Source organism: Phragmites australis, chromosome 14, assembly GCF_958298935.1.
Source record: "Phragmites australis chromosome 14, lpPhrAust1.1, whole genome shotgun sequence".
Lineage (NCBI taxonomy): Eukaryota > Viridiplantae > Streptophyta > Magnoliopsida > Poales > Poaceae > Phragmites > Phragmites australis.
Genome location: NC_084934.1, coordinates 16,420,269 through 16,492,357, shown reverse-complemented (window position 1 = coordinate 16,492,357; position 72,089 = coordinate 16,420,269). Strand labels below are relative to the sequence as shown.

General features: G+C 45.4%; 3 protein-coding genes across 4 annotated transcripts; 1 reads left to right on the top strand and 2 right to left on the bottom strand.

The window, feature by feature from the left end:
* The first annotated feature begins 53,521 nt into the window (after window positions 1–53,521).
* On the top strand, window positions 53,522–54,718 carry LOC133890086 (uncharacterized). The gene is made up of 2 exons (XM_062330532.1): window positions 53,522–53,595; window positions 53,671–54,718. Exon 2 carries the CDS (start codon window positions 53,689–53,691, stop codon window positions 54,526–54,528), a length of 840 nt encoding a protein of 279 aa, XP_062186516.1. The 5' UTR covers window positions 53,522–53,595; window positions 53,671–53,688; the 3' UTR covers window positions 54,529–54,718.
* Window positions 54,719–54,743: 25 nt separating this feature from the next.
* On the bottom strand, window positions 54,744–59,313 carry LOC133890084 (uncharacterized). 2 transcript variants are annotated; one of them, XM_062330531.1, is made up of 3 exons: window positions 59,040–59,313; window positions 55,423–55,796; window positions 54,744–55,349 (listed from the first exon to the last, which is right to left on the bottom strand). In XM_062330531.1, the coding sequence occupies exons 2-3, from the start codon at window positions 55,759–55,761 to the stop codon at window positions 54,795–54,797; spliced, it is 894 nt and encodes a 297-aa protein (XP_062186515.1). In that variant the 5' UTR covers window positions 55,762–55,796; window positions 59,040–59,313; the 3' UTR covers window positions 54,744–54,794. The 2 variants fall into 2 exon arrangements, with proteins under 2 accessions (XP_062186515.1, XP_062186514.1); XM_062330530.1 differs by lacking the exon at window positions 59,040–59,313 and having other exon boundaries at window positions 55,423–56,148.
* Window positions 59,314–61,758: 2,445 nt separating this feature from the next.
* On the bottom strand, window positions 61,759–65,316 carry LOC133891517 (ubiquitin-related modifier 1 homolog). Its single transcript, XM_062332244.1, has 3 exons — window positions 65,085–65,316; window positions 64,809–64,970; window positions 61,759–62,262 (listed from the first exon to the last, which is right to left on the bottom strand). Exons 1-3 carry the CDS (start codon window positions 65,105–65,107, stop codon window positions 62,145–62,147), a joined length of 303 nt encoding a protein of 100 aa, XP_062188228.1. The 5' UTR covers window positions 65,108–65,316; the 3' UTR covers window positions 61,759–62,144.
* Between the last annotated feature and the right edge of the window lie 6,773 nt (window positions 65,317–72,089).

Below are 72,089 nucleotides of genomic sequence, written 5' to 3'. Positions count from 1 at the left end.
GTGAAGGTCATCCTCACCTTTGCAAGGGAAGGGGAAGTTTTGAGTAAGCCTAAGCTCGATTTTTGTGGTCACTTAGTGAGGATAAGGGTTGAAAGAGACCTTGCTCTTTGTGAGCACCTCAACGGAGATGTAGGATCAGTTGATCCAAACTTCGGAAAACAAATTCTTGTCTCCTTTACTTTCTTGCATACTTTCTCATTCTAGTTGATCTTTGGGGCAATTTATCTAATCTATTTGTTTGAGAGTTTGTAGCTACAGGTGGTTGGTGAAAATGTCTTTAAGCTTCCTTTGAAACATGTGGTAACCCTGATTCAATTAGACTTGCATAGGTCTTCTTAGTTTTAGATTTCATGTTCTATCCGAACTATCCGGGTTGAGCTTGGAACTCCAGATCCTGTTGTCTCTGGATTGACCCGAAGTATCCAGAATCTGTAATCCGTTGTGAAGTTTTAATTTTCAGAAGACGTCTATTCACCCCCCTCTAGGTGACATCACATACATTCAGGATTTCATCACATTTCTCGTGCTCATCCTCATCAACCACGTTTTAAACTCTGATGATTCGTCTTTTCTCGATGAGAACCACATAGAGTTTCTTATTTTCCATGTTAGTCACATAAAACACCTGGGCAATCTGTTTAGCGAGTATGAAAGGTTTGTCCTTATATCCAACATGTTTGTGATTAACGTTAATGAATCTATAATTATCTTTCATAACACCATTTGTCCTGTGTACCCAATGGCACCAAAGCAAGGGTACCTTGATTCCCAAGTAATCCAGTTCCTAGATCTTCTCTATCTGACCATAGTATGTGGTCCTGTGCATGCTGTTCTGGTATGTGCTTTTCCGATCTTGGGCAACTGTGTAAAATTTGTAACCATTTATATCGTACCCTTGATATGTTGTTGTCAGAGGGTTAACTCCTGTCGCAGGGATCCTGAGGGACCCTTTTTAGAGATTCGGCCGGGGGGATGATTCTGAATATGTTTGCCGGAGAAATAAATGGATATGAATGCGATGGCTGGCGGGGTGGAATGATCTAGTGTGGAATGAAGTAAATGCACTGGGGTTTAGACAGGTTCGGGCCGCACGGAGGCGTAACACCCTACTCCTGTGTGGATGCTATAAATACCCTGAGAATGTCCCTTAAGGATGTTGCTGGTTACAAGAATGTCTGTCTATCCTAGAGCCTGGGGCTCTTTGTTCTTCGATCTGTGTGTATCTGTTGGCTTTGGGGGCTCTTGGACTTCTCAATCTTCTCTACTTCCTTAACTTCTTCAACCGTGCAGAGCTCGCCGAGCTTTGCAGAGTTCCCCGACTTGTTTCGCTTGTCGAGAGAGATATTCACTTTTCAGACTTGTTTTTGTCCGTGCTGCCGGCTGCTTTAAATACCCGCCGGCAGTAGCGTGCCCCGAATGGGAGGGCTCGAGTTCCAAGGCACCATAAATGGAAAGGGCGTCATCATAGCCTCTGTGCAAAGTGACGGGGGTTAAAAATGCGCCCCGCGCCCGGTCTTCAGTCGCCATAATGGCACTAGCAACGGGCGTCGTGGGGAGGGCCCACCGGGCAGCCACAGAGCGGCCCAGCGTGCCCGCCCTGTCTTGTTCTCCTGCCACAGCAGCGCAGCAGATGGAACGCCTCGGCCCTTGCGACGTTATCCCGAGGCGCGCCGGATGGCACGGGATAGGACCCGTGCATTTAATGTCCCCACGCCTTCTGCCAGAATATGGCAAGAACTGACACCGAGCGTGGCGGGAGTAGTTGGAGGTGACAGGCCACGCGCGCTCTTAAATGCGGCCTCGGGCCTTTCACCTACTGACACCTCATCGCTGGGTCCCTGTAGGGGCCACTAACGGAGGGGCTTCCTGGGTCGTCGAGGGACCGAGTGCTCGGGGGTCACTGTTCACCTCCCCGAGCACTCTCTCCCGAGAACGCCCTTCCTTGGTCCTCGGGGAACCGAGTGCTTGGGGGCTACTGTTCACCTCCCCGAGCACTCTCTCCTGGGCATGCTTGTACGGATCCTCGGGGAAACCGAGTGCTCAGGGGCCGCGGCTCGCAGCCCGGAGCACTCTCTCCCGAAACTTCCTTCAGTGGGCCCTCGGGGTACTCGAGTGCCCGGGGGGCTACTGCTCGCAGCCCCGGGCATACCCCTCCCGGTACTTGGTTCTCCTGGTCGTCGGGGGACTTGGGTGCTCGGGGGTCACTGTTTACCTCCCCGAGAACTTTCTTCCCGTCACTTAGTCTTCGTAGATCGTCGGGGAACCCGGGTACTCGGGGACCACTGACTGTGGCCCCGAGCGCCCTCTCCCGGGACTTAGTCTTTTTTACCTTGCGGAGGTGACCCCGCGGGATGGCGCCACGTGGTGGATTGCTGGCCTGGCCTCAGGATTCGGGGACCCCTGGTTCCTGATTCACAGACAGCAGCCCCCGGGCCCATTGGCAGGCAATGGCCTAGAGACTGCGGATGGGCCCTTCGTCGTCAACGAGGCCGAACCCAACACCGACGCCACGCGGCGCGCTCTTAGGTGCTGGCCCTTCCGATCCGGGCTTCTGGTATGGCCCAACAGGGAGCCGAACGGACGCGCGTCCAGTCGACTCCCGAGGCGCGTGATAACGGGGCAGGCGGCGCGCGTTAACGGGGCAGGCTGCGCGCGTGGCAATCGCGCAGATCGAGGAAAGTGCGCCTGGCAACCGCTGACAACCGCGCGGCCCGAGGGAGATTCGCCTGACGGTTGCGCTGGCCGAGGAAACCATCTCCATAGCGCATCGCGGCAGGCGACGTTTGAATTTCCTTGGAGTATAAAAGGAGGAGGGGAGCGAACCGCCCCCCCTCTTTATGCTATCTTTGCGAACAAGCCTTCTTCTTCCTTGCGCTCCTGAGCCCTCATCCTCCCTTAGGCGATCAGAGCACCACTTTTCCACCACCATTCCAAATCACCCCCACCCTGACAAGATGTCAAGAGCGGGAGGAAGCCGCCGCGACAAGACACCCGACAGCGTGCTGCCGGAGTCCCGGCTCGTGAACGAGGAGGCGGCGGACAAAGTGCGGAAGTTGATGGTGCCTGAAGGCCAGTGAGAGGCCTCGGTGGTGACGCCGGTGAGCTTCCCGCCGGTGACAGATCGGCCGGAGCGCATCGTCCTCTTCACCTCCTTTGTGGCGGTCGGGCTGGTGCCGCCGTTCTCGACCTTCTTCCTCCAGATCCTCGACACATTCGGGATCCAACTGGTGCATCTCAGCCCAAACTCCGTCGTAATCTTGGCGGTCTTCGCCCACCTCTGCGAGATGTTCGTGGGGGTGCCGCTGTCGGTGTCGCTCTTCCGACACTTCTTCGTGCTGCGGTCGGCCGGGAAGAAGAGGGGCTTCTCCACCACTGACGTCGCCGGCTGCTGCAATTTCTGGCTGCGGAGCAAATGGGACGACTGGTAGCGCGATTGGTTCTACATCGACGTCAGCCCCCACGACCGCCTGACGCTGCCGGAGAGGGCGGCGGAGCCCCAGAAGCTAACCTGGGAGGCGCCGCCACAGGCGGATGAGCGGATGGAGCCGGACCTGGACCGCATCCACTTCCTGCACCAGGCCGGGCTCATTTCGGTGATGGTGGTGGCGGACTATCTGCGCCGTCTCCTGGCGCCTCTGCGGGAGCGGGCCCAGCCCTGCTAGGTGTACACGGGCCCCTAGGACATCACCAGGACCCAGATCGGCGCGGAGTGGGACCTGGACGATGCGGCGCTGAGGGGCCTGCTCCGGGTGGTGACCGGAGTGGATGACCTGGGCTGGGCGGAGCTTCCATGGAAGGAGCTGGCGCTCTGCGCCGACCCGAACCGGGTGGCGCTACAAGCGATGCTGCCAGAATTCGACGCCCAAGGTTGGTCGACCAGCCAGGGCGTCGGAACCCCGGGACTATCCAGATTCCCGGGGTGGATGAGGCGATCGGCCGCGCTCCGAGTGCCCCCGGCGGGGACGCCGCCAGAAGCAGGCCGCAGACGAGTGGCGTGGAGGCCGTAGGCGGCCCGGCGCAGACCGGTGGCTCGAGCGCCACGGGTGGCAGGCCGCAGGCCAGCTGTGGGGCTGCTGCAGGCAGCAGCCGCCAGGCCGGTGGAGGAGGCGCCGCCGGCAGCGGGGGTGGCGATAGCGCCGGGGGACAAAGGGAAGCGCCCCCGGACTTTCATTCCTACGCCGACGTCCTCATCGTCGCCGTCGCCTAGCGCGAAGGAGGGAGGCCGGGGCGGCCAATCGTCCGGCGTGGGGCCGGCGATGGAGGCGGCATCTGCGGTTCTGGAACCAGACCTTGATCTGCTTGGGCTTGGTCTGGAACCCGAAGACCGCGCGGCGGCCCCGCAGAGCCCCCCGCGGAAGAGGAGGAGGGAGGATTCCGGGCCAAAGCCGTTGGGCCCGGAATACAGGATCCCGGAATCAAGATGGCAATACCGAAGACCCAAAACTGCGTAAGTTTCCCCCCTTTTCCCTGAGCATGCCTTGCCTGGAGTGAGTTCAAAGACTGACCTTATTTTCTTTTTCAGGCCGCCTACGGACGCCGCTGGAGACCAAGGACGGCCGAAGGCGTCGAGGCCGGCTCCAGCCCCCGAGCCGAGCGCGCTGGAGGAGTCGGAGCTGCAGAGCGTGTCGGCCGAAATAGAGCCACAGGCGCCGCCCTGCCCCGAGCCGATGGCAGAGGCCGCGCCGAACAACGGGCGTCGGTGGAGACCACCCCGAGCACATCGAGTGCGGGGCGGATGGCCTCGTCGATGGCGGTGCCTGCGTGGCAGTATTCGGGGACCCCGAGCCCCTCGGAGGGGGCTCGCAGGGGACCTAGCGCCCAGTCGTCACCCAGCCAGCCTGCAGAACCCCTCCCGGACGTGCTAGGAAGCGCCCAGGAGGTGATCAAGCGACTGGAGGCGGCCGTGGCGCCCTTCTTGAGGAGAGGGAGCGGCTGGCTGAGGGCAGACGCCTTTTTGAGGCCCGCGTCGCCGCAGCACGCGCCGTCAAGGAGAATGAGCAGCGCGCGATAGAGTCGGAGCGGGAGGCCCTGGAGGGCATACGCACGGAGGCCGTGCAGGAGCAAGAAGAAGCCGCCCGCCTAGTCGAGACATCGCGGCGGTGAGCCACCGAGGTACTCGCCAGGGTGAGGCTGATGCAGGATCGGGAGGAGGCAGTCCTGTCTTGCGAGAGGACGGTGGAGGCCTCCCAGGCGGACTTGGCCCGCCAGAAAGGCGAGGTTGAGCAGAGCCACACCAAACTCCAGCGTCGGGAGGAGGAGCTCCAGCGCCGGGAGGAGGACGTCACGATCCGCGAGACCGACGTCGGCATCACGGTGACGGATCTGGACGCCCGGGAGGAGCTGCTGATCCGCCGGGAGATGGAGGCTGCCGAGGCGTTGGTGGCCTCAGCTGCTCGGGAGGAGTGGGCCACCATGTGGGAGTCAGAGCTGACTGGCCGTGAGTAGGCCCTCTCTACCCTTGCCGAGCAAGTGAAGCAGGCCGAAGCCCCAGCGCTCGGCGCCACCTCGACTAGCACGGCCGAGGGACTGAGCCTCGAGGAGCAGCTGCAGAACATGAAGGATGAGCTCGAGACCGCCAGGGCCGAACGGACCAATGTGAAGCTGATGATGGAAGACATCCTTCGACAAGCACGGAGGTCCGTCAGGGTGGCCGAGCTTGGGCGAGTCCACGTGGGAGCGAAGGGGACGAGTATCGGCCACATCGCCCTTGGCTTCAAGAAAATCAGCCAACGACTCGAGGTGCTTCCCCAGGTCATGCAGGAGCTAGCCGCCCAGGAAGGGCGTGGCTTGGCCCAAGCGGTGCCCGAGCACGTCCTGGCCTGCTACCGGAGCCGGGATCCGAACTTCTCGCTGGAACCAGCTCGGGAAGGGGTGGTCGAGGCCGAGGAGGAGGCCGCCCGGGAAGCAGTCCAGGGTGTCGCCGCCGAGGTGGCAGCTTGCTTCACGCGGGAGGCGCCGCCGACTCCGGACCCGGGGAGTAGCGGCGAGGAGGCCCCGCTATCTCCTGAGCCCGACGGCTCTGACTTAGATTAGGCTTTTGTAATTTTCTTTTTCTTTGACTTGATGTAAATATGGGAGTGATCCCTCAGAATAGCTGTCCCTTCTTGTGAATATAATGAAAGCCTTTCTTTGGGGTCGCAACTCTAGTGTTCTTCCAAGTGCTTGATAAAGTTTCTGTTCTTTTCACTTGATGTCCTGAGGAGTACTCAGTCAGACCAAGCCCGAACTTTCCCTCCCCAAGAACGAAGTTGCCCCGACCACTCGTCGCCCGAGCAGTGAGGCCTTCTTTGCGCATTCAGCCCCCGAGCCCTCGCGAGTCTGCAGCGGCTAAGTCAAAAGACAAAGGCACGAACTTCCTTTCTCGAGAGATAGGTCGATCCAGCACGGAGCATGCCACGACCAGTGAACACTTTCCCATTTTGCGACCACTCAAACAGGTAGACTGGAGACACGTGCGGGCAGAAATACGACCAAGAGTCGCCACGGTTTGGTGGTGCCCGGGCTAGGACGGACCAGACCGAGCACCGACAGCCAGTCCCCAGGGTCTTGGCTCCCAACCGCTCCTTGCTCGAGCAGTGAGATTACCCGAGAACCCTAGAGGCTCGGTAGTGCACGGGGCCTTTTAAGTGGACCGAACACCACGACCACCATGAAGGACTTCGGTCAGACATCGCCGTTCGTACGGTACACCTTTCTATTGTCCGTTCTATCATTCCGGGAAAAGCGGACACGTGGCAGGGTTTTTTGCGCGAGGAGACCATCTCGCCGAACAGATTAGAATACGAGGGCCCCGAGGATAACTCGGGAACAATATATTAATGACTGTGAATTCGTATGAATTTAAAAACTCACCGGACAGCTGTCAGCTTTTCGGCCGTTCGATCCAAGAGAGGTATGCACTCCGAGCTCGGGGATCCCGGGAACTTGGTTCCTTCGGCTGGAGCGCCCGAGCACTGGGGAGCGTGATCGTGAGCCTGGGATCAGGCGATCCCGACCACTCATGCCTAAGCAGTAGGACCACCCGAGGACCCCTAGGCCCGAGCAGCGACCTGGGCACTGAGGCCCTCGCGGTCGAGCTGCTTTTGCTTTTGATTGTTGATCTGTGATTCGAGAAAAATAGAAAGATTTTTTGCTTGGTGCGCTCTGTTAGTGCGGTACTTATTATAGGCTGCTCTTGTTTTCGACCTGAGACCTCTCGAATACCCAGACCGGCGGACTATACAGGTAGAGGCATAACCTAGAGGTCCTATGGTTCGGTGGCGCCCGGGTATGACAGATCAGACCGAGCACCGACAGCCCGCCCCCAGGGCCTAGGCTCCGGACTACTCTTTGCTCGAGCGATAGGATTACTCGAGAACCCCAGGGACTCGGTGATGCCCGGGGGACTGCCACGACACCGAACACCACAGCCTATCACGACAGACATAAGTCAGCAGCAACTGCCCGCGCGCATACCGATCGGGATTCTTTTATCAACGGGGAAAATGAGAGAGCAAATTTTTTCTCGCACAATCGAGCATCTCACCAGACAGATTAAACATATGGTTTCCAGAAAAATAAAATTTGACATAAGAACTGCACATTGATGACATATATATTGTATTGACAATTTTTACAAGACTGGGTGACTTACCCAGTTAGTGGTAGCCCCCGGTCAACTTGGGCGGGGGGGGGGGGGGGGAAGCCCCCGGCCTGGTTGACCTGAGCACGCATACATGCCATCTACGAGAAGAATTTGCGCAAAAGCTCAATGTTCCATGCGTTGGGGAGCGGCTACCCATCCTCTGCAGCCAGCCGAAAGGGTTAACTCCTGTCGCAGGGATCCTGAGGGACCCCTTTTTAGAGATTCGGCTGGGGGGATGATTTTGAATATGTTTGCCAGAGAAATAAATGGATATGAATGCGATGGCTGGCGGGGTGGAATGATCTAGTGCGGAATGAAGTAAATGCACTGGGGTTTAGACAGGTTCGGGTCGCACGGAGGCGTAACACCCTACTCCTGTGTGGATGCTATAAATGCCCTGAGAATGTCCCTCAAGGATGTTGCTGGTTACAAGAATGTCTGTCTATCCTAGAGCCTGGGGCTCCTTGTTCTTCGGTCTGTGTGTATCTGTTGGCTTTGGGGGCTCTTAGACTTCTCGATCTTCTCTACTTTCTTAACTTCTTCAACCGTGCAAAGCTCGCCGAGCTTTGCAGAGTTCCCCGACTTGTTTCTCTTGTCGAGAGAGATATTCACTTTTCAGACTTGTTTTTGTTCGTGCTGCCGGCTGCTTTAAATACCCACCGGCAGTAGCGTGCCCCGAATGGGAGGGCTCGAGTTCCAAGGCACCATAAATGGAAAGGGCATCATCATAGCCTCTGTGCGAAGTGACGGGGGTTGAAAAGCGCCCCGCGCCTGGTCTTCAGTCGCCATAATGGCACTGGCAACAGGCGCAGTGAGGAGGGCCCACCGGGCAGCCTCAGAGCGGCCCGGTGTGCCCGCCATGTCTTTTTCTCCTGCCACAACAACGTGGCAGACGGAACGCCTCGGCCCTTGCGACATTATCCCGAGGCGCGCCGGATGGCACGGGATGGGACCCGTGCATTTAATGTCCCCACGCCCTTCTGCCAGAATATGGCAGGAACTGACACCAAGCGTGGTGGGAGCAGTTGGAGGTGACAGGCCACGCGCGCTCTTAAATGCGGCCTCAGGACTTTCACCTGCTGACACCTCATCGCTGGGCCCCTATGGGGGCCACTGACGCAGGGGCTTCCTGGGTCGTCGAGGGACCGAGTGCTCGGGGGTCACTGTTCACCTCCCCGAGCACTCTCTCCCGAGAACGCCCTTCCTTGGTCCTCGGGGAACCGAGTGCTCGGGGGCTACTGTTCACCTCCCCGAGCACTCTCTCCCGGAACTTCCTTCAGTGGGCCCTCGGGGTACTCGGGTGCCCCGGGGGCTATTGCTCGCAGCCCCGGGTACACCCCTCCCGGTACTTGGTTCTCCTGGTCGTCGGGGGACTTGGGTGCTCAGGGGTCACTGTTTACCTCCCTGAGCACTTTCTTCCCGTCACTTAGTCTTCGCAGATCGTCGGGGAAACCGGGTACTCGGGGACCACTGACTGTGGCCCCAAGCGCCCTCTCCCGGGACTTAGTCTTTTTTACCTTGCGGAGGTGACCCCGCGGGATGGTGCCACGTGGCGGATTGCTGGCCTGGCCTCGGGATTCGGGGACCCCTGGTTCCTGATTCACCGACAGTTGTAATTGTGTATTTAGGGTCCGCTGCTAGTTTTTTTGATCAAATCATTTGTAGGAGTACTCAATTAATTGATTTGATCTCGAAACCAAGTGTTGAACCTTTGCATATGTTGCTTCGCAAGCCAAGCTTCGGTTTGCCCTGGATTCTCTTGAAGAAGCAACTACTTCTGCTCATCGATATATGGGGACACTTCGATCATTTGTTGCAATATGAGGAAATGATCTTGGTCGTATGCCTTTGGCTTAGGAGTAATTGCATGTTTCCCTAGAATGCCTTGACCCACGAGCTTGCCCTCGTGGGGAGAATGAGGCACACCAATTGTCATTGATGGTGACAAACAGCATGGCATATAGGGTGAAGTATTCTCGCTTGTATTGATCCCAAACCTCAATGTCTTTAGACCAAAGTCTTTTAAGATCATCCACCAAAGGCTTGATGTACACATCAATGTTGTTGCTAGGTTGCCTCGGACCAGGAATTAAGGTAGACAAGAAAGCCAAGCTGGAATGTCATAGAAAGACGGGAAAATAGGCAAGGTGCTATGTGAGCTACTCATGTTACTAAATTAATTCATGCCATCTGTGCTCATAGCAAACCTAATATTTCTTAATTTTTTAGCGAACCAACCAAATGTGGAATTAATCGTTCGACACTGAGCAGAATCTACGAGGTGACGTATCATTGTGTCATTCTTACAAGCCTCCTTATGCCACCGTAGCAATTGGGACTCCTTTGCGTTCGCGAACAAATGATTCAAACGGGGAATTATAAGGAAATACCACACCACCTTTCTAGGAGGCCCTTTTCTCTTACTGCCTTCCTCCACGTCGCCATCGTCATTTCTACGCTTGTATCGATGGGTTCCACAAACGGCACATTGATCCAAGCCTACATACTCTCCACAAAATATGACATAATCCTCCTTACATGCATGTATTTTTTCTATTTCCAATACCAAAGGACAAATTATCTTCGCATCGTAGATGGTCTTGAGCACCTTGTTCCCCTCTAATAGCATGTCCCTTATTAGATGCAACAATGCTTTGAAACTTTTATCAGACCAACGATGAATTGCCTTCAATTGCAGAAGCATAAGCACCACAAATAGCAGCGTGTATTTCTCCTTATAGCCAAGATAAAATGGTGTCTTCGAGTCTCGCAACAGTTTCTAGAATTTGGCAAACTCATCATCACTATACTCGTGGTGCCCCTCAGCATTGCATACCATTTGATCCACATTTCCCACCAAATCCACTTAGTCATCATTCAATCTTAATACGTCTGCATCCTTGAGATAATGATCTATATCACCAGTTGACGGGAGTCCTTGATCCATACTATCGTCTGGGAGGATCTGATTCATTTCCCCTTCATTTTCCTCGATGTGTTTGTTCCAAATGTGATACCTCTCTTTGAATTCACACCTTAACAAGTGATCGTACACATTGTCTGGTTTTAGAAACTTCTTCTCATTCTTGCCATCATAGCAAGGACACAACATTGCCGTTTTAGCCTGACCTTCCATATCCACCACCGTGACACTCATGTACTCGTTAAAAGTATGGCAATCAAGGTACGTCCAACTTTAGTCCACCATTTATAAATTGAAAAAGTATTCATAGTTAATAGAAGCGACAGAGTAGATACAATTGAATAAGTTTAAAAATTCTAACTAAATTTAACTAAATTAAGAGTATATTCAAGCCAATTTCTTATCTAAAGAGAATCAGCTGAACGCGAATGGATGAGAATGGAGATTGTCGCTGAGGTCGAAGCAAGGATGAAAGTACAGATGGATATGCTTGCAAAAAGGATGGAACAATGAGTCGAGGAGCGAGGATGGGCAATGAGGCAATAGGATGCAACCACGACACTTAAATCTCCATCGGCTCGGCACCAGAGCAACTGCGCATCTGCACCATATAACGATCCAGATAACATGCTCGATCAACATGACTTCCCTATCAGCGTATTTGAAGGTGACCCCCCACCCCGGCGATAACATTCCAAAAGAGGTCCATAGGAAGAGATACCCCATCGATGACATAGAAGCGGTCACCAAGCGCAAGCTCTTACTGCCCACCACTGTTGGCTCCGATAACATCATTGAGGTTGGCACGAGCTTGGCGTTCCCATGTGGTAGGGAACAGACAATCCACAGACTCCCGCTAGAGCCTGGTTACGCTAGGGTGACAGTGGACATGGTATACAAGAATTGCACATCCCTCCCACTTCCTATTCCCCAGAGGACGACGCCAAGACACTTGGAGATGCTGTCAACTCCTTCATCCAGTGGCCAAAGAAGTTCATAATACTGGTTGTCCCTCCACCGCCTCTGCAGCCTCTATCTCCAGTACGCGATGGCAGCGACTTCTCTTTTTGTCGTGCTCCACCGAAGGTTAAATCTCCTTCTACACCACATGAGCAATAACAATTGTCCAACAAAACTGGCCTACAGTCCACCAAAATAGCACCTCTCAGAAAGTGCGGAGCTAGCAAATAGAAGGACAACAGCAAGGAGGTAGAAGAAGAACCTCTATCAAACACCTACATGGTAGGCCAGCCGTTACTAAGCAAGAAAGCGTTAGAGCAATTGGGTTGGGCAAGTATTATTCTGCACGACCTATACATGAAGAGGTTCCATGAGGAGAAACATCTTTCTCCTTGTTTCAGTGCCAAGTACAAGTGGCAATATTCCCGAAACCAGCTGGATCCTTCCTCGCGACCTTCGAGGATTTATTCCTCCTCTACTATCTTGACAAGCTGGACATCGGTCTAGTGAGATGCTAGACACTATAAGTGTTACTAATCGTGATCTATGCTTAATGAACCGCCTAACTCATTGATATGCTCATTCATCTATATTACTCTTATGTGTAGACTTATGATTCAAGAAGTCAGGAGAGAGAATCCGAGAATTGGATTCCTCGACCCATAGGTCGTATGTGGGTCAACGATCACTTGGTCTCCGGGGGAGGTCGAAAAATACGTCGCGAAGGCCGTGGTCTCTCTCTGTGGACCAAAGGACCTTATTCTTCTACCATACAACTACCGAGACCATTGGATGCTAGTTTGTATCTATACACACAATCAAAACTGCATATACTTTGACTTGATGTGCTACGACCCAGATAGGTATTCACATCTGACAGATTGTTGACAAGGGCGTTCATGAAGTATGTTTCGATGGATGGGATTGTATGGAGAGATAAACCCTCAGCGACCCACCAACATAAGTTTCCGGTAAAAATTCCTCTGTCGCACATCAATTCACTGTTATAATATGCATTCTATAGAACTAAATGCACCATGCACAAATTTCTGCAGCGTCACAGGTAGCCGTAGGGCACCAATCTCTATGGGTTCTATTTTGCCCAGTATATGCTGCAAATCGCTGGCTCTAGGGAGACCTACTACGGATTCGTAGAGGAGATCTGGAAGCTCGACTATGGAGTGTTAAAGGTTCCTCTTTTCCGGTGCCAATGGGTCAGACTCCCAGGGGGTGTGAAGATAGACAAGTACGGTATGACTACAGTGGACCAAAAACTCGTTGGATACAGAGAAGAACCATTCATACTTGCGAACGATGTTATGCAAGTCTTCTATGTAAAGGACCCAAACCCGACTAACAAGGAGGAGCACCACGTGGTTCTTCAAGGAAAAAAAAGGATTGTCAGAGTGGAGAATATTGTTGACGAGGAAGACTACAATCAATTCGACGCGCTACCTCCTTTCGGAGAGGACATCGACCTAGGTTCCATGGAAGACACCGACGAACCTCCCTATGTACGCCGTGATCATAATGAAGGGTGAATCGTTAAGACAAAGTAGCTAAATTGTATTAATTACTATGTATGAATTTGTTTAGATGCAATTAATATACCTCATTTTTGTTATGGAACATTCAGTTTCTAGTTTATGGTGGAAGATGTCTTTATTATTGTGCATATTGATTTTTGATTTTTAATAATGAATTTTATTTATGAACATATTTATTTTGTTTATTTATTGTATTAGAAAATTAAACCAGGAAATTTAGGTATATACAAAACATAATTTTTGGTATATAGCAAGTTCAAATTTAAATAAATATGTATTAGGATTTTAGGTCAACAGAATGTTAATAAGTATAGATAGTACAAATTAAATCAAAATCACTTGAGTAGCGCAGCGGTTTGTTCGGTCTTACTTATGCAGGTCGTGGGTTCGAGTCTCTTCGCGTGCACGCGAAACTTTGAAATTTTTTTGCACGCCTGAGACAGCTAGATGAACTGCGTGAGAGAGGTGTCATGCCTGAGACGGAGGGCTGGAGCGAGCGATCGATACACTTCCTATCACACCCGGTTTTAACGGACAAAACCAGATGCGGCTTATGTGTGCCCAGAATGTTCAACACACATAAGGACGTCACAGGTGAAGTAACAAAAGCAATACTTTTACTAAATAAACATTGAACTCTTACAATAATTGACATATATTATCTTCTATGAAGATATCTGTAGCGGAACATAAGTACTGGTGCCAAACAATACCGCAGGCAACCGACCGGGAGACACGTGCCTAGAACGTCACAACCTCATCTTGATAGTCTTCAACATTTTCACTCACTGAGCAGCAGCATACATGTCGCATGGTATAGGAAAAATAGCAAGTGTGAGCACATGACGCGCTCAGCAAGTGTGGGAAAGTAATGATATGCATGCTTATACCAAGAATAGGCTAACAAATGGTATTTTTTGCATAAATGCGAGTAATGAAAAGATATTTGGACTCAAAAGCATTAAGCAATTATTAAATGAATGTAACTCAAACAATTCAGCATCCAGCATACAAGGCTCCCCATCTTGCACACCATAACCTTCTAGTACTCCCTGTACTATAACCAAACCACAACCATCTAGTACTCCCTGTACCAGAACCATAACCACAACTATCTAGTACTCCCTGTACCAGAACCATAACCACAACCATCTAGTACTCATTGTACCAGAACCATAACTACAACCAACTAATCATGTGAGGATCCAAGTCTCTTATATCCGTGAGCACGGCTGTTATAACAGTTTTACACTCTGCAGAGGTTGTCCAGCTTTCCCCACGAGTCAGTGAATTCCATGTTACCGTGTTCGCGAAACACTTAACACACGTCAGTGGTGTGCCGCCAAGAATCACTGTATGACACTGTCCACTAACCAGAGACTAATCCAGTATGTGTCTGCCCACTAGGTTTCACCGCCAAGCTTTACGCAAGCTAAGCTCCTACCCAGAAGCCCCCTTTTGTGCTGACCCAACACACACTGGATAGACTCTAATCAGTATGTCACGCCTTACCCATATCAGCCTCGTGGTTAGTACGTTACTTCTTGGGTTGTCGCTCCACGAACCGGTCCTTACTTAGGTTACTTGAGCAAACACTAAACCAACATCATAACCATGATAACCATCAAAACTACTTTGCTCAAGGCCTAAAGTTCCATGTTGCTAGACCATTAACAAACTAACCATCATTGTTGTATATGTTCATTAGTCAAGATTATGACACTTATTAACATCCCAAAAGCATGGCTAAGCAATCTACCCACAAAGACACCTAACCATAAACCATCTAGGTTTCAAGGGATGATAAGGGAAAAATATAGGGAAACCCTAACATAGATGGCTACCCATCATATTGACACTGCATGCAATTTTGTAAAACAAAATATTTAAAAACATAGGTTCAAGATGATCAAGGACACTTGCCTTTTACCCAATGCTGCTCAGTGTTGCCAAAATCTTGGTCTTGAAGTCCCTCGAACTGCTCCGGAACGTTATCAACTAATCGCGAAGACTACCGACAAACAACACAAAGGAAACACTAAGAACAACATACTAAACATCATTAAAACACTTTAAAAACATTATGTTTAGATAGGGATGATTTTAGAAATGTTTAGATACAAGAATCGTCTAAATCGGAGTTGAGATGAAAAGAGAACAACTTTCGAGAGATGCATTAGACTAAAAAGGAAATGCTGATTTTTCGGAACTATCTTCCTATGGGAAAAATCTTTATTGCACAATCACTATGCCAGGCTTGACAACATTATTGTGCAAGATTCAAGAAGTGTAGGGCAGACTAGACTTTACTGAATAGGCTAAGGAGAATAATGTGGCGCTGACTTGGCATGCTATGCAAGTAACATCTTGGATTAAAGTAGGGATACGCTGACATCTAGTATCGACCACCTATGATGGATCAAAAAGGTCGAAGGTTGCGCTTCTAGGTTTAGGATACTACTGGTCACTCTATGTAGCAGTGGTGGTTCGAGTTTTGTCGGAGATAGCGATCGGGCATATGGCCACAGACATCGATGTCGGCTTCAGTGGTGCTTTAGTGAAACGAGGGAAGCATGGCGTAGAATGCGGAAAGACTAACTCAGCGGTATGGTTGGTTTTGGAAGGAGTCATCCGAGGTAATGGCAAAACAGCGATGACTGCTTCTAGGTTTGGTGGTGACCGCGAACAAATATAGGAATGAAGACACTCGCGTTCTAGGAGATTGGCTATCAAAATTGATAAACCGTTTGAACAAGGATGTTCATATAACCCGGGAACACAATGCTATGGCATGGGTTTTGGTAGATCATCCACTGAGAGAAACGATCAGCATAGATGAAACGGGTGATGGCTGCGACATACTGTGGTTGGCAATGGCGTCTTGGTTGTGTCGCTGTACAAATGGGAATGAGCTCCTAGGGTCATGTAGAAGACTCCATGGGACACACCATGACATGGTTGGTGCATCCATACAGCTTTCGGATTAACGGGGAATGCGAATGCAAAATTAGGTGCGCGCGCAAAACGCGTCCAGAAATCGGACAGTGGGTATGTCGACCTTGATTTCGATAGTTTCGCTAATCTACTGGCCGACCTGGTTGGTGAGGGCATGAGGAACATCATGGGGCATGCACCGGTGAAAGGGCTTGGTGATTTGACCTCTGGTCGGTCGGGAATATCGATGCCAATCAGCTATAGCGCGGTTGTCCTGCGGCTGTTCGCGACGGCGACGACCGTGGAGGCGTAGATCGGGCTTTGGCCGGGGCTATGGCTTGGCTAGGGACTTAGTATGATGCTAAAACGGTAGTAAGGGAGGAGAAAAAGGGGTCCTCATGTTGCTTTGGTGGTCGAGGAAGGAGGATTCGTGGAGAAGACGACGTAGCGCATCACGGGCGGCGGCGGCGGCAGCTCCGGCGAACGGCGGCGCTCCAGCGACTCACGAGTTGGGCAGCAGCAACTTCTAGGGCTTAGAGGTATGGAATAGAGGTAGGAAAGGGCGTGCAACTCATATATATAGGGCTAGGGACGTCTGGTTGAGGTGGAGTCCAAACCGAACACGATTCGGATTCGAGGTCGAGTCGGTTACGATTTCTTTTTTCGCAGCTCTGTATTCCGAGGATGATATCTCCATCGTCTGGATTCCAAATTTGACGTTTCTTGATTCTAAATTATATTACTCGAAAATATCTACAACTTTCGTAGTCATTGAAACTTCTGAAAACGCCATCTTGAGTTCCAAAAATGCACTACAAGATAAACTATTTGAACTCGGACTTCTCTGCACAGCACTGATTTCGGAGGCCATAACTCCCAGCTCCATTATCCAAAAGAGGACTTCCATAGGTTCAAATCGAAGCTCTCGACGCAACCTACAACTTTGGTATTGTCAAGATTTGCATTTGAGGCCGTTTTGAACTCCGAAATGTCATTAGAAGATGAGACTGTTCAGGACTCCGCGAAAATTTGCAGATTTCGTGGATCCTTTGTTGGACCATCTAGAAGACTTGGCTAAGGGTTTGGACTTGAGCAAGATCGAGCTCAAAGACACTTTAGGTATATCTAGGGTTTAGAAAAGAAACTTTTGTAGAGAAATTTGAATAGGATTTGAATTTGAATTGTGTTCGGAGTGAATTTAAGAGAAACGAAAAAGATAAGGTTGAACAAGAATAGGACTAGATAAGGAATTTGAATTTGGATTTTAGGTAGAATTTGAGAAAGAGGAGAAATTGACTTTAAACAAGGATTTGGATAAGATTTGAATTGAACTAGAGAAGGATCAGGTATGATCAAGGATTGAATAGATGATGAATTCAAAGACTTTGAATTCCAACCATTAAGATCCTTAACTTATTCACTTCTGAGTTTTGTAAAAACCTTTTCAAAATCATTTTCACTCAAAACACCAAAGAGAAAGAAAGAAAACTCTAATGCATTTACCTACCTCCTAACAAAACTCAGCATGTAATGCACAAGAAATAATAACCTAAATTAATTGATGGATTAAGAAAATAGGTTTTAAACCTATACTACTAGTGAAGCTATTCAATACTCTTGGAAAATTTTAGAAATTTGAGAAATCTGAAAATCAGGGTGTTACACTTCCTTCTTGGGAGGGGTGCTTCTTACTCGTCTGATGGAAGCTTATCCTTTACGACCTCCAAAAACTTGGAAGCGACGCAAGATCTTGCAAAAAAGCTTACGAAAACCCATGATCAGTCTTCACAAGGCTCTTTCAAGCCAGACAGGGATAGGGAGGAGCTCACCTTGGTCCTAGGAAACAAGGAGCACGGTGGTCGCATACGAGGCGTTGGGGTGATGGGTTGGAAATTTGGATTCCCAGGCAACGTCAACAGTTACAAGAGTCGAAAGAGATCCCAAGCAGCGCGAGATGCAAAACGAGTGGCAGAACAAGCTAGGACGATGGAAATGCTTGAACAAGCGCTAAAAAAGGAGAGGGAACATACAGAAGAAAAAATAGCACAAGCAATGTCCTAAGCCCTCATGTATCAATGGGGTGCCATTGTGAGCGAACAGGAACGGCCGAAAGCATCTCCCGATGGTGCGCGCTCCAGCCCCGGTGGTTGTCGGAGTAGCTGTGTGTCTACGGGAGTTCCGGGAGCTGAATCCATCACTTATCCTGTGGACCTCATCACAGCCCGGACACCGTGTGAACTACACATTGGTGCTAGGAACATTACCATCAAGGTGGCTTTCAGCGTGGCTTATTTCCGTGGCTCCCATGAACAATTGCACGGACGTCCGATACCTGAGGGCTACATTGTCGTCGAAGTAGACAACACAGTTGACCAGTACCGCCATGTTGAGGTGTACTACCCCGCAGAGGAGAAGGCGAACACTATAGGAGAGAACGAGCACACATTCATCGTGTGGAAGAAGGCCTACATAGTATTTCCACCAGGGATAGCTCCCGAGAATCTCTACTCTCTAGTACACCTCGGGCTGTCATTGCCTCTTAGATCTCCTTCTCCTCACCCATCTCCTAGAAGAAGTCCACCTCCTCAGCCATCGCCTCAAAGAAGTCCACCGCTCACGAAACCAGCACCATGAAGAACCCAGCCATCAGCTCGGAAAACACGATCAGGTTCCGCAGCATCCAAGCAAACGACATCATCTAAAAAGTCGGTGGCATCTAAGAAGCTAGTGGAACCCAAGGATGTCTATTCACTCACTGATGAGGAAACCAAAAAGATTGTGGATGACAGTGTCACGTTTCATTTCCATCCTCTACCACCTCCACCGAAGCCTGTGGTGCCTAAAGATGCTGTGAAATTTTTCACGAAATGGCCAAAGTTAAACAGATGGGGGCAGCTTCAAGAAAGTTGCTGACTGACTATAAACACATCAGTAAGAAGTAGGACAAAAGCAAGTCAGGCCCAATCATTAAGGATGCTCCAAGCATTGCGGACTTCCTAACTGAATCAAGACTAACAGCAGAGGAACTAGCACAACTTATTGTAGGAGCAGATATCCAAAAGATGGATGTTACATGGCCGTTTGAGTTAACCAAACCTTTGGTCAAACCAGATATAGAAAGAAACTTTACAACTCAAATACGCTGATTACATCAATGGTACTTGGAGCATTCCAGACAGGGTTTTCAGACGTTCCCTGTAAGATATACATATGATTATTTCCTCAAAGGGGATGGCTCCTTCTGGGTGTATTTCAAGAACTTGTATGAATTGTATAAGGCAGATGCCCTCGACGTGGCTATAGTCAGAGTGTGGACTTTGTAAGTGACTTATGCATATAATTCATGTTATATGATCTTGTACCTTGAAATTGCATAGCTAACTTCTCTCTTTTGTAGAATGGAGATCAAAGCATACGGACAAGACTTAGATAAGAAAGTAGGATTCATTGATCTTAGGCTTGTGAACCAGAAACTTATAAGCGAGAATCCAGATTTCATCGAGGACTACTTATTGAAGTGTCTGCTTCACCACCAATACAAGAAATTCATACTCTTACCCTACAATTATTAGTACGTGTTTGCGCGCCAGGGCGTTCTCATTTTATGAGCAACTCGATTCTAATACTAATTTGCTATGCTAATATATTCTACAGTTTTCATTGGATCCTCCTTATCATCCACCCAGACTTGAGCAAGATCATTGTCTTGGACTCACAAATGAGAGATCAGACGACTTACCAACACCTCATCGACATACTAAACAGGTTAACTCGATCATTTAATCTTCTCGATGATTGCATCTAAATTTAATTGGTATTCATATTCACGTACAGGGCGTACACAAGATACCGAAAAAAGAGTATCATCTACTTTCCATTCAGGAAGCAATATAATGTAAAACTGACTTTTCGGTACGCAGGGAATATTCATGTCTTGCATTTCCTACTGAATAAAAAGGTTTAATTCATTCCACTGACGAATCCTTCCCTCTTGAAGTGTATGAGGTAGCCAGCCGGCAACAATCTCTGCTCGTTTTATGTTGTTACTAACATGCACGCATTCAGCCCGGACGGAGACGCTGTTAGGTTCAATGATCTTGAGGTATGAAATTAATAACATATCAATACCTTCTTTTCAATTTTTATACGTGTTCAAGGACTAATTCTTTCGATTCTTCAAACGCAGTGCTTGAAACTACACACAAATGCGTTACAACCTGCAGAAATACATGCCCTTCAAGAACAGATCGCTGGGTTCTTATTAGAACATATTATCAACCAAACGACGAGTTTCATGAACCGACCATGCCGTCCACGCGCCACAGATCTTCAGATGACACCATTCCTTCTAGTAGAGAGTATGCGACAAGGAGGAAGGCTACCAAGAGGCTTGACAACGTATTATATTTCGCCAAATGATACGATATTAATGTATACCATTAATTACTATTTATTAATGAATGATATGAATTACTATGTATGGTGCGAAGTTGGTATCGACGGGATGGCCATCCAATGATGATGCGAAGGAGGAGCAAGAAGCAGCGGCTAGGAAGCATGCCCAAGACTAGGATGAGAGGCTGGCCTGTCAGCTGTGCACTGCGGAGGAGCAAGAAGCTGCATCTCGTAAGCGTGCCCGGGAGGAGGAGGAGGACGAGAGGGTGGCCCGTCAGTGTGCTGCGGAGGAGGCCGAAGGCTCAAACCGTAGAGGCGTTCAGGCGTCAGACTTCAATGTTTTTGACACGCTGCGGTCGATCAGGCGTGGCCGAGTCCAATGCTCCACCACCATCGGTCCCCCCGCGTCCCCGGATGTACACACGCCAACAGTCGACAGTGCGGAGACGCGGTCCTCATCGCGAGAGAGGAAGTAGAGGTATAGGTAGAGGGATACAGGACTGGCGAAACTCGACTGACTTTTCAGGGGGTGACCTGTAAGAACTATTATGTACATATGTGTGTTTATAAATGCCTATGACTTGAAATATGTGTTCATTACTATGTATTAATGAGGTGCATTTATTATTGATTTACATTAAATATATGTATCATTGTATGCATGTATTGAGAGAGCGACGGAGAGATCGAGGAGTGAGAGGGAGTACAGAGAGGACAGAGAGAGGGAGGAGGGGAGGGAGGAGAGGCCAAACACTGCCGACTAAATCCTTCAGCCGACAGTGATTTCAGATTTATCACTGCCGGCTGAAGGATTTAGCCGGCAGTGATGCCTTGGGTATCACTGCCGGTTGAATCCTTGAGCCGGCAGTGATACCTTGGGGTTCACTGCCGGCTCAATCCTTGAGCCGGCAATGATAAGACCCTTCACTGCCGGTCCACCGAGCTAGCAGTGATAGTCCATGACTATCACTGTCCGTTGCCCACTGCCAGCTCTAAAACCAGCAGTGAAGGTGATTTTGGAGCCGACAGTGAAAATGGTTTCTGCAGTAGTGTCATTAGCCCTTCAGCAGATAAGCAGCCCTGTGTCTTGGACCTAGGATGCAAGTTTCATTTTTGTTTTATCATTGGATCCACCCAGAACTTACTCAAATGAACTAGATATGTCATTGCTATCTAATTACTATGTAGGGAAACGTGAACTAAAGTAGTGACCTAATCTATCCATTGGGAAATAGGTACTCATTTGCATCCCTACTTGCACCTGATGCTTCTCGCACGTGATTGTATTACCCGTTCTTGGATGTCATGTGGTAGCTTTCTCTTGCTGAGCATCAGTACTGCAACAGCCCTAAGCTCGATCGGGTATTCCCAATGGCACTTATTCCTATGGAAGTAACCTGTAACATAGAAACAACTTTTTAAGGCTGTGTTTGTTTGAGTTTCTGCTTTTGAGTTTTTCTGAAAAGTTGTACTTTTGGCTTGTCTGAAATGCTGTTTTTGGAAATAGGTTGTTGATTTCTACAATAAATTTTTAGCTTCTCAGTACATAGCTTCTGAGAGAAGCATATCTCAGCGAGCTTCTCAGCTTTAATTTATTTTCCTCAGAAATAAGCTTCTGGCTTCTCCAGAAACCACTTCTTCAGAACCTCGTTTGTTCTGGCTTCTGGCTTCTGGCTTCTGCCAATAGCAGAAGCAGAACCAGAAGCAACAAACAAACACAGCCTAAGATCCCCCGGTAAGAAAGAGGTCTTAAGAGGGGTTGCCTCTCATCTTGATATGGACTATGGTTCTCCTCACATTTATCGTGGGAACTGAAAGGACAGAATATATTTTAACAGATAGCTAGCCGTGGAGAGCGACATGGACTGTATAACTAGAGCTACGCTCTAAGCACTACAGATACAAACGATCCGGAGACAGTGCAATGGTGCATGCATATGTTCGGTTTGTTTTGCCATGTGTTGTGGCGGTGGTATTGCATTTTTTTTACTGGGAGCATAAATATATACTGATCTCATACATGTGGGGGTTCAGTAGTCTGTACAATTAAATCGTGATCAGTGGTTTTTGTTGCATGCCTACATGGCAAATTGTTTTTTTTTTTCTTAGTCTATGGTCGTTGAAAATGCACCATTGTAGCTTCCGGTTAACATGAAACGCTATTTGATTATTAGAGAAGACAATGCGGATATAAGTACCCCACGACTCAAAAAGGCATGTCCTGAGATTTATACATGTCTGCATACCGAATAGGACATCTACCCTTACTGGATAACCACACCCATGGCTTTTTCATGGAAATCTTCATAATCGCCTCTTGGCACATATGGAAGCAGCGCAATGAGAAAATCTTTGAGAACCGAACTCCCAGCTTTCAGAGCTGGAAGCAAAACTTTGGAAATGAGACATCATCCTAAATGGATTTAGGATGAACAGTTCCTCTCAGAACTCACTTTATTCATGGCTTGATTATGTTTCCTAGTTTGTACATTCTTTTTCTACCCCAGCTTGTGCATGTCTTCCCTTGTATTAAATGAAATCGATCTCTCTTTGGGGATCTCCCCACAATTCTTGGTAAAAAAAAGAGGAGTGTTATGGTGCTTGGGAGGTACCTGAGGAACCTTTCCACTAAAAAATATGGACCATTGATATTAATGAGGGAAGGTTAGGAACTGTAATTATTGTGATGATGTTCTTGTCCGTTACCATGCCGGCCGCTGCGCTAAAACAACAGGAAGGTCATCTTCTCCGTCATGTCACAGACTCGTCTCCGCTACGGTGCCGCAGCCAGCTGTTTCCCAACTCACAGCCGCCCTCACTGCTGTTCTCCGATCTGCCACCGCCCATGGACCCCGGCCAGAGGATGGGCCACCTTTCAATCTCCTCTGCCTGGCTTCTTTTTCTGCCCCAACGTTGTACCCCAGTCTTCCCTGAAGAATCTGAAGATTCGATTCCTGCTCAGCCCGATTCAATTGGATTAGGATTCAGGTTGCAGCATGGTTGGACTTTGTGGGAGGATTTTGATCGGTTGGGAAGAAGAGTCCTGAGAGGTGGTGATTCCGCCAGGTTGCGTCGTTGCTTGGAGGCTGCCGCTGCCAGGAAGGTGCCACCAACGCACTTCACGGCGTCGCAGTCGCACACAGCGACACACCACTCGACGACTTTCGCGCCGGCTGGCGACGGCCATGGCCACGGCCACTGCACGGCCACACGTGTTGGATCCTTCGAGTCCTGCCCCACGCTCCGCCACTGCATGGGCGTGCGGTCGACGGCGAGCACATGGCAGCGAGAAGCAGGAAGAGAGACAAGCCCCTCTCGTGAATTCAACCAAGATGCGCTAGTACTCCGTACTAAATTACCCTCCTCTCTAATTTAAAAGAGAATGAAATTACTAATATACCTTTTAATTTTATCTTTCAATTGATGCCTGACTCACATTTTTTAGTTCCGACCCACAACTTAAAATACCTCTTATTAGGTACCTCTTATTTTTTTTAATCATTAGATTTGAGCAAATGGACGGCTCTCGTTAATCCCAAGCATTGTAAAATCTCTCTTAAAAAAACAATACTTGATGATTAAAGGATACAATGCGGATATAACCCTACAAGCTTAAGAAAGGCACTACCTGAGATTTATTCACGTCTACACACTATATATAACATCTACTCTTACTATCTCTAAAAGCATGTAGTACAATGGTTGTTTTTATAGTGCTGACTAATCAAGGGCGGTGCCTGCTGACTATGTGTATTGCATAGAAATGCTCCTCCAATATCACTAAAGATTTGTTTGGTTGGAGGAAGCGTGAAAAAATCTCTTCCCTAGAGGGACCTTTTGTTTAGTATAATTCCCTCAAGGAAGAGTGAAGGTCCAACTGAACCTGCAATTAACTCATGTCCTGTAGAATCTCTCCAGAGTGTTGTAAAAAGGGGAAAATGGTTGTAACGAGAATAACCTAGAATTAAAGCACAAATATTGTATGGCATAATTACTATTAAAGCATAATAAATGTAAATAATTGCTTAAGTAAACTAAATGATTAAATTCAAACAATCAAATGAAATGGAGTGAAAGACTAGTGTAGGGACATAGGCGGCTTACTCTACTATAATCATGTGGTATGTTTTGTATTGCCCCTAACTCGCTACTGATAATTTGCTAGCACTATTGTCCACCTTTCCAACCTCCTTTCAGATGATTGTTTTGATATTAAGACCACAAGGGTGAGATCAACGCATTAGGACCTATGGACTATTCATTTCTCCTTAGATAAATGTTGCAATCCCCTCTTACACCTGATTTGTCCCATCTTGAATCACCTGTTCATACACATAAACCTATCTATCCTTGTGTGTGCTCTATACTAATAGATTAGACGTCTCTAATCGCTAGTTAAATAGATAACATGAAGATAGAGAATGAACAATATAATGAAACAATAAGTGCCACCAAACCCTAATTCGTACTAGATCATCATAGGCACAAGACTTAATCATTCACTCATGTAAGATCTAGACAGTCATGTGTAAAGGGTGAATAAATACTCAACAATAACATGTACTCCCTCTAGTCCAAAATAAGTGTCATTTTAGATATCAACACGGTTCTCAAAATATAGCATAAGTATATTATTATGAAAGTATTGTTCGAGACAAATCTACCATGTCATTTTTAAGTATCCAAACTCAATACATAAAAAGTAATTTATATCTAAAGTTTGAAATAGTTGACTGCATGCAACTCAAAACAATATTTATTTTAGACTAGAGGGAGTAGATCTCAATAACAATGCCTTACAATCTACTAGACGACTCAAAACTCAAATGTATGAAGAAACAAATGACAAGAACACAATGCAATGGTGGTGGAGATGATGGATTAAACTCAAATGTTGTCTAGGGACTCCCTGGTTACAAGATAAACTACTCGTGGTGGTGGAGATGATGGAGGACGACGACAACATGGTGGAGGTGTTGACGGCAGCTTTGGTGATGGCCGTGATAAGGGCAGAGCCCTAGGGGCATCCTCCTCGGTTGTGGTGACATGGAGATGGATTGGGGAGGACCTTGGGTCATCCTCCCCCTGTGTGGCATGAGCTAGGACCAGCTATGGCCTCTGGATGCATCAAATAGATACGATGATGACCTTCTAATCTTCCGATTTGATGCCCATCCAATCCGAGGGTTGATTGATAGTTTACTCCTCCAAAATATCTTCTATATATGTTCTTAGGTTGTAAGTAACCTCCCAAAATAAGTCCCACTCGAATTAGTATTGAAAGGAGCAGTTAGGGCTTTTCCTGGGGCTCCTCACGATCTCCTGATAGGCTGTACCATCAAATACCAAACCCCTCCAAACATTATGGTCACCGCAGTACACAGCTCATCTTTAGAAAATTATAAAAAATTATATGAACTTAGATGAAGACAATATTTATATGAAAATCGAAGGTCTCAATGAGATCTACAATTTTGTAGTTATAGCTTTCTTCATTGGAGATGGTTAAGATGCCCAAATAATTGACTTAAGCCTTAAGTGGTGAATTAGGCATTAGTAATCCTCCGGATTGGCTCCAACTTGACTCCCTTCATCGTGATAAAATATGTAACACTCAAGTATTAAACATGCATGGTTATTGAGTTTTATGTAACATTTACAATGAAAACAAATGTTCGAGAGAGGCCTATCGAAAGCATACTAAAATATGATACGTGTATTTTGGATGTATGAGATGCTTGAAGGCTTTCTTTCAAACTGCACTTTGTGTTGTTTAGTCCATACAATGGAGTCTACCCCAAGGCCACTCAGGCGAGAGGACTTGGTGGTTTGATGGATCGTGTCATTTTTGGAGACACATAACTATAGAGATAGGAAAATATATTGCATGAGATAAATCATTTTGGTGCTAGGTCATTTTACGTAACTGTGCATTAATTTATACACTAGCCTGTAACTACTTTAGAGAAGTCACTAATAAGATTGTTTAAAAGCATATTGCCAAATTAATTTAATTGTCCAACACAAGTTATAGAGTATGGCTACTTCGCTCCATGGTTTGACGTCTGAGACTAGGTACCGTGAAGCCCTACGTCTGAGACTACCGTGAAGCCCCAGCATCCTCTTCCCAACAAGCTCTCATACTCTACTCCATAAGGAAATGAACAACCCCTGCACTCATATCACCGGTTGCACTTACAAGTCCTTTGCCTGCTGGTATACTCTGTTTCCCGTTGCCACCCATTCCCAGGCAAGTTAATCACTCATATTAAAAGTTTTTTTTTTACAAATGCGGTCCCAAATACACGCCCTTCATTGGAGGGCAGAGGCAGATGCGGAACGGAGGCTCGAGCCTCCGTCGGACGGGCTCCTCCCATGGAACGCTCCCACTGCGCTATGCAAGGTTTCTCCACCACACATAATGTGAGGAAAGAGCAAAATATATTAAAAGTTTATTGTTCTGGAAATGAGAATTTCAATGAGAAAAGCAAGGGCAAATAATTGCATGCTTAGCATGCAGAAGATCCGCATGTTTTTTTATATATTTTGCTCTTTCCTCACATTATGTGTGGTGGAGAAACCGTGCTGAATATAAAGCACTTGGGGATGCATGGCTAACGGACAGCGGGAACAATAAGGGAGTGTATAAATCGAAAATTTTGAAGAAAAAGGGTACAGGTAGTTAGTGTGGAATAAATTTTGGATTTTGATATTGCATCTATGTGTAAGCAGTTGGTGTGGAGTGAATTCACCCTAAACCTCATTGTTAATGGGCTCGGAACCAACCTGCCAGCCAAGCCCGCACACTGATAGTGCCAGCTCCACTGACGGATATGCTCCATTTTGATTATGTGAAGCAAATCTAGAGCTAGAGGCCTGTCAAACAGCCCCTTAACTACAGTTAACAATTGGCAGTGGGCCGGATAAACGTTGCCAGCAACCATGAAAAGAATTTGAGCACCTTCGATGCACTGGATGATCTAGTCTAGGGTGTATTGGTTAGAAATATAATTTATGCTTTGATTGCACATTTGGGAAATCAAGTAGTCCAAGCACTAAAAGGTAACAGACTAAGAGGTACTGCAATCAGATCGATGAAATAGCTGTGTAGCCATATCTCAAGTACAACCAATGAGTTTTACGTAGAGAAAAAAGATACAGATAGTGGTGTCAAAAAAAAAAAAAGAGGTTGAGCTCAACAAGCTACTTGAGTTTACCTTGTCATAGAACATATTCAAGTGTGCACTATGCTTTATTAGCTTAACGAGTCGAGCTCGAGCAGTTCGCTTAGATAAAGCTTACATTACTGAGTTTATGTTTCTAACTTTGCTTGAGCTAATTTTATGTTGCCGAGCTTTTATTGTCGAGCTTATGTTACAGAGCTTACTGCAGCCATGTATACCAATAACAACAAATGAGATATGTTGCTAAGTTTACATGGGCTTTGACCGAGGCGAAATAAGCCTTGATCAAAGCTCTAACTCCAGCCTAGGTTCACTACTTGTTCTTACTTGGGCTCGTCTTGTTGACCTCCCCAGGCACAAAGGGAACCCCTCTTGTATAGTTGGTAACATTTTAGAAATGGAAGAAGATTATTCATTTAGGGACCCTCGCCGTGAATATTGAAAGCTAAGAATCCAGAGTGAAAAGGGGTCCATATATTTCTATTCGCAGGATTACATCATGCACTGATCACTTGCTATATTTGTGTTGGATTACAAAAATAATACAAATGCTGACATGTCTTACTACTGTAGTTTTTTTTTTTTGCTGCAAAGCATGGGCCGCCTACTAAGCTGAAGATTTCTTCTATTGGAGCAAAACTTTAATTTGAATCGACTTACTGACAAATCTAATTTCATAGCACCAGCAATATCTACTGTGCGTCAAAAAGAGTGGTGAAAGAGTTGCATGATTTCCCCCCTTTCTTTAAGGTTCGTTTTCTTTTTCCAATTTTCTTGGGACAAGCAGGCTGTATTTATTTATAAATTGATGCAAAACTTGGTCACAAATATGGTCCTATTTGGGGGCATTAAGAAAATATATTTTTTAGGACTGTTGAACCAAGTAATCAAACTATGGATATTCTCCAAAGTCATATTATGAGACACCTTATTGGTACTTTGGTAGACTACCCGAAGATGCATTTTGTACGAACACATTGAATGCATCTTCTTTAGCCAATGGACTGCATCTCATAAATCAGAAATGGACAATGAAGTTGCAAAATGGGTTGCTTCGCACATTCATTTCAAGGATCGCACCTCCTAATAAGGATCGCACGCATATTCCCCTATGCTTGTGTTGCAACACCTCTCTGCTGCTCTTCTTGTCCGGATGCCACCTATTCCCAAGGAAGTAAACCTAGTTCCACAGGACATTACCAAGTCGCAAAATCCTAAAGCCTGAATTTCCTAGTGCACTACGGATGAAGGCTCTTTCTCAGACCACTCGTCTTTTTTAGAACGGCTCTTCTCTGGATTCGTAAAATGCTGGAAGAAGAGATGCAGGCACAAATAGAGTTAATGAGCTGTGCCATATATAGTAGTCTAAGCTTGGCACTGGGCAGGGAGTCATAGTGTATTTCATTGCACTGGGTGTCTTTGCACGCCGTACTGGGTGAAGTTACGACTCTGCGAGTTTGTGGAGGGGTTGGTCAGAAATGAAGTTTCGATTCATCACTGTTGTACTGCATGCCCAATATATATGTTAGGTACCCTGTTTGATTGAGAACCATGTTTGATTGAAAAATAGACCGACAACTGTTTCAGAGCCTCAGGAACAGGCATCTATCTAACATAATAACGAATTAACGATTCCAAAAGATGCAACGCTGGTGCAGGTCGTAATGCTTGATGTCCAGGAAGTGCAAATTTCAGAGACAAGCAAGCAAACTGAGGTTACGCAGTATGCTTCAACCATCGAATGAAGGTCGTATCCAGACCGTGAAATTGATCATGCATATATGGAATCACCTAATGTACGACTAAAATAGAGTTAGCCTGGGAACTACAAAAACAGCATGTCTGCCTTAGCTAGCTCCATTAGAGAATTGGATGAGACTATTTCTCATCTCACAATAATAATTTTGCATAGCTTAAAAGTACAAAAGGCTGCTACAGAGCCATCTCAGCTTGTTAGTGCTGGTGCTGGCAGTGGGACCTCCCAATCGGTTCACCCTTGATACCGTCTATGGTTCATCAAGAGCGGAACTGGAAACAGAAGAGAGGAATTGTACTAGGAAGCAAGGTTCAGACTGTTCACATCGATCACGCTTTCTCTCATCGGTCCATGCCTATTGATATATATCTCTTCGGCCCAAGGAATTGGGCCTCTTTGGGCGCTTGGGTCGCCGGGCTTCCAACTTGCCATTCATGTCCTTGCTCTTGGCGCCTCCTGATTCAGTCTGGCCGGGAATTTTTTATATATATATTTTTCAAATATTTTAAAATTATATGCTAGTTTGAAAAATAATGAGATCTATCCTACCGTCGTCCATTCAACGGGCGAGAACAAGATCTCGCCCGAACGGGTGAGACTTTCACTACGTAAAAAACCATTAAAGAAGGCATGTCATTAGTGACGGCTTCTCAATACCCGTCACTAGTGCACTATTAGTGACGGGTTCAGTGCTGATTTGTTACTAATGTGTGACCCGGGCCGAGACCCGATCAAGACCCATTACTAATGAGGGTTCATTAGTGACGGCGAGCGAACGATCCGTCACTAAAATATTAGTGATGAGTCATGTGTCTATTACTAATAATTCTGTCATTAGTGCCGGGTATATGGGTCACACGTCACTAAATATATACTTCTCATTAGTAATAGGTCATTATGAGACCTGTCATTAATATTAAAATAATTAGTGACATGACGTAGTTGTTACCGTCACTAATGACTAACTCAATAGTAACGGGACTAATTTCTTCGTCGACCACTCCTATTTGCTCAACCACTCTTATCCGCCCATTTCTCTCTCTCGACCACTCTCATCTCCACTCACGTCCGCTCGCCTCCTCCTCCCGCCGTCGCCGCCGTTCGCACCTCGCCGCCGATGTTGCCACCATCCTCCCCCTCCACCACAGCCCGACGTATGTCGCCGCCCCCCCCCCCTCTATCTGCTAGGGTTATAGCGATGGATCAAGGTAGTGGTGGGGGCCGTTGCCGTCGCCGTGGTGGACTTGGATGGATCCAAACAACTCCTCCATCGGCTCACGCTCCAGGCATACACTACCCTCCAGGCGTTCCCCCAGCGGCGTTCTCCCACCGGCCACGATCGAGATCGATCATAGTAACATCTTTTCTTTTTCTCCCTCATTTTTAGGCTCATAGTAACATTCGTTAGGACACAACAATTTAATTGAGTTTATAGTATATTGGACTCAATTCATATCATCCTATCGTGTAGGTGTTGAAACCGATCCTATGGCTCAAAGAGGTAATTCCTGCGATATGTGGTACTATACCTTTGGTGCAATCCACTCTAGATGAAAGGAATTTTGTGAAGCTATCTATCTTTTTTGACATACGTTCAAGGGGAGAAAGTAGTGGGGATATCACTATTAGGGCATGTGGCAATGCATCACCAATTTTGTTGCATTTCAAAAAGTCGCCGTTGAAGGGTGCCTCAAAGTGCTTCAGGAATATGTGTTCTTTTTGCCTGACTACAACTATTTTCGAATAAAAGCACTTGAGGAGGCCGAAGAGGATTTGGTTTTGATCAGTGAGAGGCTTGCTGAGTTCTATGAATATTATATGGTACAGTAATATGTAATCCAGTTGTTTTGATATACATGACTGTTAGTGTATATTATTTTTATAATTTTATTGTCACACCCTGATTTTCAGATTTCTCAAATTTCTAAAATTTTCTAAGATTAGATTATATATTAAATAATTAGAATAGGAAAAATCCTATTTTCTAAATTCAAATTCAAATTTGTATAAGGTTATTATTTGTTTGAATGCATTCATACTGATAAATAGTCATTTAGGTTTTATTTTGAGCTGTTGATTTTCTCTGGACTTTATTTGAGCTTCTTTGGAGTTCATTTGAATTCTTTTGAGTTATTTAAAATTTTAAAAGTTCTAAAATGTTTTCATAAGTTCAAAATATGTTATTCAGGTTCTAAAATAATTTCAAAAGCTTGTTGGAATTTCCTAGTTTTTTTTCTAGGCTTTATTTGGTATTTTATTTGGATTTTCATTGGTTTCTTCTTTTTTTAAAATTCCCAAAATAAAAATAAACCCAACTCAGTTCCCCTGGGCCAGCCGAAGCCAGCCCAGCCACTGCCCCACTCCTTCCAGCCTCCTCTTCCCTCTTCCGCCTGGGTCGTCCCGAGCTAGCCCGTTTTCCCTCCCACTCTCTTCCTTCCCACCTAGGCTCGGCCACCCTGGCCCATCCACCTGCGCCCCACCTCCTCTCTTCTGGGCCGCACACGTGCACCTTATCCCGACGCTGCATCCGCCGCACCTGATAGTGCCCCACACTCGCGTGGGGCCACACCCTTCGTCGTCTCCGACCCGGACTCCCGGCCAAGCTCGAGCCAACTGCGCCGCCGCCTCTCTCCCTTATCTTGGCGTGCGCGCCATGAAGGCCGCCTATAAATAGCGGCCGAGCAAGCCATCCTATATCTAGTCTTGATTCCACCGAGATCCTCGCTTCTCACACCCTATTTCGCCGAGTCGGCCGAAGCCTAGCTATTGCCATTGCTACCCCTCGGTTGAGCTCGATGCCGCGCCGAATCCACCGTGTTTTGCCGTCACCACCCCACCCTCGAGCTTCGCTATCATCTATTGAGAACTCTCCTGCCCTCGCCCTCGCCTCCCGGCCATCAGAGCGACCTCCCTAATGTGCTCCCGTACGCCGCCGCCGTCTCCTCTGTCGCCGACCACCTTCCCGTGCTATGTTGCCCAAGGTAAGCCTCCAAACGAGTTCCCCTCGCACTCCCGAAGCTCCTCCACCGCTTGCTGTTGAAAACCAACGTCGGTGACGAGGATTTCGCCGAACTCCGACGAGCCTTCACCTTGTCCAAGCTCCCTATGCCATACGAACTCGAGCCACCAGTCGAATCCCATTGCCATCTCACCTCAGCCATCTGATCTAAGATCAAAGGCCAAGATTAGATCTATTTTATACCCCTTGGTTAGCCAATCATCCTTTTCCACGTGTCATACTTAAATCCAGTCAGTAGATGTGCCATGTTAGCCCACCACATCGTTATCCACGTCAGCAACTATGCTGACTTGTCAACCCACATGTCAACCACGTGTGCGCCACGCAACCAACCGAGCTCAGTCAGCCCTAGATTTACAAATAGGCCTCTAGTTAATATAAATAATTAGATATAGGTCCTAAATTTTTACAGAAAGCCCCTTAGACTTTTTAAATATTAATTTTAGGTCCTATATTTTTACAAAAACTCTCTAGACTTTAATAAATTAGATTTTAGCCCTAGTTAATTTGCAGAAAAGTCCCTGGAACTTTAAAGTCTCATATGTTTTTCGTTTTAGCTCTGATTTGAGTGATTCTTGCGCTCAAAGTTTTCTAAAAACATGATCTGATCTATCCAATCATGCCAGTTTTAGGTATCAATTCTCATATATTTATAGTAGTTTTCCCTTGCTAACAGCCAGATCTCTACAACCTTATCCTTCCCCGTAAAAACTTCAGTCAAATTCTGTTCTTCTAGTCCAGCCCAATCAAAAATCTCAGTCCATCATTATGTTCCTATTACTTTTGCAATTTGGAGTTTATTTGGTGTTTATTCGATGTGGTTTTTGTTTGTCAATAGAGTTCACGATTAGTTGACAACGCTTAGGATCTGTTCGAGAGATTTCAAGACCAAGATTTCGTCAACACTTAGCAACATTGGGTAAAAGGCAAGTGCCCTTGATCATCTTAAACCTATATTTTTAAATCCTTTTGTTTTACAAAACTGCATGCAATGTCTGTCAACTTGATAGGTAGTCACCTATGTTATGGTTTATCTAGTTCTTCCTTTACATTCTTTGAAGCCTAAGTGGTAGTTTATATGAGTCTTTTGGGTAGATTTGTTTAGCCATGCTGTCGAAATGTTGGGAAGTATCATATACATGTTTAGTGGACATATGCAATGGTGATGATGAACTTGTTTTAGTAACATGGAACCATAGGACTTGGGCAAGGAGTTGGTTTGATAATGGTGGTTCATATGGTGGGCTTGTGGATATGTTCCAAGCATAGTTGTTGGGTTTGGTTGGTTATTTTTCCTTGTTGGATAGTCTTTTCCCAAGTATAAAACAAGTGAAACATGTGAACTTGATTAAGGACCGGTTCGTGGAGCGAGAACCCAAGAAATATCGTACCAAATACGAGACCGATATGGGTAAGGCTTAGCATATAGATTAGACACCTGGCTGGCATTCGATGGAGTACTAGGATCTAGTTGATGGGCCATGCTTCTTAGTGATTCTCCTGGCGGCACACCACTGGTGTGTGTTAAGTGTCTTGCAAATACGGCAATATGGATATCACGACTCGTGGCTAAAAGTTGAACAACCTCTACAGAGTGTATAACTGTTATAACAGTCATGCCTACGGTTATAGGAGACTTGGATCCTCACATGATTAGTTAATCATGGTAATGGTTTGGCTATAGGTTGGTGATACGGGTGATGGTTGGATGGTTATGGTTCATAAGGTGGTTAGCCTTGGGTAATGTCTATTTGTTGGGTTGTTGGGTTATATTCACTTAATAACTGCTTAATGCTTTTGAATTACATTATTGTTTCTTTACTCGCATTTACGCAAATATACCATGTGTTAGCCTATTCTTGTTTTAAGCCTATATATCATTATCTTTTCTCACACTTGCTAAGTATTCTATGTGCTTACCCTTGCTATCTCCCCCAATACATATGTTGCTCAGTGGAAGACTTTGAAGACTTTCAAGACGAGGTTGTGACATTTTAGGTGCATGTCTCCCGGTCGGTTGCTTGCGGTGTTGTTGGGCACCAATGCTTCTATTCCGCTACAGATATTATCATAGAAGATAATATATGTCAAATGCTGTAATTGTTAATATTTATTCTATAAAAGTATTGCTTTTTATTATTTTACCTGTGACGTTCTTATGTGTGTTGAATATCCTGGGCACACATAAGCTGTATCTAGTTTTGTCCGTTAAAATCGGGTGTGACATTTAATTTCTTTGCTTGTAGGATATTTTTGGTGACACCTTTGCTGCAATTAGTTTTCATGCTATCTTAGATCAAGCCATGGAGCATCTTGGGTTAACCTTTTATGGCCCTAGAGTGGACTTCATTGTTGAAAGCAAATTCTAGGCTAATATAAGGTTTCATTTAAGTGAAAATGAATCAACTAATAAGACATTGTTTACTGTCTATGGTAAAGCATCGGGTCATCCATGTCAAGCGAAAAAGAGTGCACTAATTCATGCGCTAATGTATATTGATGAAGTACTAGGATACAGTATTGTAGATTTTAACTATGTTAAATATCAAAGGTTACGTGCTCCGGTAAATGCTCAAGTGTGATGATGTATGTATATTTGGATAAGTACGTAATGTATGCATAACTATATTGTATGACTGACTTGAGTTAAATTCAAGTTTCTAGATGTATATCTATGTTCTTAAATATGAAGACAGCTATCAAATCCTGACATTGATTTAGGATGTCATCCATCGAAGTTCAGTTCAGTTCTATTGAATGGGATATGTTGAAGTACTCTCTGTTTGCATGCATGCCTCTATTCTGAAAGTCGATCTCTTATTGTAGAAGTCATTAGTAACAGGTCTTAGTTTTCACTCATCACTAATGTGTTATTAGTGATGGGTATCCTTATCACCCGTCATTAATGTTAATAATTAGTGACGAGTGTCCTTATAACCCGTCACTAAATGTAGCCTTATCGGCTCCCTCCTGGGGCCACTCATTAGTGACGGGTTGTTGTGAGATCAGTCACTATTGGCTCACTTATTAGTGACGGTTGTCCTTATGATCCGTCACTAATAAGTGATATTTACTGTTATTTTATTTTCTGAGCAGCACAACCAGATAGTGTCTGTCCGCCACAACTGCTTGGCAAAGGGGCGATTTTTTGGCGCTCTTGGTGATTTGAGGTTGGTGTCTGTCCCTGGCCTTTGAAGGTTTGCCTCCTCCCTCTCCTCCTCATCTTGCTCATATATGCATGGTGGATTCTAGGGTTTGAGTTGGAATCAACAATTTTGCTCCTTCTCTCAGATCTTAATATATGTGGATTGTCCCCCTTAGTGTATATGCGTAACTTATGTCTCCCGTTTGGGATTGTTTGATTATAAATATTACTTAGCAACTCGTCATATTTATAAGAAGATGCTCCTGAATTGTCCATGTACTTTGGACAGTTCAAGGATATGTGACCCGAGTAGTAGGTTTTTGTACTCTTGTATAGTTCTAAAGAGAATTTCGGTGGCATCTCTCTGTTGTTCTCTGGATATACATCCTCTTGGCTCGTTGTCAAGATGTGTATTTGGAGAATAGCGGGGAGGTGCTACCAAAATTTTCTCTAGAACCGTACAAGAGTATGGAAACCTACTCGGGCCACATATCCTCGAAACCTATCTTTGCCTATTAGAAATTAGCTAAGATTCTTCGCCATTGATAACATGTATCATATTTGGATATTAATTGTTGTCTTGAATATCACTAGAATACACGTACATACTTAATTTAGTTAAATTGAGTTAGAATTTTTATACTTATTCTACCTTCTCTGTCGTTTCTATTTAGAATTAATATTTTTTTTAATTTGTAGATGGTGGACCAAAGTTGGATGTACCTTGATTGCTATACTTGTAACGAGTACACACGCGGTGTGAAGTCTTTCTTGATTGTTGTGGTGGCGGATATGGAAGGTCGGGGTAAAATGACAATTTGGTGTTCCCAAAACCTGACATTGTGTACGATCACTTGTTAAGGCGTGGATTCAAAGAGAGATATCACGTTTGGAACAAACACGTCGAGGAAGGCCTTAACAAAGGGAAAATAGATCAGGTCCTCCTAGATGGCAGTACGAATCAAGGACTCCCGCCAGCCGGTGATATGGATGATTATCTCAGGTATGCAGACATATTAGGATTTAATTATGACTACGTGGATTTCATGGAGAATGTGGACCAAATGGTGTGTTATGCTGAGCGGCATGACGAGTATAGTGATGGCGAGTTTGTCAAATTCCAGGAACTGGTGCGAGACTCTAAGACACCATTTTATTCTAGTTGTAAGGAGAGATACATATTGTTGTTTACGGTGCTTACGCTTATGCAATTGAAGGCAACCCATCATTGGTCTGATAGGAGCTTCAAATCATTGTTGCATCTGCTAAAAAACATGCTACCAGAGGGGAACAAGGTGCCCAAGACCGTCTACGACGTGAATAAGATAGTTTGTCCTTTGGGATTAGATGTAGAAAAAATACATGCATGTAAAGAGGATTGTGTCCTGTTTCGTGGAGAGTATGCAAACCTGGATTAATGTCCTATTTGTGAAACCCATCGATACAAGTGTAGAAATGATGGTGGTGACGTGGAGGAAGGCAACAAGAGTAAAGGACCTCCTAGAAAGGTGATGTGGTATTTCCCTGTAATTTCCCGTTTGAAGCATTTGTTCCAGATCAAAAAGGAATCCCAATTATTGCGGTGGCACAAGGAGGGTCGTAAGAACGATGCCATGATATGACACCCCGCAGATTCAGCTCAGTGGCAAACCATTGATTCCATATTTGGGTTGTTCGCTGAAGAATTAAGAAATATTTGGTTTGCTATGAGCACAGATGGCATGAATCTATTCGGTAACATGAGTACCTCACATAGCACCTGGCCTATTGTATAGTCTATCTACAACTTCCACCTTGGCTTTGTAAAAAGCAAAATACATTATGTTATCGACCTTAATTCCTGGTCCGAGGCAACCTGGCAATGACATCGATGTGTACCTCAGGCCTTTGGTGGATGATCTTAAAGCACTCTGGTCTGAAGGCATTGAGGTTTGAGAACAGTACAAGTGAGAATATTTCACCCTACATGCATGTTGTTCGTCACCATTAATAATCTGCCAGCACTTCGTAACTTGTCAGGGTAGAGTGAAAGAAAAGGTGAAGCTTGCCCCCAATGCTTAGATGACACCGAGAGTATGTGGTTGAACTTGTCAAAGAAAATAGTATATATGTGGCATCGATGTTTCCTTCCAAGGAACCACCGGTACTGGAAAATGAAGTCTCAGTTTGACAACACAAGGGAGAAAGCATCACCTCCAAGGCATTTCAGTGGGCAAGATGTCTATGATAAGGTTAAGGATATCAATGTTGTCCTTGGCAAGTAAAAAAGATCCTCCACGAGTGCTAAAAATGGAATGTGGAACAAGAAATATATTCTCTGGGAGCTTAATTATTGGAAATACTTAGATGTTTGTCACTGTATTGACCTCATGCACGTAGAGAAGAATATCTGCGATAGTCTCCTCGATACAATGCTCAATATGAAGGGGGAAACAAAAGATCATGAAAACGCACAAGCTGACCTTGAAGAAATAGGCTTAAGGACGGAGCTTCATGTTAAGGATATGGATAAAGGGAAATTCCTATCCCCATCTTGCATCACCCTATTCAAGAAGGAGAAAAAAAGAATTTTGTGAGTTCTTGCACAGTGTGAAAGTTCCCTTTGGTTACTCGTCCAACATTAGAAGACTTGTTTCGGTGAAAGAGCTGAAAATAGTTGCTGGCATGAAAACTATGATTGCCATGTGATGTTAATGTAGATGATTGCAGTTGGAATTAGAAACATGTTGCCAATTGGTGTTTGAGAGGCTATCATGAGCCTGTACTTTTGTTTCAATGCAATTGGTTAGAAGGTACTCGATCCGAAAGCACTAGGCGAGCTAGAAAAAAGACACTTCGAGACTCTATGTCTTTTCGAGATGTATTCCATACCATCCTTTTTCGATATCATGGTCGATCTCACAGTTCACCTTGTGAAGGAGATTTATTTTATTAGCCCTGTGTTCTTGCAGCAGATGTATCCATATGAGCGATTTTGCCAAGTACTGTCGCGCCCGCCGCCCATTCCTCTCGCCTCCTTCTCCTGATCATCCCCGAGGCCACCGCTGTCTTTCCCTACGCCCTCGTCCCTGATTACCCCAACACTGAGGAGCCCACACTTCCGTCACCTCCTCCCCGATGAGCACCCCGACACCAAGGAGACTGCACCACCATCGTCCTCATCCGTCGAGGTAGGCTTCCCACCATCCCCTCCTCACCGACACCTGCCGCCATCATCCTCATCCACCATTGTGAGTTACTTTTGTGCATTCTGCCATACTTTGTGTGCCGGGGGTGAATGCAAATGGTATGTCAGATTATATTACTCGATGATGACAACGGATAAGTGAGGTTGTGTGTGATAGCATAGTCTACTTAGGTGCGACAATATGAACTTAGCAGTTTAGCACAGATGAATTTGGCGTGCTGTTGTCTTACCCATTTAACACTTACTATTGAATACTTAAACTCTACGTGTTCCTAATTTTGACCCTTGAGTTGCGATTTCTATGTAGTATTTACGGTAATATAGGAGATAGAGGGTATGTGAATCAATGGTTAGCTGTTTGCTTTTCAATATGCATAAGTATGGAGGCAGCAGTGCATGCTGTTCTTGGGAATGATCTGAGAATTAAGAGTGCGCTGTGACATATACCGATGATATGAGATAGCCAATTTGGCGTTTGGATGGTGACATCAATCGTAACCCGTTTTCTGAGAGTAAAACTTGATAACATAAAAATGTTCTTGATGTTTATATGCTTATGTTCAGTCCTGACAGCACACATTAATTCTTAGTCTTGTTTATCTGCTAATGTATATTCTTGTCACTAATGTATGCATATTGCACAACAAGTTCATGATGGTTAAAATTAAATTTGTAAGAAAATCCCAAAAATAATTTAGGTTGCGTAACCTATTACGTCGTCTCCAATTCGGAAGTGTTTGATTATAAATATGACTTGGCAACTCGTCATATTTATAAGATGATGTTCCCTAATTGTCAACGTACTTTGGACAGTTCGAGGATATGTGGCTCGAGTAGTCAGTTTCTGTGCTCTTGTATGGTTCTAGAAAGAATTTTGGTGGCGTCTCTCTGTTGTTCTCTGGATACACACCCTCTCAGATCGTTGTTCAGACGTGTATTTTGAGAATAGCGGGGAGGTACTACTGAAATTTTCTCCAGAACCATACAAGAGCATGGAAACCTACTCAGGCCACATATCCCCGAGTGTGATTAGGACCTATCTTTGCCTACTAGAAATTAGCTAGGATCCTTCGCTCTAGATAAGAAATACATCATATTTTCATAAATTCATATAAAAGTGAATATAGTTACTAAGACTTATACAATTATATCTGCATATTCGTATCTACTAGATGTCTACCAACGAGTCATCGGGATCCTCTAAACGAAGCACAAGCTCCCAGTCAGACGTCTGCACAACTAAGTCCCAGTGGAGCAATAGTACGAAAGGCAAGGGCACAAGCAAAGTGGCCAACTAAAAAGATTACCATCACAAAAATCAATGATGACAGCGTGCCTATAGAGAAGAAGGCTCTGCAGATGTTACAGAAGCTCGCGGGCCTTAATGCTCGGGAGAGGGTGCCATTGACCCTTCTGAAGTTCGATGACCTCACTGTGGATCAAAAGAATGCCCTGTTCAATGATGGTGTCAATATGTTTTTGGAGTTTCTGGAGAACATAAAGGTGAAGGCTGCAGGGCTGCTATGAAAATGTTCGCCAAACTTTGGAGAAGCCACAAGAGCAAGCTTGTGAACGAGTATATGGCAAAAGAGTTGGAGCCCTTCAGCAAGTACCCATATACTAAAAGAGAGGATTGAGAAGCTTTTGTGGCGTTGAAGAGCTCTGAGATGTTCCAAACAGAGAGTTTAGCAAAGAAGCAGCTTCGAGTAAAGAACAAGCAGAATCACAACCTGAGCACAGGCGGGTACATGGGGAATAGGGATAAATGGCAGGCGGAGGATGCAAAGTTAGCCAATGAAGGCCGCGAGAATCCTTGGTTGCAATTCCCAGGATGATCACGATCATATTTACGTGCGAGGGGTACGCTGTCAGATAGTGGAGAAATTACCTTCAAATCCAACAAAACCGATACACTCGCTCAAAAGGTGAAAGAAATAGCAACACACTCCTCCGAAGGTTCATTCGCCAGGGTTAGGGAACATGACGTGCTCTCCACTGCACTGGAAAACCCTGAGCACCCAGGTCGCATTCGAGGCGTTTCTAGTTCCCAGGTTGGAAGTTAGGCTTCCCTGAACACGTTGGGATGTATAAGAAGAGGAAGAGGTCGGTTCCAATTGATGTGGAAGCATTGGCCCAGTCAATCAGGGAGATCATTTATCAAGATGTTCTGCAAAAGGTTTGCAGCACAGGGAGTCATAGTTCCTAGTGCACCAGCGGGTGGTAGCCCCATTGTTGGACACAAGAGTAGTCAAGCCTCTAGGAAGGTTGAACAACTTGTCTTCTCTCCATCTGTGGAGCCCGATACCATAGACCTTCTCGATGGGCCCACGCCATGCTCACTGGTCATAAGACCTGGAGGCTACTATATTGAGGTTGCAAAGGGCCATGTGCATCCAAATGTCCAGGTGTTACATACGGTCCCAATACGTCCTGGCTATGCCGTGGTCTTCGTGGATTTTGTACATGCCAATACCATGGACACATATTTTCCCATCCCTCCCTAATGATGTTATCCAAAAACTGAGTCAAGCTCATCTTTAAAGGATCTAATGGAAGAGGGGGGACATTGTGGTGCACACGGTATCTAGGAGCGATTCGCCTAGACGTTCAAGTTCCCTACCCTAACCTCAGCCTCGAGATGCGCTAGTTGTGTCGCCTTTGCTCACTCCACCATCTACAGTTAAGCAACCTAAGGGCAGCCCAGAGAAGAAGAAGAAGTGTTTTCCCACTCTGCAATCTATAAGTAAGCAACCTGAGGGTAGCCTAGAGAAGAAGAAGAAGAAGTCCAGGCCAGGGTCCAAGAAGCAGCTACCGAAGAAATCCAAGTCCTTTGGTAGGGACTCAATCACCGAGAAGCGTTGGATAGGGTAAGCTTGGACTAAGGCAAACCCAAAATTCAAGCTTGGGAAGCCCTTGCTACCGGCAGATCCACTTCAATGAGTGGGACAACCTTGTGTTGAGTTGCATAATTACTACCTGCAAGGTTCTAGAGAGAAGAAGGTTTTCATTGTCTTATGTTACCAAAATCGTCACTTCTTGACTGGGGATGGCTATTTCCTCGTGGGCTTCAACGACTTATGCGACCTCTTCAACCTCGATGTCTTGGACATGAGGTTATTATGATGCTTTACATTGTAAGCCCTTTCAAACTAGACGTTCATTAATTATTACCACTAAATTCTCCAATATAACTAATTTCTTATCTGTAGACACTTGATACAAGAAACAAGGAAGAAGGATCCCTTTGGATTCCTTGACCCCCAAAATATGATGATTTCTTTGATTGAACAACAAAGGGAATTCATTGTGGAATATGTGGCTAGGGCAATGAGCCACTTTTTGAAGAGGGACTACCTGATGGCCGCCCACAACACGGGTGGCTATTGGATCTTACTGGTCATTGCCCCCAAGTGGAACTTGATATGGTACCACGATTCATCAAGTCTAGTGGTGGGACCTAACGGCGAATGGGAACAACGTGACTATACTTTCGTCAAACAAATCCTCAATGAGTAAGCTCTTCATGACTTAGGTTATATATTGAACTTAAACTTACACCAAATGTTGACTATTGGATCCCTCTTCGCTTGTAGGGCTTTTGACATGTATATGCGTTGTGATTCAAACTACGATCCAAAGGAGCCACACACACTGACACATAAGATCGTCTTCACAGTAAGTGCCAGCAGACATATTTGTAAATACTCTACTACTACATTTTTTCCTTTCGAACTGATGATATTTTCCTCTCCGATACCACCAACAACCACTGGGCAACTCCTGCGGATTCTACGTTGCGTGTCACATGCTGCTATTCATGGCAGGAAAGATGCTACTATTCATGGCAGGAAAGGATATGAAATCCCCAAATATAAAATAATTGCATAGTCTTTTCATAGCTGCTTTTATTCATTAGAAATATATGATGAGAAAATGGTTTTGCTCACGCTAGTTGCATACTTTTTCCATAACAACTTTAGTTCAGCAGGAATTCAGCTTCCAGACGGCAACATCAAGGAGTATGCACTCTCCAACATTTGAGCATGGATCACCTCGTTCTTAATGATCGAAGTCGTGTCTTCAAAAGGCGAGTTCTATTGTAGGGAGGCAGGACTCTGACTTATGTAATTTGTGGTTGCACTTTCGACTTATGTAATTTGTAACTATCTTGATGTGGACTTGCGCCGTTGTATGTTTCGAGGACTTTTGATTATGTAATTTATGGTTGCATATCTCATGACTTGGTCCCTACAATGTGTGTATGACATGAATGTGATGTGTCTTATTTGCAGGAGAAGACAACTGCCAAATCCTGTCATTGCTTTAGGATGCAGCTAGAAAATAGGTAAATCCCTTTGGGGATAAGAATATTAGTGAGGGGTGGTAAATTCACCCGTCACTGATGACTAAGTCTCAATGATGGGTAGCTTTCTAATCCGTCTCTAGAACTCAATCATTAGAGAAGGATTGGAAAGATATCCGTCACTAATGACTCATCACACATCGATGATGACTCAGTCACCAGTGATTAGTTGTAACTACCCGTCACTGGTTCTGGATAATTAGTGACGGGTGGTAAATACACCCGTCACTAATGACTCGATCACCAGTGATGGGTTGTGGTTAATACCCGTCACTAATGATCGAGTTCTAGAGATAGGTTGGAAAGCTACACGTCTCTGGAGATTGATAATTAGTGATGGGTGGTACATACACCCGTCACTAATGACAGTAACAGTGACGGGCAACAGGCCTGGTCAGGCAATAGGAGACGCATTTCAGTGATGGGTCTTAATTATGATGAGTCACTGTTGATTGTCATTAGTGACGGGTCCCAACCCGTCACAAATATTTTATTATTAATGACGCAATAAGAGTGACAGGTGCGGTAACCATCACTAATGACGGTTATCACACATCACTAATGTGTTGTTCTAACATAGTGTCTGTGGGCCCCGACTGCCAGCGAATTTAATAACCGGAGAGAGGAAGGTCTCGCCCGTTCAGCGGACGAGAACTTGATCTCGCCCGTTAAATGGGCGATACCTTCATCTCGCCCGTACAACGGGCGATATATTTGTATCGCCCATCTCCCAAGCGACCTATTTGATTTAATTCAATTTCAAAAATATATGTATAAATAGATTTTGTATTCGTAAATTGAAAAATATTGCACATTCATTCGGTGAAAAATGGTAGTTGTGCATACAGTTGTCCAAACGGTTCATTCTATCCATAATTTTAGTTGGATGTCATTTTGTCGATATTTCTTTATTTAGTTGGTGTAAAAGTGTGTGGAATTTTTTTATGAAGTGACTTTGTGAGAATACAAAATCTAATTTGTTGAACAAAAAGTAGTTATGAAACATAAATATCATATAACCCAGTACAGAATTTACATACGTTGATAAACATTAAATGGGACATAGGGTTTTTTGTCGTTGCGCGAATGGATCTTAACCATAAAGAGATAACAACAAATGTTGGCATGTACGGTACGCTTAAAGACTAACCTAATAGAATTTCACTGCTAAACCTAACATGCCTTGGGGAATGAAAATAGGTCGGGGTATAATAGATGCTCTCTACTGAGTGCACCTAGGATATTTTCCATTTCTCAGGGCATTGGGGCCCTCCGCCTTAGCGTGATGGGTCCTCTCCCACTTTTTTCCCCTCTCTACTTTGTGTGCTTCAGCCGCGGCACACTTCTCCACTGTCTTCCTCATGCACTCCTCCTCCCGACGCTTCAGCCGTAGTTTCTCATGTTGTTGCTCGTACTCCTGGGATTCGTAAGCTTCCCTCCTCCACCGCATCTCCATGTCAACCCACCGCTTATGGTGCTCATTTTGCTCCATGTCCAGCCATTTCATGAAGTCACAGATAGGTGGAGGAGACTGGACAAATGATGCGACCCCTCGCTATCAGTGTTTCAGATTGATGTAACCTCTCGTTGCCACCTTTTCTGAGCAATGTGACCGCATGCTGCCGACTACTCAGAGTCTAGTGATCGCTCGCTATAGGAAGGAATCCAATGCATGCACTATATCCAAATTACATACCTACACTTGGTCAATACACCATCAGTTCCTGCTTATATAATGTGAAGCTGAGGCAACAAGAAGGTCATGACATCGTAGTTTTCCAAAAAAAAAACTAGCATCTGATACTTAATACCACACTATGGTTGCCTCCTCAAGTAGACATTTCTCTTGGACATCCAAATTCTCAATGATATCCCTACAAACTATGAGGGAGACCCAGTCAAAAGGTGATGATGTGTTCAAGGAGGAGAACCTGAACAAAGTGTTGTCAAAATGGCAGACTGTGACCCGTTGTCCCTATTTCACCACAAAGGAATGGCGGCGAATGGTAAGCTCTATGACCTCTATGGACCTAAAGACGCACTTGTTAGAGTGTCGTTTGAGATATATCAAGGTGTGCGAACTTGACGACATAGCAAAGTGCTTTAGCAAACAAGCACACACCATATTTATGCACCATCAGCGGTACGAGGAGCACATTAAATTATATTCATCATTATTGCATGTCTCAGTTATTTGTTTGGTTGCACTTCTAAGACACATTTATATTTTTATATGCTCTTTTTGTATACTAGGTATTCCCTCAAGATGAATAATTTTTGAACAAAACCCATCAAGAACTTTTTAGGGCTGCATCTGCTCTTCGGTGATAGCTGCCTACCCGGACATAACTGGAGACATATAGGTGGTCATTTGAGACCTTCATGCCATTGAGATAGAGGCGATGGCTTGTGCCACCATGAAAGAGGTGGTCGTTCGACAACCACCACAAGAGGATCTGCTTCTACCACTTCCGCCACAACCGAATGGGTTGGTTCCGATGATGATGACTTCATGCTTACTCCTCAAAGAACTCCACACCGTTACGAATTCTCTAACGACGGGGCAAATGACTGGGATCCTAGCTTTAATTATTTTTCATATACACCGGCACCATGTAGACAAAAATCCCCAGAATACGATTACCATTGGATGAATTGGGAGATAAGGCACAGACAACTTCAATGGCCATTTCATCCATAATGTTTATATTAATAATGATTACCTTAGCATTTTGTTATATTTTCTTGTACATGTTGTTCTTAATTGAATAAATTGTACCCTATCATGTAATGTTTTGTTGTAGTTACAAGTGTTATAGTAGTAGGGTTTTTTGATGCGAAGGATTTTTATTTCGAAAGTTGCAAGTGAACGATTTGAAAGGGGATATGACCGCACGATGCTATGCTTTGGGATGGATCAAGAACATAGTTAATTAAAACATGGCTGATAACAAAGATCCAACATAAACATCCAATATGATATGATAACCACATAATATAAATACTAGCATGGAGTACACGTAAAACAGTAACACAGAGTACCAGTACATAACACCATGAAACTAACAATGACATAGAATCCTACAGGTTACGTCCCCTCTTAGGGATGATGCCTCTAGTCGCATCTGTCCTAGGGACCCTCTGCCTCCTTGCTCGCACTTGGTGAGCTAAGTACGTAAGGCGGTCCAGTGGAACGAGCGGCTACTCAGGTCGGCCAGCGAGCGGTGGAGTTGTGTACTTGTCCTGGGAGGGCTGAGTCACCGGGAGTGGCGCGCCCGATAGCTACGACACAGCAAGCTCATTGATCTGTCCAAAGATGAAGTCGTACCTAGGGAACTGACTAACGTCCCTGCTAAGCATCTCCGTGTAGCTACCATGTGCCTCTACTTCTCGGAGATCATCGATCTCTGCACATGGAACAACGAGGAAAACATGTTAGCACTGGTAAACTGTGACATACGTAACAATATGGCATGCATGAAGCGAGTGTTGTACCTATGTCGGAAGAGCGAGAGCTCGAAGGACCAGGGTCCGTAGAGGAAGGGTGCATCCCACCACTATTGGTGTGGAAGTGGTCACCTGCACCGGTGGAGGGTGGCCTAGATGTTGTGACACCGTAGCAGGGGTCACCAGCACCAAAGAACAAAAGTTGAGGCAACGTGCAACTGTAGTGGGGGTGACCAGCCCCGGTGAGAGATTGCCTTGCCAATGTAGGGGTCGAAGAGGAACTCGGTGTCGAAGACGTCCTCGACGGCTCGGTGGCGAAGGTCAGAACTACCAGTCATGCCAGGATCTGAGCTGACACTCGTGGTCCTGTCGTAACGTCCAAGGACGGACTACAGCTCATCGATCTGAAGGTCTTGTCCACGTTCCGAATAATCCAGCCAAATGCCGCGCACATCTCAGCCCTAGGGACTTCACTGCCACAGTCGAGCTGTAGTTTTGACGCACGTGCCTCAACATCAATCTAGCGCAATGTGTCCCTCTGCAAAGAAAAACTTTATTTCGGTTCACAATTTTTTAACTAACAATTGAATTAAATGAGGAATCACGTAGGGTTATTCGTACCTCAAGCGAACCAGCATGGTCCTTGTGCGTAGGGTACGTGTCGTGCACGTCCGCGACGTGCCATGGAAACTCAGCCAATGTGTACGTCAACCGAATCCATGTCTGACGCATGAACCACGAGAGGTACTCTGCGTACACCTCCTCCGAGTGTGGCCGCTCCTCGTCCATGATGTTCTCGAAAGCTTGGTCCCATTCTTTAACCCACATCTGCACACGTGACGCAAACGCGCTCATGGAATGAGCCTCCCTCCATGTCAACCTGCAAAAACATAAGTCTGTGAATACAAGGTGTACACGTGGGTCGTATGAAAATGTAATTACAACATTACGCACATGTGTATGTTGATAGGCACCGACCTAGTCAACAGTAGCGTGCACGCCTGGAACTTCCCAAATTGTTGCATCATGCAATGCAGTGAGTACTCCTCGACACAGATGTCAAAGACGAGGGCACAAGTCGTGAGCCAGTACTCCCGATCACGTATGCAGAGCACCGAAAGTCCAAGCGAAGCACGTCGAAGTACCTCGGCCACCAGCACACACAATCCACTGTCAGCTCATCGAACTGGTAAACAAAGTGCGGGTACGTGCGATGTGTTTGCACGCTAGACCAACTCGGTTGTGCAACCAAACTAAGAGAATAAAATGAAGTAATCAACATAAACATACACAAATAGCATAGCACTTACCCTACGTCTGCACCGCAAGGACCATATGGTTGGACCATCGACGTAGTCCATAGCATACTAGTACACGCTAAGGTCGACAACGGGTCTGTCGATGGCGATGCACTTGTACGACCACATCTAAAGTAGTAGAGGACACCTAGTGAGGATCGTGTTTTCGTCGATCTCCGTGCATCCGTCACATAGGCCATGGTACATCTCAGCCAACACAACTAAAGCCTAGCTATATTGTGAGACCTCTATCAGATTAGCATCCACAACCTCTCTGGCATAGGGGATCATGCTCTTTGAGACCATGTTGCCATAGGTCTCATGGAACATGACCCACCCGAACAACCACAGGAGGTACGTCTCCAAGTGTCGGGAGATGTCCTCGTCGCCTGCCAGTGGGTGGATGGTGTCCGCCTGTCAAACAAGGAAGAAGTACAAATATTTGTATCCGTTAATAATGTAAAGGAGATGCAAAACCATTAAAAGACATACATACCACAAACTGAATGAGAAAGATCTTCGTCGTGTAATGCTTCTCGGTCGCTAGAAAAGGTCTGAACGGGGCCACGCCGTCGCTCAGTTCAATGACGGAGAAGCGACCCAGCATCTCATCCCGCTAGCTCACGCCCACATCCCTAGCCCCAACAGCGGCACCCGCGTAAGGCAGGCCAGTCAAGAGAGAGACGTCCTCGAGCGTGGGCGCCATCTCGCCGCACAGGAGGTGGAACATCTGTGTCTCGGGATACCACCTGTCAACAAGGGCCGTGAGGAGGGCCCTGTCATAGCTAAACCACATCGCCGCCTTCAAGGCCCCCACCAACGCATCCACCTTCATAAGCCGACACAGCGGAACTAGGCCAGCAGCATGCAACCACAAACATACTACAGTTAGCGACCAATATCGTGTTTAAATCCGTATGAAACTGTAATTCAAAATTAACAAACCTTGGGATCCAGCGCTTGTCAATCCTCATAAGCTCATTTGGCACATGAGGTCGAAGTACTAGGAGGACCTCAACCTGCACCGCGATGTAGTACGAACGGTGCCTGACGTCGATCTGGGGGTCGAGCAGCTCCAGCTGTGCCAAATCTACATGTTCATAAGTTATTTACATTTTTATATGCAAAACAAACAAAGAGTAAGAAGTGTCAACCAGTATAGATCTAGTCTAAACTGGTCTAGACTTGTTTTTATTTGTGGGAACTGAACAAGTAAGCGTCCAATATATAATATGATATAATATATTATTCAAATTGTACACAAATATATGAACAAATCATAACATAACACGTTACAACCTCGCACATTGTGACCATCTTGGTACTAACACAGTAAAATACAATGGTGTGCACATCAATATCCATCAAATCACAAATTACGACATTAATCGATCTCAATGAGCCGACGAAACCGACGATCGACGACTACGAGGACGTCTCCCATTTCTAGAATACCTGGAAGGACCTACTTTCATAGGGTTCACATTTGGAACACCAACGGTGCATTTCTTATAAGTGTGCCCTGTTCCGTTGCACTTGCTACACCATTTCACGCGACGTCCAGTTTCTGCTTCATCCATGTTGTTACGGAGCCTCGTAGTCCTACGCAGCCCCTTCTTCTGCTTCATCTTATCTGGATCAAGTATGAACACAGTATCGGACCCAGATTTCTTCGTGAAAGAACCATAAGTCCCAGGTTTCTTAATGAATGTCTGACAAGAGTTGAACCACTTGTCCTTGCCCTTTATCCAAAGCAATGATGAGATTCATGCTTGGTACATAGTCATTAAAATACAAAGTGTCACATGCCTACATGTACAGGTGGTTTTACATGTTCCATGGTCATAATAAAATAATCATCTACCAGATATATAGTCAAATAGCACATGACCTACAACACTCCCCTATTGTTTTTACTTAAACGCCGTCTTAGCTGCCCAGTTGATGTACTCGGTAGCCTTCTATTTGAAAGTGACTTATAATTATCGATACACGTTCTCAATATATTCTTCAAACTTGACCATAACAATATCATCGAAAAAGCCTCATCAGCATTCATGAGATGATTTAAGCTAACAATTCTCAGCAAACAATTCTGAGTTTCATGGAATTACACATCTTTGACCATACTACATGCACATTTCATCTCTGAACAAATTACACATTGCCGGACCAATAACATGGCTCAAATTGTTGAACTGAGACCCATCGGGCCCCAAAGTACTGAGTGCGAAACTGCATAGATACAGGCTGGTAATTGGTTCATGACAAAACGACAAACAGATACATTCTAATGGCCAAATAATATGTAGCTCTCCCTCAAAAGACAAATTAATTACCAAATCACACCATCCATCACTGAATGAATGAAAAATCACCTCCTTCCTCCCTCAATCAACACATTAATGCATAAATCAAATAATCGAGAGACACACCGCCGTCAGCAACCAGGGTTGCCGCATGACACCAAAATTACATACTCTCCGATGTCACGCAATAGGTGATGTTGGGATCGAAAATTAAATAATATGTAATAACTCACAAAAACGAAGAACAAGATGAACTTTGTCTTTGTTATATCTAGAATTCTGCCACTGTGAATCCGCATCTGTTGATGTCGCCACAGAATCTTGGAGCTGAACGTTGGGAGGAATGCGGTGGGTGACGCCGACGGCAGGGGCAGGCCTAAGTGGGGACAAGGGTGTACATATGTACACCTAAAATTTTCAAACATGTTATTGCCATCTTCAATTTTTCAAAGATGTTATTGCTAATTTATTGTTCATAGTATTTTAATCATAATTTTCAAATAAAAGATAAATTTCATTTCTTGTACTTATTTATGATCATGTGGAGATAAATTTCATTTCTTGTACTTATTTATGATCATGTGGCATGATGCCCTTTACATTTCATTCCTACTGATGCATGAAATAAAAGACTAAAGTGATTAGAAAAGGTACAAAATTTACTGAAATGATATCTTATTTATTTTACAGTCTACATTTTTCTATTAATAAAGGCAAATTTGGGAATTTAGACAACATACGTGACCGTATTTGCGAAAATAGACAACATGTCGACGTATTTGCAAATCTAGCACTCGTATTCGGTATCTCAAATACCGAAATTTGATTTTCGAAAACTGAAAATCCGAAAACACCGCGGGCCCACCGTATTCGGCAACTGAGGTGCCGAATACGACACTGGGCCGTATTCGGCACCTCAGTTGCCGAAATATGCCGGCCGACCGATTTTGCTGCGTCGCATCAATCTCTTTTACGTCACATCAATCAGTTTTCCCTTCCCTCCCGTGATGCTTTCGGCCGGTGCATGCATTTGTTGTTTTGGCGCCACACGCGGAGAGATCGCTGCTCTGCTGAATAAATTGAGGTCGCAGCAGCAGCAGAGCAGAGAAGGGAGAAGAGAAGGGAGCAGAGGAACGCGAGAAGCATCAGCAGAAGAGGAGCAACGCAAGCACTTAATTAGCTTTCGTACCGGTTAGTCCTTATATTACCTATTTAATACTTAGGTTAGTAATATTATTTAGAGTAATTAGCTTATTTGGTTAGTCCGTTTCGAAGTAGATTAGTTTTTCAAGAGTAGATTGTTTAATCCGTTCAATTACATTTTTTTAATTATATTAATTTGATAAATTAGAGTACTTTGATTATATAAATTAGATTATTTAATTACGTTATTAGAGTACTTAGAGTTTAATTAGAGTACTTAGTTTATTTAATTAGAGTACTTAGATTATACAAATTAGATTATTTAATTACGTTATTAGATTACTTAGATTAATTAATTAGAGTACTTAGTTTATTTAATTAGATTAAATGAATTAAATTATTTGATAAATTAGAGTACTTAGATTAATTAATTACGATGCTTAGCTTGATTATATGAATTTGATTAGTCTATATAATTATATTATTTAATTAGTTTGATATCATGAATTTCTTTCAACATTGTAATTAGATTGTGTCCTTAGTATAATTATATGAATGTCCTTATCCGGTAAAATTAGAAAAAATTACGTGTACCTTTGTTTAGCAGATACAATATTATAAAGCTTGTAATATATTCTAATTTGTTGTTCACCTATTTGTTAAACCATGAAGCCTTAAATCATTATCATGGCTCATGGTGGCCTTCCCGAGCTTCTTCAGCAGCGGTACGACGAGAACCATAGGGGAAGGATGATATTCACAGGACAACAGGTATCACGTTTATATGTGCTATTTCATTGGTACGAGAATTTTGAACTAACGCTGTACATGTATTGGATAACTCATGCAGTTGGGTCCGTTACGAGCCCGGAGTGTGCACAAGATTAAGGAGTTGGACCCTCGATTCCACGAGCCACTCGCACGGGCGGGACTACTACCTTTCGCTCTCATGATGGCCGGAGCTCCCATGGAGCTCAGTGGTAGGACACCTCTCCCGGCAATTGATGAGGCACTGCTCACAGGTCTCGTCGACCGCTGGCGTCCTGAGACACACACTTTCCACTTTCCTTTTGGTGAGATGGCAGTAACACTGCGGGACGTGGCCATGCTGACCGGGCTGCCAATCAGGGGTGCCCCGTTAATAGTTTCGCGACCCGCAAGGGAGCAGTGGAAGGGTTATGTTGCAGATAGGTAATTATTTGTTATGTAATGCATTTAAAATATTACAGTGCTATTAAAGCGTCATTGACCATCTGCATCTTATAGGTTTGGTGTGCAATACGACGGGAAGGATGCTGGCCTCTCCATGTCCTGGGTTCATGGGCTGACACAGTTCGGTCCATGCCCACTGGATGCGGACGAGAATACACTTATGCAACACTATGAGGTGTACTTATACGTCCTGCTCGGAGGCATCATGTTCTGCAACACGGCAGGCGATTATGTCGTCCCACATATTGTATGGTTAGCAGCCCACCTCGCGTCACATCCTTATGAGCCTACATCTTACAGTTGGGGATCTGCAGTGTTGGCTGCAACCTACAGAGGATTGTGTGATGCAACCCAGCGAACAAAGAGGAAGGCAACCATTACAGGGTGCTTACATCTCTTACAGTTATGGAGTTGGGAGTACCTCCCGATTTCCAGACCTTGGGTGCTCAAGTGCTACTACCCAGTTCACATCTCTGATGGCATTGCAGATGACATAAGGCCAACGATGGGGTATCGGTGGATTCATTCCAGGCTAAGATGGAGTCAGCAGCAAGACCATGGTAACTACTCCAGGGTGATAAGTGACCTGGACATCCTTAGCGCTGATCTAGTGGATTGGGATCCATGGCGTATGGCACGAGTAAAAGAAATTGCAGATGGTGGACTCCTGGCATCTTCTTGTAGCCGTGACGCAGACTTATGGTTGACCACATGCTTCTTGTTGTACATGAACTGCGTGGAAGTATATTCTCCAGAACGTGTAGAGAGGCAGTTCGGGTACCGACAGGTGGTGCCTGTTCCAGCACCACGAGACGCCGGACGGGCGCACGAGTAAGTGTGTTATTGTATGTTGCCTTAGTACATTGGTTATCCATGTTAACAAATTATAACTGTTTATGTCACGTACAGGTGGAGCTCAAAGGGGGGCGGAGGCACGCAGGACTGGGCATCCAAGAATGCCGAGTACATACGGAGGTGGACAGAATCAGCTGCGGTGGATGTCATCATTACTGACAATACGACGAGGCCACGTACTGGGACTACCTTGCTTGGTACCGTCCGCGCACGCGTGCCACCTTACTCAGCGGACCTGTATAGCCGGGCCCCAGACCCTTCCCCGAGGATCGTGCCCGCCTACTTCATGTTGTGGTAAGTGATGCGTTACTTATATTGGTTTTCTTTGGAAAATCTGTGTATTACTGACATGTCCCTCATCTTATACAGACTGAAGAGGCGTATGAGATGCATACGCAAGCGGATCAACCTTTTGGGGAACCAAGCAGGTCATCATCGCAGAGGGATCGTAACCCTCTCCGGGAGTACATGAGGACAAGAGGATCCCGCTTCCTAAACGCTATACGTGGTCTAGGTGGGTGTGCCCTGCAATGGAGGGGGTACGACCAACATGCCATGGACCCGTCTCGTGCCTCCCACAGCAGGCGGTCCTCCCACAGCAGGCGGTCATCCAGTGCTCGTGAGGAACCCGTCCGGTCAGAATCACGACATACATCTTCAGCTTCGGCGCGTCATGTCTCATGTTCCGGTGCTGAGGCCGAGGAGTGCACGCAGCCTCCTGCGCCCGAGCAGGTTACGCTGGGTTCACTAGCACCTCCGGCTACGATGACACCTCCGGCTGCAGCATCTACTCATCAGGAGGACGTCGTTGACTACACGCAGCAGACCCCTTGCTGGAGCGACCCTAATGCTTTTGACTGGGGTGCTGCAATGCATGCGACCGCCACCTTCACTGATCTACTCGGCGGACAGTCCTCCCATGATCTCAATGAACCTGGAAGTTCACATTGGTACCAGCATGGCGAGCCTTCGGCACACTGGACTCCATCGGAGCACGTTCTAGGGCCGTCCACACTTCCGCACGAGGATCCTTCGGCATGGTACATGCAGAGCCGAGTAAGCGGGGCGGGATACACGTTCGGTGGGGTTCCCACAGGGCAGGCAGATGATGATGAAGACGACCAAGGGCACGCAAGGCAGGGGCCTGCGCAGGCTGCTGGGATGAGAGCCACACACCCGCCAGACGCTTACACGCCTGGAGATTGTGTGAGGCATCGTCGCCGTTGAGTAGCCAGGATAATTTGTCATGACACATGTATTATTGATTTTAATGTCGAGGTCATCCCTATTATGTCTTATTCACTGTATTGTTAATTTAAGAAATTCTCAGTACAGAGGAAACAATAGTAGTTGTAAAGCATAAGTAGCATGGAACCCGGTACAGAGGTTACACATAAAGAGCGAACAACAACAAACATTATCATGTACGATGCGCCTAAAGAACATAATATCATGCCTTAAGGGAATAAAATATATAGGGTTACAATAGATGCTTAGGGCGAAGGAAAGTGGCGACGCAAATTAGCGTAAGAATTCCAGGTGCGATGGTCAAAGCTATCCGGGTAAGATGGTTGTCGTCTCCGAGGTGGTTCTGGGAAGTTGTAAAAATGAGTACGAGCAAATCCATCATCATTTTCAGGGTCATCGGTGTCCTCCGGAGATGGAAGCCTCGGAGGGCGGGGTCGTTGTGGCATGAAATCGTCGTCGTCGTCATCATCTTGAGGTTTCTCCGAGGTGGTACCACGTCCTATTTCCCTATCAGTTGTATGGCATCTCGATGTTGTGTGTGAACGTCCTCTTGCAGTGTTCCTAGAACTTTCTCCTGTATTTCTGTTCGAACATCTAGGCATGGGGGGCATGAAATCGTCATCGTCTTCGTCCTCGTCATTATCTGGATGATTCGTAGAGGTCGCCTCTGTACCCCTTTGATTCGCTGACTGTCGTCGTCTTCTACGCAAACCAGGCATCACACCCCCGCCGAAGAGCATATACATCGTCAAGAAGTGTGAGATTTCTTTGTTGATCAACTGTTTGTCTTCCGGGAAAGCCTGACGTAGAAGAGGACCGTTCGAATCAATGGAAATAAGATAAGTAGGGTGACCAAATGTTTATATGACATACCTGAATATGGGATGCATACTGGTCTGGCGACATTACTATCGTTCTTTGCCTCATAGAGAAACCTATCACAGAAGGATGGTCGGCCAGTTCGCGGACCCTCAGATACATTTGACGCCGGTGATACAAGAGGGCCCTAAGGTCCTCGGTGGTTACACATTGGAGTGGCGCGGTTAACCTAGAACATATGGGTCTTGCATGCAATTTCGCCACGGCTTGGATTATGTTGTTCTCCTTTAACGGATCATCGTTTCCTTCACGCACAACCTGTAAGGAGGCATTAAGTGCTATAGCGATCGTTGCAGGTGTCCATGGAAAGCCTGTACTAGAGGATCCCGCCATAGATTTCTTGCTCACTGACTACCTACGCTCTGTCTCTGCATCAAAACACGGATCCATGAATATTTAAGAAACACGAAATAAATAAATAAAATTACATTTACAATACAATGGTCACTTCTTGTCTAAAGGGGTACAGTGCAAACCACATAATGCACAATAAGTAGTACAACTAACAGGTGAATAACATTTTACAATACAAAGTCTCTAAGACAGTTCAGTTTGACAGTGGGCTGATAGTTTACTGACGGGTCGGGTAAGTCCTCCTGTCATGTCCAGGTTGTTTGCAAAGTTTGCACCTGCGAAGGCCATCAACAGCATCTGCTTCATCCATGTCACCTTGCAGCCTCGTAGATCTAGGCCTTCCAGGATCTGCGCGTCGTGCTCGTGGATAAGGTACCCACTTAGGGCCCTCGATCAATTTGTAGTTGGTTCCGATGTTAAAGGACCGCATCTTTGGAAGCCATGTGCTCCTCAATGCATCGATCGTGAAGTACGGTGATACGTACTGTGATCCGTCATTGCCACCTATGTCCCTGCAAGCGGCTAAGACATGCGAGCATGGGATATGGTGCAGTTTTGGCTTATTGCATGTGCACTTCACCTCGTTAGGTCCAAGTTGACATTGCTGCACGGTGTCCCCGGCGCTATACCCTGAAGCATACCTACGGTGGCACATGACCTCAAAGTCATTGTTGGCCAAGTCGTAGATCCTCGACCGATGAAAGTGTGCCTTGCTCCTCCTTCTTGATATGATTTGCTCCACCTTAGGTGAAAACCGTGTGCTGCACTTCATAGCAGCATTACCACGGTCTCGAAAGTAGTCCGCCGTTCTGTAGAATGTGAGCTCAATAATGGCACACAACGGGAGGCCCCGTACTCCCTTCAGGACATTGTTGAACGTCTCCGCTATGTTCGTTGTCATGATGGAGTACCTAACATGGGATACAATAATTTTAGAATGGCTATTTGCATAAGAATCGGTACAATATGATCATTACAATTCTATGCGCTAACCTGGCACCATGAGTGTCATGGATAAGGGCCCAACGCTCCGCAGGCTTCCTCGCTATCCACTGGCTAAATGTACCACGTGAACGACTAACGATAGTTTGGCCCCCAACCATTTGCGCCCGCAGTTGATCCTCCCCTGCTTGCTAGTCTGCCATCATCTTGCGAGTGGTCTCATTTAACTCTCTCCATATCTCGTTGAACTTCGCCTGCTAGTTCTGAAGACATAGCCCTTTGAATCTCTTTACAAGCGACTTGCTGCGGTACCTTGTGTACAGGTTCGCGTCCAAGTGTCGCATGCACCATCTTCTCTCCACATCAGGCCATGCAATGGAGCAGTTTGTGCTATCATGCAGCACGTCCAACGCATGCAGAAGACCCTTGTTGCGGTCTGAGATGACGCAAACTCGTTCCCTATTTCCCACGACACGTGTCCTTACCAAGGTGATGAACCACAGCCAACTATCATTGTTTTCACTCTCAACCATTGCAAAGGCGAGAGAAATGATCTGATTATTTGCATCCGCCGCCATTGCTGTCATAAGGGTACATTGGAACTTGCCGCTTAGAAATGTGGCATCCACGCATACAACCGGCCTACAATGCCTGAATGCTTCGATGCATTGTCCAAAGGACCAGAATAACCTAATGAGGTATCGGTCAGTGGTGCTATATGACCCATCATCTAGCCTGATCGGCTCATCCGCCATGGTCCACTGAGTCCCTGGATTCGTCATGGCAATCTTCTGCAGCAGTCTCGGAGCATTGTTGTATGACTCTTCGAAGCTTCCAAATAGCATCTTCAACGCCTTCTGCTTCGCTCGCCACGCGGTGTGGTAATTGATAAGCATGCCAGTCTTAGTGTGCACCTCCCCCATAATCGATTTTGGTGACAAACAAATTTCTGTGCCAATAAACGTGATGAGGAGTTGGGCTACGAACCTCGCATCAACGGCGTGGCTCACATTCCTAATAGCCTCTTCGCTGCATGTATGTGGGGTGTGTCTACTAATCACAAAATAGTTCTCATATTTCGGCTGATGTGCTCATACGAAGTAAGGGCAATTCGGGTGCTTCATACACCTGACCTCATACTCCGTAGGGTTAGACCGGGCGCACTTGTGGTCCCTTCTTGTTATTACAGCATAGTTGCTAATAAAGTGGATGACCTCCCCTCTGTTACGAAACTGTTGCCCGACCTGAATGTCGCTATTCTGGTATCCCCAGTTAGATAAGGTGTTATACTCAACGACGACACACTCCAGGAGCCCAGTACCACGAAAGTACTGGATCGCCGGGACCGGGTCATCATTGTCAGCAGCTTCTTCATCCCCGCTACCACCGTCTTCATTATCCATGCATCCTGCATCGACCTCACCAGGGTCCACTCTACCTCCCTCTCTACTGGAACTGCCCTCCCCAACATGCCCTCCATCCTCTTCATGCATCACCTCCTGGCTTGAGCCTTCCACAGTGGTCACTGCATCACCTTGCACCAGTCGTGACACTATGTTTACGTACACCGCCAGATCAAAGTTCTCCTCCAATGTCTTACGTGAGTATAAAGCCCATGCGTTGTTCCTACTCATCTCGAACAACGTATGGACAACGACCGAGCTATTTGGAACAAGCCGCGGCCGTACACCCTCTAAGACAACAGTATGGGACTGCTGGTTCACACGCAAAAGGCGCATAATATGTGATTTCAGGCCATCTAGATCAATAGGTACCTCAACCGAACTCTCTATGTGCTGGCAGTTCTGAAATGTTACAAGTCTCCCGTGCAAAGCTGTGGGACGTTCTCCATAATAAATATGAAAAATCATACCGTATCTCCTAAATAAATATACATGTAATAAATAATAAGTACAAAAATAATACTAATTAAATAGTGCAATAATAAGTACTAATATGCATCTTTGTTGCTACTGGACACTATCTTCTACGGTTCTACCAAACCTAAGTGATTAAACTAATTAATCAAGTTAATTGATTAATTATATTACTTTAATAAAACTAATTACCTAGATTAAATCACGTAAATTCATGTTACTATATTAAGTAAAGAATCTAATCACACTTACTAATAAAAATTATATAACGCAACTAAATCATTAATTTAAATACTCTAATTTACCAAAATAATATAATTAATCAAATGTACTTGAATGAATTTAACAATATACTGACGAAATGACTAATATACTTCTGAACGAACTAAGAAAAATCTAATTATAATTACTAATTAACTACGTAATCTAAAAATTTACCTTAAGGAAATTGAGCGCGGCTGCTGCTCGCGTTGATCCTCTCCGGCTGCCCCCTCTGCTCGAGCTGCTTCTCCTAGCGTTGCTCCGCTGCTGCTCTCTTCTCTCCACTGCTGCTCTCTTTTCTTCTCCCTTCTCTCCTTTGCTGCTCTCTTCTCTTCTCCCTTCTCTCCTTTGCTGCTCTCTTCTCTTCTCCCTTCTCTCTTCTGCGAGCCAGGGCTTTTTATTAAGCGCAAAAGCAGCATCCCGCTGGCACGCACACACCGAAAGCATCGACAGGACGCGAAAGTGACATGATGCACTGAATTCGGCAACTGAATACGGCACTGTGTGCCGTATTCGGCACCTCAGTTGCCGAATACAGCAGAGTACAGGGTGTATTCGGCAACTGAGGTGCCGAATACGGCCCACAGTGCCGTATTCGGCACCTCAGTTGCCGAATACGGTGGGCCCGCGGTGTTTTCGGATTTTCAGTTTCCGAAAATCAAATTTCGGTATTTGAGATACCGAATACGAGTGCTAGATTTGCAAATACGTCGACATGTTGTCTGTTTTCGCAAATACGGTCACGTATGTTGTCTAAATTCCCAAATTTGCCATTAATAAATGGTACAGCCTATAGAAAGAAAGGGTTGCGCCAGCGCGACCACAATGAGCATCAGTTTTTGACATTCCGATTACTAATTTGCTCGGTATCTTAAATGCTTGTAAGCTTGAATTTGTTCAGTATCTTGAATGTTTGTATATTTCGCTCACGTCTTGTCATTATGAAATCTTTATTGTTATCGAATAATTTTTTAGCTATGTACACTTATTATTAAAATATTGAGTCCGCCATTAGATGATGGTTAAGATGTGGGTCATGACTAGAGTTGGGACTTAGGCCGAGCCTATTCTGAGTAGCCCACAGCACGATATTTTGGCACGGTGTAAACATGGCATGGCATGGTACGAAGAACTATTAGGCCGTGCTAGCCTGGCATGAAACCCTGGGCCAGGCCAGGTCTGGATGTGTGGCCCATCAAGCGGCATGGCACGGCACGAAGAATGGGCCATGTCCGGGCTAACCCAGCATGTAAATGGCCTGATAAGTGGACAGCCCACCAAGTTCAAGCAAACTAAAAGCACAGGAACATTGATTTTGGAAATATATGTGTAACAAGCCCAACCTACGAAGACATTAGTACATCAAACACCTTGCTCGTCCTCAAGATCGTCTCTTAGACAGAGGCTCTGCTCGTCTTATCGCCATCGCGGAGGCCATCAATTGCTAGCACCTCTTTGTAGCTCATTCCGTCAGCAATTCCTCCACCACCACCGCGCCAAGATCCACCTCGCACCTGCGATGACTCAATCCTGGGAGGAAGGAGACCGCACAAATTTAACAATGATAATCAAATAGATTAGTGAACCGGAATGAAATTTAGAAGAAGATGATGAGAAGAGAAACAACAGACAGGAAAGCAGACAGACGTCCCATCAGTGCTGCCGCCTGTACTCGACATCCTTACTCCGCTCCGTCATAGCCGCGCTGCTCTGATTTGCGGCCACCACGTCAACTGCACTTTCTCGTGTTGCACCCTGCCTCCGATTTGCATAACCAACTCGCAGATCGTCACAACTCTATCCTTCGACTGGTTGCACACATCTAGAACGACGATAGCAGTCCGGTGTGCCATGTACGGATGGCAACGAGGCCAATTCCCGCAGGGAATGCCGTCCCCATTTAGCTATCAGGGGAAAATTTCTCTCATCCCTATCCTCGTGGAGAATTTGCGAGGATCGGGTTCCCAATAGGGATGTAAAATTAAATGATATTTGATTATTTATATATATTAATAATATGTATGTTGTATAAATAAATAATTTATTGATGTGTGCGAGGGTAATTAATACGAGATTGATTAAATATCGTAGGTTAGACAAAAAAGAATAAGAGTAATTTATTATTTACTCTACGTAGTGTAATATTTGTACATTTATATACTAAGAAAAATATATATATATATATGTGACATCGGGGATATAGCGAGGAGCGAGGACGGGGAGCGTCCCCGTCCCCATATAAGTTCGCGGGGATAAAATCTCTCCATCTCCATCCCCTAATAGGGGAATTTCCTGCGGGAAATCGAGGATCGGGTCCCATTAACATCCCTAGCGCCATAGTCGTGCTTGAGCCTCGCGGGAGATGAGACGTGCCAGCACGACATACTGACCGTGCCTACGAAGCGTAGCCCGACACGACCCAAGGCATGATGGGGCCAGGCCGAACTGGCAAAGCACGACCCAAGTCTTACCTCTACTTGTGACACGAGCGTCGGTGGGAGGTCATCGAGTGGCACCTCGGACGGCCGGGCCACGATGATGGAGCCAGACGGCAAGAGGGAGGCGAGGGTAGAGTGATCTGTCGAGACATGCGAGCTCATACGACCGCCGTCGGATCCTAGATGCTCAGGTCGGGAGATTATGCTCCCTGTCGACCAACAGAAATTAGTTCCTCCTCTTGAGGGTCTCTGATTTGCAACGACAGAAAATTTGGGATATGGTGTGAGATCAATTTATTATTATTATTATTATTATTATTATTATTATTATTATTATGGAGAGTCACGGTGGGGATACCGGTTTTTTTTTCAGTTTTTTATTAGAGGAGGGAGAGAACGCTTTATTCAGTAGAGATTATTATTAATAGAGATAGAGATGAATCATGGTTGCACGGTGCTTACGGATAACGCTCACTTTGTATTCCACATATGTATACAGTGATTCAATGAGAAAACTACAACAGTAATGCAAACTTACAGGATTAGTAATCCACAATAAAAAAACTGATCTCGCACCATATCCTTCCCCACCCAACCCGAACCACAACAGTAATGCAAAATTACAGGATCAGGAATCCACAATATTCTGGGACTGTCTTCGACTACTTCCAGTAGATGAAATGTAACGATAATCTAGTGATAAGCAGTTCAGCGGGTTCTGTTCCACGATTTGTAGGTCATCTCCAGATTTTTATAAAATCCAGATTACGCCATGCTTTTCCCAACTTGGTACAAGATGCATTTCTCAACCAAATAATAGCATAAGACCATCCCCATAATTAAACTAACCACCATGTAGTGTGGAGATGAAAACCACCACATCCTTTTCTTCCAACTCCGCATCAAGGCCACCACAGAGCTCCCAATCGCAGTCATTTATGAGGACGAGAACCCCAGGCCTCCTGGATACACAAAAGGAAGAAACCATTAGGACTAACTTACTTGACTGAGTCTAGAAAAAGAATTTTTCTGAATCTCTGTTTACTTACACTTTGCAAATGCTAGATGCATCCCAAGACTATTGCACTGGCAAAGCACGTCACGACTCTATTGGGCCAATAAAGCACTATCCTCTATAATTCTTACATATGATTGACAAACGCAACAAAACTGAATCAGTAAATCTACATGAGGAAATGTTCCATTTCTCACGAATATTTACTTGATCAATAGCATTAGTAAGTACCAACTACCGACAACTACAGAATGGCATTTCTGTTTTGATGTAGTTGAACTAAATCACAGAATCAACTTTGATGTAGATGGATTAAATCACAGAATCATAACTTGTGATGAATTTGCACTCGAGTGTCCACATTCAGTTGATGTGAACTAGAAGTACCATATGAGCACTGAAGGTCATGGCTTCGAAATAACAGAAGCTAGCATCTCCCATAAGCACACACTAGTTAGTCATCACCAAAGCACAATCCTGATGCGACAACAGCAAAAGCAAACCAAAAGCTCGGCACACCATCATGGCTCAACACTCATCAGGACATCATCTTTACTATCTTATACATCACAGTTCGTGGTGGCGGTGGTGGTCCGTTCTACGCCACCACCACCCCGCCTCCCTCCACTCACAAAACATTTTGCACCAACAGGTGGGCCCGTACACACTCGCCAGTCGCCCCTCCCCGCCCCAACAATCCCATGCTAGGAGCCTGGGCTCATCCCTCCCCGTGCTCAACAGCTCGCATCCCCCTTCTGGCTCCAACTTGATTGTTTCCCAGAGCAGATCCATCACGGCCTTCACCACCCACTGCTTCCCTGCGCAGATCTGGAGGTATTTTACGTCCTCCAGCTGGTTCCCCGCATCAGATTTGGAGCTATTTCCTCCTTTGACTGCTTCTGCACCAATGCAATGTCTTGGTCCAGATACACTGCTTCCCTGCGCAGATCTGGAGCTATTTTACGTCCTCCAGCTGGTTCCCCACATCAGAATTGGAGCTATTTCCTCCTTTGACTGCTTCTGCACCAATGCAATGTCTTGGTCCAGATACAGTGATTCTGAGACAATCTAGCAGCCTCCGCCTCCGACCAGTCACGGCATGCAAATCCCCCTCACCGTATTTGCCTGGTAGCGCAATTGCATAGCAGCTTGCTGATGACACCATCAGTAGGCGCCTGTGCAATGGTGGTGTTGGCAAGCGAGGCGGCAGCACACAGAGGCCCTCAACCTCAAGCAGATCTGGACCCTCAGCAATGTACTCACTGAGCTCGATGTACTCGAGGCCAATAGCCATGCCACAGCATCCATGGCACTCAAGCAACCACTGGACTGTTAACTCTCTTCTCTATTGCCGATGGTGTCGGCGTTTAGCTTCAGTAATATGTAATGCAGTCATGGCATTAGATAAGAGTTTGATCTGCAGTTTGGCCATTTAATTTATTTGGACCATATTTCTATGTCATGGTTTGTTAGCTCCCCTAGATCGTTTGCTGCTATATGATAAACTGGAGCTTTGACAATCGACAAGCTATCTAGGGAAAGGGCACCGTGGCATGCTTGTGAGGAGGAAGCTTTAGGTCTATGTAAAATTTGTGGAAGTGGAACACAAGGATAGGACTGAAGGCAACATCAATTTGCTCCAGTTTTCGGTTTTAGTTGGCATGAGCAGTTTTGTTGGCCACGTGTTTGTCAGATACTCAGATGGTGGAAATTGGACAATTTATGTAAGCTTTTCAGGATATACCTAGCTGTATATAGTTCTCCACATGAACAAGGGCCTTGTGGCGGTTTAAGCTGGAAGTAAAACAGAGGGCTCTTTTTGGTCACTCTCCCTGAGTGATCAAGTGATCTGGCATTTCATTTTAAAGCTGCATATGTTTCCTTTGTTTCTTGTCTATTTTGTTGTAACGCCTAACTTTGTGCTCAAGTTCAGTCTTATATCATTTGGTCTGATTCTGATGGAGATCACATTGCACGTGGTCAGAGTGATGGCAATGCATACTTATAGAACTTAGTTGCATGCGGACATTCTATACACTAATCATGGTGACACCTGTAATAGACATAGTGGATAAACTTTACCCTGTAGTTTTTAGAAGGCCATGGGGGTGATCTACTTGCTGGTATGAACTATATACAATAAATTCGACAGATCTTTTATCATCTTTTCTTCAGTTAGTACCATGTCCTCCCGTATGTTTATTCTAGAGAACTATTACTTTCTCTTGGTAAACTGGCAGCAGCTTGCTTGGAATACTATAGTTGATAGTGGATAATGCCTGACACTATCCTGCACAGGGAAGCGGTGCTGTAGGCAAAGGTGTCGGGCATATTGGCAGAGAGAGACAGCGTGGCCGGGTTGGAGCTCATCCAGGCACTGCTGCTACTACCTCGGCAATGGCAGCTAGGCACGCTAGAGTGGTACGTAGCACGGCACGGGCATTCAACTAGTATTATTAACACGAACAAGTGGAGTAAAAGGGGAAACCATACACAGAGTCGCCCTTGACGAACATCTCCGGCCGCTCCTTGATCAAATTGGACTTGACCCAAGAAAGCAACCCTCTCATCGCCACCTTGCCTTCGCCGTGCTTGGGCTCGACGTCCACCTTGTGAACCTTGACGGAATTCTCCAGGAGCAACTCCAGCCCGCCCCTGAAACCCCAAACCCCAAATCAGACTCTCTCATGAAAGAAGCACGCGCCCGCAGGTAACAACAGGGACGAGACGAATCGGGAGGAAAATGACAAGGGAAGGGAGAAAGATTACCCGAATTCGAGGGTGAGGTGCATTGCCGCAGGATCTGAGGTAGGGTTTCTCGGTGGGGATGGGGGAAGGGATTCAGGGGAAGAGATCCCGCGCGCGCGGGAGGGGCGGTTGCCGGGGAGGTGGGGGTTGGATTGGGGTGGAGATGTGGGGGGTCTCCGGGGCGGCGGCGATTCGGGCTCAGGAACTCGGGGTGGAGATTGGAGAAAGGTAACAGAAGAGAACCCGATGTGGCCAATGTTTGTTTTGATATATTAATTATTAGCCAGTATTTTTTTTTCTTTATGTGAAGCCCTAATATTGTTTTTATGAGATGAGATCAACCTTGTAGGTGTTGGAATTGATGTTAGGATTGGTTCATTTGTGGATAATTTTGGTTCTGTCGTGCCGAGTTTTGTGATTTTGGGACTCTTCAAGTGAAGACCTCTTGGTACGAAGAAAAATAAAAGATTTTTTGAGAGGGAAAATCATTTTAGCTTTCCAAGAGTATTACAATGTGCTAATCAATAAAGTTATGTGGACTAACTCGTTGTTAGTTACATTCTATATTTCTCGAATTTATGGTATTGTGGTGTGTATAGTTTCGATGTAGGATACTGTATTTGAATTTTTGTTTCTTCGCATATATGTAAGTGTTGCATTTTGAAATGCTTCTCTTCACTCATATTGACGTTGTTATTATTCGTATCGTTATTACTAGTTAAGGAACTGTGAAAAAAAACAAAATTATCAAAAATTCAAAAAAAGAAAAAAAAGTCAGTGGGCACGAGAGTTCCGCGTGAGACTCGTTTGCTCCTTTTTAAGTGACTAAGTTAAATATCCATGTGTTACAATGATAGCCAAAAATTTCTACAAAGCAATATATTCGGCTGAATGCCACACAATAGGTTACAATATAAGATTGCCTTGCACCCACAACATTCATGTTCTGTAATTTCCAAATGATGTACGGGCACTCGAGCAAAGAAAATACTCAAGATATAAACAAATGGATACAAGGTAGTCATGATAACTTAATTTAAAGGACCACCATTCATAACATCCTAAAGATCATATGCACCAGTGGCTAAATTGGGCATCCTAAGAATACCCAAGTAATAGAATTGATAATCAAAATCTCACTAAAATGTATGGTTTCAACATATTATATGCACTATACTGTAAGCTTATTGCAGAGAGGCCGCACAGTAAAATGGTGGTTTTTTTATTATTTTACAATGAAGAGAGAACACAGTTAGAGAACATATAAAATGAGACTACTACACACACAGGCCTAGGTTCATTGCTTATTGAATAATTGCTTGGTAAGAAAAAACGAACGACCAATAGTTGGGTGGTAGTTTCCATCTGAAGATTATCTCCACACAACACAAAGCACATACTCAAATTAAATAAATGTGATTAGAATGAAACAGAAAATGCTGCATTGGTGTTAAGAAAGAACGATATGATCGAGCTCCGAAGAAAAATTGAGCATATCAGGATCATGTTTGTCAAGAGTTAAATTCTTAACAATGATTCCGGGGTATGTTAGATAGTAGGTTCGTGAACGATATCTCAAGAACTGAATGTGTGTAGATGGTGAACTCGGGGACACAGGGAATTATGCAAGTTCGGGCCTCGCGGATGATAATAACCTTACATCCTGTTTGTTATGGAGGATCTCAGTTGATTACAGATGATGTTCTAGCTGGTTGCCAGACTTGATCTCCCCCTCAAACGGGGTCCTCATCCCTTTATATAGTAGGGAGGAGTAGAACTTACATATGGGTCTAAACAGAAAACCTCTACTCATCCTAATATCTAACACAAATCATCATTATGGAGGACAAGACGTGCCCACTTGCTCTGAAGGCTCCGTATATCCTGTCGTCGTGTGCCGCTGTGCTAGCCAGCAAAGTCTCACTCTGCAGCATTCAATGCTACGGGACGGGACAATGCCCTTCTGCACTGTACCCGTCCACTTGCCTGGTCAGGCTGCTGATGATGTCCCATCCGTCATGTGCCGCCATGCCAGTCTGCAACGTTCCGCCCCGTAGCATTTAATGCTACGTGCACTGATCTATTCTACGCCCCAAGAATCTGACTAGCGAGCGGGATGAGACAATCAGAGCCAACTCGTCGCATCAACAATGGGAAGGTTTTTTGAAAACTCCAAACAGTGGTCCGAGCTAATCGGTCCGAAAAACCACAGGACTCTTATTTGGTCCTCCGGCCACCACCGAGGCCCTAGGAGGGGGCCGGAACAAAGACGGACGTCGTAAAACCCCAGCATTTTCCATTCATAAAGAGAATAGGTTACAAGACAACTAGTTACATCTGATCGGGCTAACTATCCTGGTACATGCCTGCCATATCCTCCTTGACTCAAGTGACTAGTGCGAAGTTGACAGAAAAAGTCTGCCGGACTCTTGCCTCTATCTGCCTCTGAACGAGTAAAGGAACCTCTTATACTCCTCCCTGGAACGGCAGCTTACCACTCCGAGGATCGGACGACGACCTTCATAAGGGCCAGGGAAGGTGTCCAACACAAAAGCTCTACTGGAGCTAATGATCGGCCCTAGTGCACCCTGAAGACCTCCTCTCCTCTTATCTTCGACTCTTCCTCTTCATCTATCTCCTTCTCTAGAAGGTCCCAGTCAATCCCCTCGTCATTGAAAATATCGATGACCTCGGCCAAGGAATCCACCCTGGCGGAACAGCAAAACTGACCAACAGAAGGTGGCCTTCTTTGGAAGGGTGTAAGCTTGATGGTCACCAGCTCCGATCTTGCAAGCATCGGCTTCGACATCGCAAGCGCAACCACGATAAATACCACCTCTGGACACCTCCGGAAACACCATGGCAAACGTATCTGGAGCCAGAGGCGACCCCGCCTCCGTCGAGTCATCCAAGATCATCGACCCCTCCGACGATGAAGGAGGGGAGTACGCCATGGCCTTAAGGCCTACCTATGCTACGGAGCAGAATGAGAGACGGGATAGAGACTAATGGACTCTAGGCGCTAAAGGCTTGAAGGTAAGAAGAATTGTGAGGGGGTGGATCGAAAGACCATCAAACACTCGTCCTTTAAAAGACCTCAACGGCGCCCCAACCAGTGCGGCATTCAAATCGCTCTAAACCCGAGGGGCGTACAGAAGGAACCAAGAGTCCTTCAGGTCTAGCGGTAATCAATGTCTCTCTCTCTCTCTCTCTCAGGACACTTAAACCTTCCCACATGACACGAACTTCAGAGTTGAACTTTGAGAACTGGCGACGTCAACGACCACTCACTGGGCTAACTAAGTTTGCCCAGGACCCAAGTGGCACGACCAGGCCAAACCACGGTCACGGGGGGGGGCTTGGGGGCTACTGTCGGTGTATTGAGTAAAGGGATACCTTGACTAACGGGCCCCGCCGAGGACTTAACGACTAGAGGTGTATATTTCCCAAAAACTAGTCGATCATGCGACCAGGATATGGCTCCAGTGACCAGTATAAACGCTTATGCAACCTGTCTCCCTATGCCATCACATAAATATGCGACCAGCTCCACTGGTCGCAGGGCCAGATTTGACACAACCTGTCCAAAGCACATTGACATCCACCCAAGTGTTTTTCTTCCCCAAGCACTAGCTCCAGTGGATGAAGTCATGGAAGGCACAGAGGGGCATTGTCACGTCCTGGAGCTAGCGCCTAGGGAAGAAAAACACTTGAGTGGATGTCAATAAATATGCTTTGGATAGGTTGTGTCAAATCTGGTCTTGCGACCAGTGGGGCTGGTCGCGGGTTTATGCGATGACGTAAGGAGATTGGTTGCATAGGCGTTTATACTAGTCGCTAGAACCATATCCTGGTCGCACGACCGATTAATTTTAAAAAATATACATCTCTAGTCGTTAAGTCCTCAACGAGGCCCGTTAGCCAGGATACCTCTTTACTCAATACACCGACAATACTCTTAATTAGAATTCATTGTTTTTCCTTCCCTACATAAAGAACTCATTGTTTTTCTTCCATACAGAGCCAGAGCATACACGAGTGCAAATAAATATAATGGAAATAAACTATCCTTCTACTGCTCTACTCCACCTGCCCGTGAAAACTCTATTGATCACCCACACAAATAGCAGCTAACAATTGCAAACCTTAACTCCAAATCTTTAGTTTGATATTGCATGCTGCTTCTAGAACATTCTTCATTTGATAAGATGATAATTTGAAGCTCCTGAAAAGGTCGAAGGCCTAGAAAGAAGCTTATATAGCAAATGAGAAAAATGAACAATTTAGGGGCAGAGAATTGGTAATTGAGGGAGTTGCAAGCATTTTTTTTTATTGATTCGTACCCAAACAACACAAGTGATATATGCATTTTAGCTTTAAAATATCACCAAGTTCTCCTGTAGGTAAGAAGCAAAGTGCAAACAGCTGTTTCACTAAATTTTAAGTGACCTGACATCTATTCATCTCTGAAATTCATAATCTATTCATATGGAGTTGGACGAAAAATAAATACATATGCAGAACACCTAGTATGCAATTCATTTGCAAAGATAGTGTCAGCGAAATTGGTAGTGTAGAATTCTTGTTTCTCATCAGGCTAGACTTTTGTATGTACTTTGGGCTTGATTTGGACACCGACCAAACCCTCATATGTGAAACTGTTATACGTCGGTTGTCTTTGAATGAGTATCCCAAATCATTATTTTCTTTGTTGTACTTAAGGCTACTCTCTATTTTCCAAATTCTTTGTTCTTTCTAGATTTTTTTAATAATATTATTTTATTAAAAAATTGCAAAAATAATATCCAAAATCATAAAATTGCAAGAATACATGTCGGCACATGGAGTGTTGACTAGAGATATGTCAGTACTTTGCGTGCCAATAACCTACGTGGTAGTGGGTCCAAGGGCCTATCGACACACATATAGGGCTGAAAAGGCATGTTGGCACTTCGCATGCCGACAACCCCCCGAGTAGACACCGATATGGCTATCGGGCTAGGTGATAGCTGACCGGCCTGTCGGCATTCCAAGTGTCGATAGGCCTATCAACAAACGGCATACTGACAAGTGACCTTTCTCTAATTTTTTGTTTTTTAATAATATTATTGTTTAATTTGGGAAGAATCATGTATTTAACACAACTAGAGCAAAACTCAGTATACATCCACATGGCCGGGTTAGACATATGTCGGCACTAAATAATATCGCTTATAATATTGAAATGTTAAACTACGTGAAGCACCACATGCCATACACCAACTCTAACAACGATAGTGACATTTTTCATTCCATCATAGGCATGTACAAATGACAAACCTAATATACCTTAGGAAATTTAAAGAAGTCACATACAAAAAGTAACGGCGATATTAGCATGTACGGTACAATTCTGAAAGTAACTTAGACATGTACCGATTCTAAACCTAGCATGCCTTAGGAAATTGAAACTAACTGATTACTATTGACACTCTACTAAGTGCAGTGTGGGTACTTTCCTTTCCTTGCCGCCTCAGGTCTAGCTTCACAAGCCTGACGTGCCATCACGCACTTCCGCTCTCTATCTATCTCACGTGCCTCCTCTTTGAGGTAGTTCTGCTCCTCTCTTCTCTTCTGCTCTTCCTCATGTAGGCGTTTGCGGGTCGCCTCTCTCTTCTTGTCGGATTCTATTTTATGGAATCGTCTCCATGCCGCTTGGTGTTGGGTGTACAGGAGGAACACATCTGCTTCACTCTGCTCAATATCGATCTACTATATAAAGTCGCATAGTGATGGCGGAGACTAGCAAAGAAGAAAAAAATCATAAGTGGTAAACGACATATAGTTGTGTTTTAGTTCTACAATATGTGAGTACCTGGCTATGGTAGCCACCACAAATGTTGCCCATCGGTGGGTCATACTCGTAGTTTGAGCATATGAAAAACTTCCCGTCGTAGGTGTCTGAGAAGTCATTGGACTTCCTAACCCTACATAGGTCTCCAAACCAGCACATCGGAACTTTGACCCTAGTAGACAAAAGATCAGACATTGACTTTTGAAGAGAAGGTTTTGGTTTGTTCGGACAAGTTGCCTCCTGGGCTGCTATTTATTTAGAAAATCAGTGTTGGTTCATGGACTGAGTCTATGGAGATTTCACTTGAAAACTTAAGTCAGAAAAGGCTACTTATAAAAAGTCTACATCGAAAAAGTCTACTTCTAAAAAGGCTACATCTGAAAAGCCTATGTCTGAAAAGGCTATGACTGGAAATGCTACATCTAAAAAGGCTATGTCTGAAAAGGCTATGTCTGAAAAATACTATGTCTAGAAAGGCTACTTATGAAAAGGCTACGTCTGAAAAGTCTACTTTTGAAAAAGCTATCTATAAAAGGGTTCGTATAGTTCAAACCATAGGCACAACGAAGCAATGGCTGCTAGAGCTGGGAGAGGGAGAACTAGAGGGTCTACTGGCATGAGGAGGGCACCGGTGATATGGTCAGGCTCCTTTGGTCCTAGTGCATACGAGGAGCCACTTGAAAACTTCCCTTTGCAAGGGAAGAGTGAGTTTCAGTCACCCCATCATCTGAGGACTTATGACCACCTGAAAGACGAGTGGCCGAAATGTTCCCATGAATACAACTGTGTTGTTCATATATATAATGGTAGCATTAACGAAGGCCGTCGATTCTTCTGATGTCCTCTCGGAAGGGTGAGAGTGCCAACAAGTTCGGTATCATATTGTAGGAACTTTTAGTCTTTAATTTCTATGTATTTGCAGGATCCAGACGACGACGAGAGCTGCCACTACACGAGATGGGTCGATCCTCCCGTTGAACAGAACATCCAGGAGTACATCCATCACCTGCAAGACCGTATTTTTGAACTAAATCATGATATTTGTAACATCCTGAGTTCTGTTTATTTAGTTGCAAGTTTGGCTCCAAATTAGAACTTTTTAGGGTTTATCAATCTAACTAAGGTTAAGAAGATAAGTATATGGATGTATATATATACCTTCATGTACATTAGATGTGCTAAGTTGAATAAGT

Bases quoted from the DNA above. Each gene is read 5' to 3' on its own strand.
- LOC133890086 (XM_062330532.1), top strand. From the start codon at position 53,689: ATGCATACGCAAGCGGATCAACCTTTTGGGGAACCAAGCAGGTCATCA.
- LOC133890084 (XM_062330531.1), bottom strand. From the start codon at position 55,761: ATGGCGGGATCCTCTAGTACAGGCTTTCCATGGACACCTGCAACGATC. The intron at 55,350-55,422 runs GTATGTCATATA...CTTCTACGTCAG, and splicing joins AGTATGCATCCCATATTCAG to GCTTTCCCGGAAGACAAACA.
- LOC133891517 (XM_062332244.1), bottom strand. From the start codon at position 65,107: ATGCACCTCACCCTCGAATTCGG. The intron at 64,971-65,084 runs GTAATCTTTCTC...TTGGGGTTTCAG, and splicing joins CACCTCACCCTCGAATTCGG to GGGCGGGCTGGAGTTGCTCC. The intron at 62,263-64,808 runs GTATGGTTTCCC...TTGTGTATCCAG, and splicing joins TTCGTCAAGGGCGACTCTGT to GAGGCCTGGGGTTCTCGTCC.